Below are 70,707 nucleotides of genomic sequence, written 5' to 3'. Positions count from 1 at the left end.
AGCTAGACACTCCTTCTCGACCATATGCCAAGCCTTCACATAAGAGATAACCCTACTGGCAGAATGGCCAAGAATCCCTCTCCACTCTAATCGAGGCAACCCCTGCAAATCTAAGGTCACCGTCTTGGCGTGACAATCTAATATAGCATGATAGGGTGACAGCCAATCCATACCCAGTATGACATCAAAATCAACCATATCGAGAAGTAGAAGATCTACACGAGTCTCAAGACTCCCAATGGTGACCACACACGAACGATAAATACGGTCTACAATAATAGCATCCCCCACTGGTGTGGACACATACACAGGAGCACTCAAAGAATCACGGGGCATAGCCAAATAGGAAGCAAAATAGGATGACACATATGAGTAAGTAGACCCCGGATCAAATAGAACTGAAGCATCTCTACTGCAAACTGAAACAGTACCTGTGATAACAGCGTCAGTTGACTCAGCCTCAGGCCTAGCTGGGAAAGCATAACACCGGGGCTGGGCCCCACCACTCTGAACTACATCCTTGGGATGACCTCTAACTAGATGGTCTCCACCTCTAACGGCATGACCTCCACCTCTAACAGTCTGGCATCTACCTCTGGCTACCTGACCCTTGCCTCTGGCTGGCTGAGCATGTGGTACAGCAACTGGTGCCGGAACCATGGCACGAGAACTCTGATACTGTGAGATGCGCGTTGCCCGAGGGCAAAATCTAGCAATGTGCCTCGGATCACCATAAGTATAACATGACCTCGGTTGTTATGAATGCTGACCCTGAAAATGACCATGTCGACCTGAATAACCACCTTGATAACTCTGGAGCGGAGGTGCACTAATAGGAGCTGGTGGTGCACTGTAGGCTAGCTGGTCAGAATAAGGAATATGAGGACCACGACCACCTGAGGCACCGTGGGATGCCTGGAGTGCTGAAAGAAATGGCCTAGGAGGATGGCCTCTACCGAAAGTACCCCTTCCTCTAGATGAGGCACCGCTGAACTCACCGGAATAACAAGGTCTTTTGTCAGACCCCTGACCTCCCTGAGCAAGAACCATCTCGACTCGTCTGGCGACATTAGCAGCCGCCTGAAAAGAAATCTCACTCCTAGTCTCCTTAGCCATCTACAACCTGATAGGCTGAACAAGTCCGTCAATAAACCTTCTCACCCTCTCTCTTTCGGTGGGAAGCAGAAGAATAGCATGTCGGGCCAAATCCACAAAACGGGTCTCATACTGAGTAACAGTCATACTGCCCTGCTGGAGACGTTCAAACTGACGGTGACGCTCCTCTCTCAATGTGATAGGCAGAAACTTCTCTAGGAAGAGCTGAGAGAACTGGTCCCAAGTAAGAGCAGGCGACCCAACTGGTCTGGTCAGCAAAACATCTCTCCACCATTTCTTGGCGGAACCAGTCATCTGAAATGCAGCAAAATCGACCCCATTGGTCTCCACTATACCCATATTCCGTAGAACCTCGTGACAGCTATCAAGATACTCCTGGGGATCCTCTGAAATAGCACCATTGAAGTGAACCGGGAAGAGCTTGGTAAACCTGTCCAATCTCCATAAAGCCTCAGAAGACATAGCTGACCCATCACCGGTCTGTGGCGCAACAACCGGCTGAACTACTTCGACTGGATGAGCTGCTGGAGCCTGATACTGGGGAGCTATCTGCTCCGGAGCGGGAGTAGTGGGAGTCTGGGGCCCTCCTCCAGCCTGAGAGATGGTTGGTGCCATGGGAAATGCGCCAGTCTGGGCCACACTCTCCATAAGGCCCACCAAACGGACCAAAGCGTCCTGAAGTACTGGGATGGCAATGAACCCCTATGGAACCTGAGCTGGTCCGGTAGGAACAGTCTGGGCTAAAACCTACTCGCCAAGCTCTATCTGAAGCTCCACTACTGGGGCTGCTGCTCGGGTTCTAGACTGAGCCCTGCCCCTACCTCGGCCTCGGCCTCGACCTCTGCCCCGCGTAGGAGCTGCCATTGGAGGCTCTGGCTGCTGCTCAGCTGGGAAGCGGTACATGTTCTCGCCATCTGCGAGAGAATAAGAGTAGAAGAGTTCAATCAGTATTGAGAAAACAACATCGCATGACAGAGAATAATAGAAGTGAAATTTGTTCCTAAACTTCATAGCCACTAGAAGATAAGCACAGACGTCTCTGTACCGATCCTCCAGACTCTACTAAGCTTGCTCGTGATTCGTGAGACCTAGGCAACCTAGTGCTCTGATACCAACTTGTCACGACCCAAAATTCCCATTGTCGGGACCGTGATGGCGCCTAACATTTCACTTGCTAGGCAAGCCAACGTTAGAGAATCATTAAACCAAATCCTTATTTTCATTCAGTAAATAACAATAATTAGCTAAGATAAAATATAATAAATGCGGAATAATATAAAAATTATATTAATTACTACCATCCGGATCTGGAGTCACAATTCACGAGCATTCTAAAATTTTCTACAAGTAATAGTCTGAAAGAAATACAACTGTCTGAATAAAAGAAATAGTAGAACAGAAAAGATAGACGGGGACTTCAAGGTCTGTGAACGCCGATAGATCTACCTTGAGTCTCCGGATAGCGGTCCAATAGCAAAATCTCGATCAACCCGAGTCGGTACCAAAATCTGCACAGAAAGTGCAGAGTGCAGTATCAGTACAACCGACCCCATGTACTGGTAAATATCGATCCTAACCTCGACAAAGTAGTGATGAGGCTAAGGCAAGGCACCTACAAATCAATCTATACAATTTAACAGTACATATACAAATAACAGTAATGAAGATCTGGACAGGAAATATTTGGAGGGGGGAAACATGCTGGGGGAAATACAAGATAAGGAACTACAACAGAATGATAACTGGAACAACCAATATACTATGAATCAACAGAAACAACGAATACAGCAAAGGAAAAATGCATGGCATCACCCTTCGTGCTTTTACTCTCAATCTCACCATAAAATCAATAGAAACGGCACTGCATCACCCTTCGTGCATTTACTCTCGTATGAATTTCACATAGCAAATAATCTGAGGTTCCTAATTCCCTCAAGTTAGGGTTAGACACAACACTTACCTCGCTCCAAAGGCCACTCAATACTCAATCATAGCTTTTCCTTTAGAATTCACCTCCAAATCACTCGTATCTATTCAAAGACGACTCAATAATATCAAATATTGCTAAAGGAATTAATTACATTGCATAAATGTAGATTTCCCAAATTTTCCTCCAAAAAGTCGAAAATCGACCCCGGGCCCGCTTGGTCAAAACCCGAGGTTCGGACCAAAATCCATTTACCAATTCATCCCCGAGCCCAGATATATAATTGGTTTTGGAATCTGACCTCAAATTGAGATCTAAATTCCCAAGTTTTTGAAATCCCTAGTTTCCACCCAAACCCCTAATGCTACCATGAAAACTCTAGATTTTAGGTTAAAAATTAATGAAATGTAATGGGTAATTGAAAGAAAATGGTTTAGAATCACTTACCAACACTTTGGGAAAGAAAATATCTCTTGAAAATCACCTCTAGCCCGTTTGGTTTTTGAGAAAATGAGTTAATGGCCAATTCCCGTTTTTGGATTCTGTTAAGTGCTAGGCGACAATGTTCATCGCGATCGCGTGAACACTGTCGTGTTCGCGAAGAGCAGCCTCCTAAGGACTTACGCGATCGCGGGAGGATTTACGCGTTCGTGAAGGCTTAGCCCGCCATGCCCTCGCGTTCGCGAGACAAGGCTCGCGTTCGCATAGAGTTTCCCAGGTCCCCTGCCCAGCCTAGCTAAAGCTACGCGTTCGCATTCGACGGGTCGCGTTCGCGTAGAGCAACTCCCCCCAATGCTGAGCGTTCGCGACCATGGTCTCGCGTTCGCGTAGAGTAAAATCCTCCCCCAGCCCAGTTTTCCCTTCGCGATCGCGAGAGTGACTATGCGATCGCGAAGCACAACATAGCAGACACCAGATTTTCTAAGTCCAAAACATCCTGTAGCCTATCCGAAACTCACCCGAGCCCTCGGGGCTCCAAACCAAACATGCACACAAGTCTAAAAATATCATACGGACTTGCTCGCGTGATCAAATCGCCATAATAACACCTAGAACTATGAATTTAGCACCAAATCAAATGAAATTCTCATGAACACTTTAAAATTTCTATCTTCACCACCGGACGTCCGAATCATATCAAATCAACTCCATTTATCACTAAATTTCACAGACAAGTCTTAAATATTATAATGAACGTATACCGAGTTCCAGAACTAAAATACGGACTCGGTACTAACAATGTCAAACATCAATCAATTCTTAAAAATAATAAATTTTCAAACTTTTAATTTTCATCAAAAATTCATAACTCGAGTTAGGGACCTCCGAATTCGATTCCGTGCATACGTACAGATCCCATAATTCGATATGGACCCACCGGGACCGTCAAAACACTGATCTGGTCCCGTTTATCAAAAATATTGACCAAAGTCAATAAAAATTAACTTTTAAGGTAAAAATTCTTATTTTCATCAATTTTTAACATATAAGTTTTTCGGAAACATGTCCGGACTACGCACGCAAATTGAGAAGGATACAAATGTGATTTTTAAGGCTTAAGAGCGCAGAATCGAGTTCTAAAACATAAGATGACATTTTTGGTCATCACAAAAACCTTCAAAATACAAACCTCCAACAATATGCACCGAATCGCTCCCGAACTATCCGATACTCAACCCGGACATGCGCCCAAGTCTGAAATCATCTTAAGAACCTATAGGAACCTTCAAATCACGATTCCGAGGACATTTACTTAAAAGTCAAATATTGGTCAACTCTTCCTAATTAAAGCTTCCGAATTGAGAATTATTCTTCCAAATCAATTCCGAACTTCCCGAAAATCAAAACTGGCTACACACGCAAGTTATAATATATAAAGTGAAGCTATTCAAAGTCTCAAACTGTCGAACAATAGACTAGAGCTCAAAACGACCAGTCGGATCGTTACACATGAAGGGCAAAAAACTACAATTGTATTTGTCATTTATCCTTGAATCCAATATCTCATATAAATTCTCCTACCAGAATTAATAACATCTTCATCTAGTTTCTTATAAAGTTCCCCAAATAATATCAAATATAAAAGATTAATATTTTAAAATTTAAAATTATATTCAATTTTTTTAAAGTTAATTAAACTCTATCAATATATTCCTTTCAAATTTCACCTTGAAGCATATGAATGGTCTCAAGAACTTTGAATTATCATATTAAGCATGTAGAGCATAACACGATGGCATACCTTATTATGTAATCACCAATCACACTTAGGATTAGAGAATGAGATTGATCTAAATATATTTACCATATTCACGAAAAATAATTAACCAAAGTAAGAAAAAGTTATATGACCACATTGAAGCAACGCTATGATGTCAAATAATGCCAGTGAAGTTATAGAACCTAATGTACGAGAATATTCGGGGTCGGGGACTTAGGCTCATTAGAAATAAGAATTTCAGAAAAGATCATACACCAAAAGTTATAGTAATATTAATGTTTAGTTTACATACAACTTTGGAATTACTATCACCAAACTTATGAAAATGAATTTCAGTTAGAGAATAAAAGTATAATTACATAATGTGTAACTTGAAAAATATTTTCAGTAAAATATAGATAAACTACCAAATACGTTATGGTCGACGATTGTTCGGTTAGCTTGTAAAAAAGCAAAAAGTGACCAAAAACATAAAATTTGATATCAAGGATATAAGGAATAAGCATGTATCACAAACAAATGTACCCCTACTAACATATCTCTAAATAGTAATCCACCAGTATTGTCTCTCTGGGTTTAATTCTCAAGTTCTATTCTTCAGAAATAGAAAGAAAGCCCCATTCAGTTCTTATCCAAAACCGAAAGTAATAATAATTTCAGTTTTCAACTAAATACTGTAATTTTTTTTCTAAGCAAATATACTTCCATTTACATTTGCAGTTTTAGTTTTTCAACGAACAAATATAACCTGCTTTGTCGAGGAAAAAAAGTTGAAAGAGCCAACATAGCCTATTTTTGTTAACAAACAAAAAATATGGGTTATTTAAGCTCTTATTTCGTAAATGGTTCAGCCGATTTACATCTTTGTATGGCAATACAACAATAATATAAATTTAACACTAAACGATAAGTACTAATTTAAGGTTAGAGTAACTTGGGCAGGACTCTAAGTATAGTTGATTACCCAAGCGGCAAGTTGCTTTCGCCAATCCGTCGGAATTTTCTTCATCTAAAGATGAGTAATAAAATATAATGATGAGGGAAGCAAAAAGATTCCATCTTCTTTAGTTGCTTGAAATTTGTAAAGGCAAGGAAAGAATAACCTTTGTGTAAAGAAAAACTGTCAAACGGAGAAATAGCTTGTAGGAACCGATTGTATCGGCAATTATGACTACTCCTGTCTCAGATTGTTTCTTAAACGACTGTTAAATGACCTTTAGAAGTGACCTTTCATAATTTAATAGAGTACTTAATAAAGAAAACGACAAAAAATTAAGAAAAAGATAAATAGAAATCCTAATCTCTAAGAGGTGCTATGTCAACACTCATTGACCCTCTTTTATAGATATATATATATATAGAGATTAGATTAAAAATAATCTAAAGGTTATTAGTATTATTAATTATCAAATTCAACATCAAATTTTAGGGAATTGTATGCATTGTGTTAGGATATTATCTAACTTCATGGTGTATACAAAGAAAAAGTCGTGTATATATTTTATTTCTCTACCCTTTGAGCATTATCACAATCGTTAGTTGGGGTTTGGACTCCATTGAAATCTATTAAAACTCACTTAAGCTTGAATTTGAAATTTTGAGTTTTTAAAATTGAAATTTATTTTGAGTGTGGATATTATTGGAGTAGATTGGTGTCACGATCCAAAATCTCACCGGAGTCGTGATGGCGCCTAACATTGCTTGCTAGGCAAGCCAACAATAAATATATAAAAATAATTTTAACAATAAGAATGAAATAATTTCAAGTAGCGGAATGGTATAAATAAGTGAAGTTTAAATGTCATTACAACTTAAATCTACTCCAAAACCTGGTGTCACCGAGTGCATGATCTCTATAAAAATACTAAATACAAAGTTAGAACAAAATACAATACTGTCTCGAAGACTGAACAATAAGAACATAAGTTAAAAGAGAGGACTTCAAGGCCCGCGAACGAAATAGCAGTGCTACCAAGAATCCCTCAAGAAAATCCGGATACAACTCACTAGCGACCGTCGCTATCAGCAACATCTGGATGTACACATGAAGTGCAGAGTATAGTATGCGTACAACCGACCCGATATACTCAATAAGTAGCAAGCCTAACCTCGGACTGAAAGCAGTGACGAGCTTGGCAAGGTCCGATGCTCACTTTCCACAGCCAACAATATCAATAACATCAGAATAATAGCATATAAAGAAAAATAACTCAAATAATAACATGCTCAGCTTAACACAACAAGAGGAGAACTAGACATGCTTTTCAGATATAACAGTCAGGGCATCTAACTTTCATATAATTCACTTAGACAAGTATTTAACAAGATAAAAACTGTAATATCAAGCTCTAAACATCAAGTAGAGACATCAAATACCAATTAGCATGAGGAATAATACAACTATATGCCTGCATGTTAGTTATACATGCCAAATCAACAAATAATCACAGTTTAAATATCAAATATACACAATTTCAGCATATTAAAAGTTCCTGGCACACAATGCCTCCCAATCATAGTCTCAACACTCTCACGGTGCCTGGCAAGATACCCATGGATCCTCACACACACACATATACACACTCTCAACATTGTACGGGGTGTTTGACATAAGTCCATCTCCAAGCACATAACGTATGCCTGCACTCACAGGGCCCAAAGTTGCATGGGTTATCACCTAACTTCAGAGGGGCGGATCCTAGCCCAAGCGCTGATCAGATCAAAAGTCAACGATCATCATGATACAACCCAAATAGCCTGGCACATGCGTCACCTCACTATCAATACCACTCAGCCCAATATGGGGCCTGGCATATGCGTCAACCTCAATATTAATATCAATATGGCTTTATGGCCCGGCTCAATCATCAATCCGCTCAGATCTCAATATGCCAACATCTCATAGTATCATAATTAATATACAGCACGGATTACGCCAACATGCCATAAATCCACTCAAAACCATGTCACACAAGTAAGGACGCTAACAACATGTGAGATAACATGTAACAAGTATACAAAGATAGTGATATAAAATACGGATATAATATCATGACCAAAAAGTATGACTACGACTAAGATAAATATCACAACATAGCAAAAAAAGCCCTATCATACCTCAACAAATAAGCAAATAGCCTAGACATGAAGTCTAGCATGAATAATAGCCCATGTAGTCATACAAGTGGAAAAAATACGATATCAAATAAGCATGAAAGCAAAACAAGGCATATAATGGCCTAAGAATTATCTGAATCATGAATAATCACAGTACACACATATACGCTCATCACCATGCATATATGTCATCCCCAATACATAACAAATATGGCCAACGGGAAAATTTTCCTCAAACCAAGTTTAGGCAAGATACTTACCTCATTCGTCTAGTCTTCAACCTCGGATCGCTTCAAAAACCTCGATCTAGACCTCCAATCGCACAAATCCAAGCCAAATATCATCCAAGGAAGTCAATAATTCCATAGGAAGCAATCCCAATCCATAAAGCTTCAATTTTTAAAGATATTCCCAAAAGTCAATAAAAGTCAACCCCGGTCCACATGCCCAAAATCCGAACCAATACAATCTATTGACCCACAACCTGACGAGTCCAAATATATAATTAGTTTTCAAAATCAAGTCCAAATCGATACTCAAATCCCCAAAATACACTCTCTTAAAGTGTAGACAAAAACCCAAAATTTCCTTTCAAAATTCAAAATTTTAGGTATAGACATCCATGGGTAATCAAGATATAAAGCCAAATCCAAGTAAAAATTGCGTACCTCTAATGTAGTAGTGAAATTTCTCTTCAACTTCTCCTCATCTAGAAGTCTAGGGCTCAAAATATGAAATAATAGGCAAACTCCCGAAATTGGCAACTTAAATAGTTTGCCCACTAGTGCACATCGCGATCGCGGCACCATAAGCGCGATTGTGATTCACAAAAAATCATCCTGCCTCAGACACTGCTTTGCAAACGCGGCACATAAAACATGAATGTGTAGGCCAATTGGCATCACTACTCCGTGAATACGAGATCTAAGATGCGAATTCGACCTCCTGCTGACCAACCTCCCCCAATACATCGCGAACACGATGCCTAACGCGCGAACGCAATGGCCAGCTACCACATCTCTCTCTGAACGCGGTCCCTCCATCGCCAATGCGTTGCATAAACCACCAGTGGCCTAAGAATCCTCCACGAACGCGCTCGTCCTTCCGCGATCACGTAGCTTAACATATGCACCACAAAATCAAAAATACAATCTCAATCAAAAAATGCCCAAAATCACCCCAGAACTCACTCGAGCCCTGCGGGACCCTGTCCAATCATACCAACAAGTTCAAATATATTATCCAAACTTATCCAAATATTCAAAACACCAAAATTAACATCAAAACTAAGAATTGACGTTCAAGATCATTCTCTTAACTTCATGAACTCCTACCTTGCTACCTATCGTCCGATTCAAGCCTAACCAATCTGGATTCCAACCAAACTTTGCACACAAATCTCAATTGACAAAAGGAACCTATTTCAACTTTCGGAACAACAATCTAAACTCGATACCGTCAAAGTTAACTCCCCGTCAAACTTGTGAACTCTCAAATTTTTCAAATTGCCAACTTTCGACAAATAGAGCCAAAACCTTATATGAACATCCAAAATCAAATTCGAACATACGTCCAAGTCTAAAATCACTGTACGAAACCTATTGAAACCATCGAATCTCAATACCGAGGTCGTTTACTCAAAAGTCAAATCTTGGTCAACTCTTCCAACTTAAAGCTTCCAAATTGAAAATTACCCAAATCAACTCCGAACCTCTCGAAAATCGAAATCAACCATATATGCGAGTCATAATGCATAATATGAAGCTGCTCAAGGTCTCAAACCGTCGTACGAAGTGCTAAAGCTCAAAATGATCGGTCAGGTCATTACAATTGGGTACATCTCAATGAGTTTGAATCTCAATTTTGGGACAATTTACTTGAGATTTGAGGTGGTTTGGATTTAAATTTGAGCCAAATTCAAAGTAGAAGATAAACATGGAAGAACATGATATGTGTATCTCATTTTGCATCTTCGATATATTATTTGTGTATCCCTTATGTATCCCTATATATCCATGTATAAGTATGTGTGAGATACATATTATATACATGTCGCATTGAAAATTTTAACTCGAATTAAACTATAAATTTTGACTCCAACCCAGTTCATATTACCTCTAATCTTTCTCAAATTTTGTATACTGCGTTATCTATATATTTTCAACGAATTTCAACCATACCCATTTATAAACAAAATATTTTCGCCTATGTTTTTTGAATGTTATATATCATTAATAACGAATTTTAATTTCAAGCCAGTCGAAATACCTCAATCTCTCTCAAATTTTATATATTGTCTTGTTTATGTATTTTCAATGAATTCCAATTATACCCACTAAAAATTCTTTTTTTCTAGGTTTTTGGCATGTTGTATATCATTGGTAACTTTTTGGCTATTTTTAGTAGCATGACTTAATAAGTAATTGTTGGTAAGTATTATCTATTTGTGATTATTCCTATAGTTTTCTCTAATGGATAATTATTTGTTACTAATGGACCATATCAAATCATTTTTTATTTGGGTGATTAGATTTACATCAACAAAATTATAAACTATATTAAACTTTTAACTTTCACTAAAGCGTATTTATATATGTTCTTTGCATATATGTAAATAGAATGAAAATATAGAATAATTTTATTATTAGTCGAATTGTGTAAGCGGAATCAAAATTTCTATTTTGGAACGAAAATGATGTTTATTTTGAGTCAAATCATGCCACTAAGAATTTGTCTTTCTAATCGATTCATACGAATTGGGTCGAAACAATTTTGAAATATAAAAGAATATTTATTTTTAGTTGAATTATGTGAATTGGTTAATAGAAAATCAAAATTTTCATCTTGAAATGAAAATAATATTTATTACGAGCTGAATGTAGCATGCTACTAAATATTTATCTTTTCTATCGATTCAATCAGATTTGTTTGAAATAACTTCAGGCCAGGTGGGGATGAATAAAAACAAAAACAACTTACTTCAACAAGAATAGTAATAATTTTAAAATCTTTATCCCTTGCTCTAATGGATTAAATAAATTAAATTTGCAGTTCATAAAGTTTGAAAAGAAATCAATAAATACCGATATTATGTTAGTTCAATTTGGGGTGTGTGTGTATATATAATGAAATTAAATTAATAATAATGAATTTAGTTTATTTTGGACCAAACCACAAAATAGCCATATTTATTCTCCAAACTCTTACAAATAACTTTTTTGCCTAAAAAAGTATTAATTAATGGACATTAAAAAGATGAAGTATACTGTATAGTGTATACATAAAAAAGTAGAATATTTTTAAAGGACAAAAGAAAAAAAGAAATTTATATTATCCCTTTTCTTTTGTATTTTCCACGTAAGTTTCTCCTTCCTTTTCTCTCTCATTTTCTTCTTCTTCGTCTCTCTCCGTGTCCCTCCCCCTTCTTCTGAACATTTCGCCGACCAGTCCCTTATTTGTCGATACATACATACACACACTTCACATATTCACATACTTCTCTTTTCCTAAAAACTACTTTTAATTCCGTTGATCTCTCTCTCTCTCTCTCTGTGGATCCTTCGCCAACACCGTCACACTCTGGTATGCCAACTTGCTTCTGTCTTCTTTAACACGTTTGATGTAGTCCCATCACGGATCAGCTGCCGAAAATTTTATTTCATTTCAATCTGTGTACTTTTACTTTGATCTGATTTATATGTATTTTTAGATGTTTTTGTTATTTTGTCTCTCTTTTTTCGTTGTTATTTGTTTTAATTGGCATTGGAGTCACATGAATTAAGTTCTTGGTTCTTGAGCTCTTCTTGATAACATAGCACTTGCAATGCATTTACTACTCCCTCATCTCAAATGATTTGGGTTATTTGACTGTAGACAGAGTTTTAAAAATAATGGAAAACTTTAAACAGAATACTCTAAGTAGTCTTAGTACCGGAATACATTTTTTTTTTTTTTTTTGTATCTACCGGACCCTAAGTGTAAAATGAGAATGTAAAGATTATGTAGTTTCTAAATAAAGAAACGGTCTTCGTGCCAATTCTTTTGGGATGGATGAAAAAAGAGGAGTGTTACTAAATTGGAGTGGTTTTTTTTTTTTTTTTTTGTGTGTGTGTGTGGGGGGGGGGGGGGGTGACTCATTGGTCTAGGCACTTTTCGATGGTTACTGTGTTGTTGACGGCGTCCTTTAACTTTTCTGGATCTTTTCATACCAAATATGCTACCATTGCTTTCTGTTTATGTAAAGTAGATTGGATTTCACAACAGCATGGATTTATCTTTTACAAATGCGCCTAATATTTTGGAGAATTAGGTGTACATGTTGCATGGCCATGTGATTTGATTTAATGCTTGGTAGTTTTGTGGCATTTAGCTAAGAATTCTATATCAGCCAGACTTTTAGTATATATAGATGCATAAAGTGTAATAGTCATGGACCAGGTGGCACCGCATTATTATCCTATGATGATATCTTTTAGTGCACCGTAAGAAGGAACGTCTTCTTGTTGTATAATAATTGCTGATAAGCCTATAAGGCTATAAGCAACTACTGTGTGATACCAGCACAGTAGAAAAGTTTTGGTCCTGTGTGCTGCTTTGCCAACCATTTCTTTGTTTTCTTGTTTTATTGATAATGTAATGAAGATTCTGTTTTCCTTAACTTTCTAGTGAAATCCAGTTAAATCTAGTCTTGGAGCATGTGTTCGATTTTCTACCAACTTATGAGTTATTATTGAGATATGATAACATATCATAATTGATAAAGAATGCTCCCAATTCAAATGGAATTTGCATTGGCCTGATCTTTTGGAATATAGTAAACATGTGGATAACATTAATTTGTTTTGGCTCTTACCTGTTGTATCTACGAGGGAAATCTAGTATCGAGAACAACAATTAGAGCTGGCACATCAGGTATTTAGTGGGAATCTAACCTACAATAGCTTTTGCAAATGATAACGATTTCATCATCATCTTCTGATCTGTCTTTTGGGAGCATATGGGAACTTGAATTGAAATAGATAGGATAGGTCCAAATGCTTCAATACACCTTTGAGTTTTCAATGGGATTTAGTTGAGATTAGACTCAATATACCTCCTCGACTTGTCAGAGATTTAGTTTAGGATATTTAGGGACGTTATTAGGAAAAAATCTCTTCTACAGAAACACTACCTTTTGTAACAGTTGCTAATTCTACAGAGTTTGCCTCTTTCTTTCCGCTTCTCCTTCCGGTCACCTTTAGTACCATACACAAATCTAGGTTCTCTGAATGTCAAGTTGATTGAAGGTTCGGTGTAAACTTTACTGTCAAAGCAACAAACGTTCTAATGTCTCGATGTTCAAAAGGCATGACTAGTTGTACTCACAAATTGTCATTTTAGTTGCCTTTTCGCAGGTTCTCAAGTATAGACTATTGCTTCAGACAAAATATATACGTATACTACGTAGGATTGAATCTCTGAGTAGCTTTTCTTGCTCTGTATATTGACAAACTCTTTGCTTTTGAGAAGTCTTTTCCCACGTGATGAAGAAGAAAGAGAAGTACAATTTGATCAAATTACTTCTAGATTAAAATGCGAAATGAATGAATCAACTTTAAATCTTTGAACATTAATAAAGCTAACCAGGAAAGCAAGCCTACTACCAGGGGCGGTTTGCACTGCCATGTGGATTTTGGGTTTGTTTAGTGTAGCCTATTAAGGCAATCCAGAGAACCTCCAAGAAATTATGCATCTTTGAGTCGGAGGTGGCTTGGGGAAGTTAACCTTTTCACTTTCTGGAAATGAAGATGACATTGCTTAGGGGACCTTTACCTCCAGAATAGAAAATTGGTAGAGGATTTGCTCCCGTAGATTAATCCCTGGCACCTACTTAAAAACATATTTATGCAACTGAGATCTTCAAGTTTCACCTAGAAAATCCACAAATGAATAGTAGTAAAATATCTAAGATGGGCTTCAACAAATATTTGTATTCCCCTTACTCCGTTAGTTGCATGTCTCTAAATTTAGAATATAATAAGCAGTTTGAGCTCAGGACAACTTGATATTGCAGAAATGCCTAGTCATTTGACATTCAAATTGTTTCTGCTGTAAATTGTGTTATTTAGTTTAATTATCAGCAGCCATTGATACCTGTGCTATGTGATTTATGATTCTGCCTGGCAGTAGGCCAAAGTTATGAGTTGTTTAAATCATTTCTGTTTTTTTAAAAATATTTTGAGAAGGATTTTTTGTATTTTGTACATACCACCACAACGTAAGTGTGCATGCAGACATATACCTAACTCATGCTGCAGAATATGTTATTTTTTTAATTTGTGTATGCCAAACTTATCAAAAAAACATTGTAAATGTCAAATTTAGTTTCTGAAGTTCCCTTTTATGATCTATTAGTTGTGGATAGATGCCAGTTGCAAAACTCCGCATAGGTGGTACTTCAGATGCAATGAAAGCAGAGGAGGTGAACGATTCACTTGATACTTTCATTAGACACGCTATGGGAAAGGAACCTCTGCTTTCTTTCCCAAGAACGGGGGAAGGTCCTGTTCAATGGATTCAATGGCTTAATTCTTTAGATCAGCCAGGTACCGAACTTAAAACCTGGTGTTCATAGCATACAACATTTCCTCTTTTTTTTTTTTTGTTGGTTTAACCATCTGGTATCAAAGCACACTGGCCCGACTAATCCGGATTCTAGCTGCATAGGGAAGAGCTCCCTACTAGAAGTTTTTCCATTCCTAGGGCTCGAACCTGAGCCTTTGGTAAAGGGTGGAGGGAAAGGGATCCCATCCATTCCACCATGCTCCTTGGTGGTATAGTATAAAACATTTCACTAGGTTCTCATGCATGTTAAATTAGTGGATCAAGGAATTTACTGATATTTCAACAGATGTGGATCCCTCAAGCTGGAATAGAATGTTAGTTTAGTCATCGAAAATGCTTTAAGCGACAGTGTTTGATGCATTAGCTGCAGATGCCAATAAGTAGCCTGAAAAGGACTATCTGAAGATTCTCCAGACTGTAACAGGTCGCATACAGGACTATGGCATAAGCCATGAATATTGATAGGCTTCTGTTACTTTTTTTTTTGCAGATATTACTGGATGGCCTTTTTTGACACCTTCAAGAGTTCAGATGCAGAAGTGTGAGAAATGTTCCAGGGAATTTTTTTCACCTATTAATCACAGAAGACATATACTTGTGCACCGCAGATCCTTAAATCTTGATAAGGTATATCTCAGACTTAGAGGCCTTTTTCTTTTTATTTGATGTGTTTTAATGCTGGAAAAGATTTGGAGGTTTACCATTTGAGTACATGTAGTTATTGTAAAGGCTCGCATAAATTCTAAGCTAGGTGCAGCACATAATGGGTGCTTCTTAAGCAGTGCTTCAGTGTAGGCACTAAGGCGTTACAACCCATGGTTCTCTCTTGATGAGAGCAACACTAACCATTAAATATAGTTTGTAAAAAAAAATGATATATTAATTGTTAAGGAGACATTGTGAGCAATATGCTATTAGAATATGAATTTTAATCAATGTTAGCGAGACACTTCAGAAAAAAATCTTTCTACACTACTCAGAAATTCAAAATAACTTGTAAACTCAATTAATATATTTTTTGATTCATATAATTTACTTGCAGTTCTTTCAATCTTTAGACACCATATAATTGTTATCTGTGCTTATAGTTATTCTTGCACAGCAGTATATATATATATATATATATATATATATATATATATATATATATATATATATTTTTTTTCGTTTGCGCTTTTCTTCATTAAGGGGCACGCTTAAATAGTTAAATAGCGCTTTGCGCTCAGAGCCCCAGCAGAAATTGGTATTTTTTTTAACTCTTTTCGCCTTTGAAAACACTGGCATATCTTCTGTCATTTGCAGTATCATTTCCATTGTGGTGAATGTTCTTGTTTTTTGATTAGGTAACTAAATCTTGATATCATATATACTTGTCAATACAGGGCGCGTTGGATGTGCATGTGCTGAATCTTATGTTTTATTTACATTTTGTAGGAGTCTCGTAAATACAGGGATTTGTTGGCAGCATTCTGGGACAAGGTAATTTTCTCTTCCTCACTCCCTAATTCTTTGTGTGCCTTGTTCCATAATGGTTATTTATGTTGTCTGTATCACTGCTACATACAGCTCTCAGTGGATGAGGTTAAGGAAGTTGTATCATTGCAAGATATTTCATTAAAGGTAATTGCCTGATTCCATGTGTCCGCTGTCTTACGTATGTTTTTTCTTGACTTGGAACTTAAAGTGAGTTTATTTTTAAATGGAAAAAATATATGAAATGGAACTGAAAGTGAGTTCTTCCCCTGCAATTTTGACACAGAAATGTGATGATAACTTGGAATTGACTGAAGGTAGAACAAATGCCCCTAGGGACAGTAATAGAATAATAATCTAGGCTATTCGTGGTGCGCAGCAAGACAAATCCCTCCTCTTCTGTTCTGGTAGATAATGTGAACTTGAGAAGACCAGATAGAACACCTGCATGTGTTCCTCCCATTGGCTACGAGAAATTACAGCTTATTTCCCCTGGGTTTGCATAAACTGGACGTAGTCTCTGTCTCCCTTTATTCAGCGATAATTTTCTGTAGTAATTGAGCATTTCCACATTTAAGCTCATTGTATTAGCTTAGTTTTGATTAGAACAAACTATATAGTTTATACAAATGGTATTTATGCTAAAAATCTTTTCTTTTCAAAGCTGTTTATGACTAGCGGAGTTCTTTTGGGCTACTGATAAAAACTTGTCTGAACATTTCTCCCCTCCCACACTTTATAGAGTGTTAGATTGTAATTGCCATAGTTCTTTTAGGAAATTGCTGGATCTTCACTTGTTCATGCCTTGGCAACAGCTTTGGGCAAACCTGGGTTTTGGACTCTTCCTCGTGGTTATGTAAGGGCTGGTTCAAAGTTGTTGGTTAGTTCTCTATTTCCATTTTCGACTGAGTATTATTGAACCAACAACAAAAGAAAAGTGAGATAAGAGCCAACGACACTAAATAGGATCAATTTGCAGGAAGTCGTCCAAGCTAAAACTTTCAGGCCTCCAGTGACTTCCCAGGAGTTATTTAGTATCCTTGAAGATGCTACTGAGAGAACATTCTTATGTGCTGGCACGGCTGACTCGGTGCAAAAATATGTTTTCGATGGGGAAGCTTCTAAAATTGGTTTTGACGCGAAGAATCTGGTTGCTTGCACAAGCTTCCTTTTTGAACAGAAACTGGTAGAATCTTTTTATTTTTCCTGAGAACTTTCCGGCTTTATGTGTTGAACCTATACTTTTTTCACATCTATATACGTGATGGTGCCATCTGTATTTGCATGATACTGTTAGATTCAGTTCGTTGTTTAATGTTATCTTTAAGACGAAGAAGATGCCCGAAGAATGGAGGTAGAGTACGATGATTCCTTTGTACAAGAACAAGGGTGATATCCAAAACTGCAATAACTATAGGGGTATCAAGCTGCTGAGTCATACTATAAAAATTTGGGAGAGGCTGGTGGAAGTCAGGGTGAGGAAGAGTGTCTATTTCTGAGAATCAGTTTGGATTTCTGCCGGGGCGATCGACTACGGAAGCCATTCATCTGGTGAGGAGATTGGTAGAGCAGTATAGGGAGAGAAAGAAGGACCTACACATGGTGTTTATAGACCTAGAAAAGGCATACGATAAAGTTCCAAGGGAGGTTCTGTGGAGATGTTTGGAGGTTAGCGGCGTTCTGGTAGCTTACACTAGGGTAATCAAGGACATGTATGATGTCTAAAGGTTTCAAGTTGAGCAGGGCCAAAACGGAATACTTGGAGTGTAAGTTCAGTGACGGGACTCATGAAGCGGACGTGAAGGTGAAGCTTGATACCCAAGTCATCCCGAGAAGGAGTAGTTTCAAGTATCTCGGGTCTATAATTCGGGGTAACGGGGAGATTGATGATGAGGTCTCCCACCGTATCGGTGCGGGGAGGATGAAAGTAGTAGAAATGAGGATGCTGAGATGGATGTGTGGGCATACTAGGAGAGATAAGATTAGGAACGAGGTTATTCGGGACAAAGTGGGAGTGGCCCCCCTGGAGGCCAAGATGCGGGAGTTGAGGCTGAGATGGTTCGGGCACGTGCAGAGGAAGAGTACGGATGCTCCTGTTAGTAGGTGTGAGAGGCTGGCCGTGGCGGGGCTGAGAAGGGGTAGAGGAAGGCCGAAAAAGTATTGGGCAGAGGTGATTAGGCAGGATATGGCGCTACTTCAGCTCACAGAGGACATGATCCAGGATAGAAGGGTGTGGAGCTCGAAGATTAAGGTAGTTGTCTAGTAGGTAGTCGAGAGTTCCCCGTTCTTTTTTAGTAGTATTAGTAGCTCCCTTTTTTTCGTTCGCTCTGTGTATCGTATGTTCCAGTTTTTTACTGTTTTCTGTTACTGGTTTCGTTGTTGTTGTTGTTGTTATTCTTATTGTTGTTACTATAGTTGTCTTTCTCCCCTTTTCCTTATCGTCCTTTGTCCCCCTATTCTTTCTTTCTTCTCCGTCTTCTTCCTTTCTCTCTTTTCACCTTTTCTTGAGCCGAGGGTCTATTGGAAATAGCCTCTCTACCTCGCCGGGTAGGGGTAAGGTCTGCGTACACATTACCTTCCCCATACCCCACTTGCGGGATTATACTGGGTATGTTGTTGTTGTTGTATTGTTAGATTCAGTTCCTATTTTTATTCTTGGAAGTGTGGTCACAAGAAGACACTTTTGGTTATGCTTTAAGATTCTGTCCAGCGAACCAGCATCCACAGTAACTGGTATTCATTTATGCTCAGGTAAAAGCATGGGTTGCTGAAAAAGATGCTGAAGCTTTGAGATGCCAAAAGTTGCTTTTTGAGGAGGAAGAAGCTGCTCAAAAAAAGTGAGACACTTTTTACCATATCAACTTATCTTCCCTGATTTTTTCCTTTTTCATGTATTCTACTGAGGTTATGGTGTATCATGATTGCTCCTATGTTCTGAATGACAAGTTACTACATGATAAAGTCATATTTCTTATTTTTTTATGGATAAATAATAAATTTCATTAAAACAAAGGGCAAAAGTTGCCCGTATACAAGAAGTATACCAAAAGATAGAAAACCTTACAAAAAGACATGGTTTTCTATGAATGCTACCCAATCATCTTTACATAAGGGAATTTTGTGGGTGCACCAAAAAACAATAAGCGAAAAGAGGCTATTCCTCAAAAATACAAGATCTTTCTCTACTCCATCAAAGCTCTCCTATTCCTATCTCTCGATACGGTCATATTTCTTAATTCTTATAATTGTTTAGAATAATCTGTTAATGCTTATGACGTAACTATTTCTGGAATAAAAGCATTTATGTGCTCTGAAGATGTGCTCCTGCAGTTTATAACCTTATTTTTTGAAGCAGATTTCTCAACAAGTAGAAGACAGTTTCGTATTTTTATTTGTTTGTCAATTTCTAAACTTACGGATATGGAGGTAAAGAGCCATCGTTATAGTGCTGTGGAGCTTGGGCATTTTGATATTTGCATTTAATTAGACATGGCAAATAACTCATCCGTTTCACCTGGAAGTGACTTATTTTATTATTTGTTGGGAAGTAGATAAAGACAGGGCAGCAATAGCTGTTGTAAGCATTCACCCCTAAGGGGATGGAGCAAGTTTGACATTGGGAGCGAGTTCCGTTCTACTTCAAATAAAAAGATTACTTAGTCAGATGAACTTACTTACCGCGTCAGCCTGACAGTGTTTTAAAACTCTTGGCACTTTTTATCTGAATGAATCTTGGTTTGTCGCTGCTTTGAGGGTATAGCTATTGAATTCCTTTCAATTATTTCTCATGTGATATGCTAGGCAAGCTGAGCTATTGGAAAGGAAAAAAGTGAAAAAGCTTCGACAGAAGGAACAGAAAGCAAAGGAGCAATCAATTGAGGAAAAGGGAATTCTGGAGGCACCAGCTAATATTCCTGACGTATCTGTGGGCATATCCACCTGTCTTGAAATGGTTCAGTTCTCCAGCAATGTAGATACGAGCGTCGAATCCCAGTATGATCTTTGTCACCAACACCTGGATTCAGTTAAAGTTCAAAATCTTGAACCCCGACCAGTGTCTGCCAATAGTCGACGGCGTTTTGCCAATTCCCAGTTGCAAGCACCAAAATCGCAAAGGTTTGGGCGAAATGGTGGTTTCCATAACAATCAAAATCATCAAGCATTGAAAGCTGAGCCTATACAGAAGCACAAGGACAGTGGTACCCCTGTTAATAGCTGTATGATATGGACAAGAAAAGTTAGAGTTGAAAGTGATGATACTTCAATACTGGAGGTGCAGAAAGAGGACATAGATCAGAAGCAGAGGAACTCTGAAGTGATAATTGGTTCTATATCTGTTCCCGTGAAAGATTGCAGCACTCAGCAGCAGGGAAGAGATGATTTTGGAAGCACAGAGCTTCGTAAAAAATGCAATGCTGTAGAGAAGCCAGCTAAGCATGATGCTCTTCAGATTGGGTCAAATAGAGCAGCTGCCAAGCTTTGGAGGCCTGTGAGGCATACAGTTGGAAGACAAGATCCTGAAGAAGAGGGTGTCATGTCTTCAAAGTTTGATGACGGAACATCATTAAATGAAAATAGTTTGCAGTCATGTCCCGTGGACAGCTCTGGCAGTCGTAAGAATTGTCAGGTTCCAGATGGAAATGCACATCAAGGTTTGGGATATTCAAGTATCGCTGCAAAAGCTTTTCTTGCTCAGAGTATGTTTTACTAGCTCTCACGCTTCTATATATTATAATTTTATGCATGCACAAACACAGCCATGCATTTTCTGCTCCAAGTATTCTCTGCTTCTTCTTCATTCTGATTGATCTGAAAATCTATGTAGGATGGAGGGAGGCCATTGCTGGAGATCATGTCAGATTAGTGCTTTCTCCTGACACTGAGTCTTCAGAGCGCCCGGAGGTGCCAAGTAGCAGTTCAGAAGCAGCCCCAGCATCAGATTCTGGGGAACATGGGGTTGTTTCCAGAGCTGACACTGAGCTGACAAAAAATGAAGTTCTTACTTCATCTTCAAGTGGAAGCATTAAGGTCAAGTATAGGCCAAAGCCCGAAAAGGGTGTTAAGACAATGTACATTCCCAAGCAAAAAAACCATCATTTAGGATAAAAGGTAACATTCTTACTCATACCCGAATATGCAGTTTCTAGCCAGTGCAGCAGAGGTTCCTTTTTAGCAGTGGTCTTCTGTGAGAGAGTTAAAAGAAAGGGTTTCTGGAGAAAAATAGCTTGTAGTCCCATCCTCTAGTTTGGGTCCTTACGCATTTCTGGCTCGGGCATTTGCGCCTTACAATTTTGCCGTAATAAGTTTGGGTTTCTTTTTGGTCTTATTTGTCAATTCTTTCCGCTCACCAGATCTCATGTTTGTCCAGACAATGTATGAATACAAATCAATTTATAAAATGATCCCAAAGATTACAGAGCAGCCATTTTTGTCTCTCCGTTGATGTCCACACAGATCCACTCGAGTAAATTTACCTCTCCCTAATTAAAGGCTGGTTTTTGTTTGTTTGTTATGGCGCTCAAATTAAGAACTCAAAATGCAGCAATGGCCAATTGGCTCAAAGTATACAAGAACTAAATCAAAACTAGAATGTTACTCATTGATGATGGTAAAATGAGAACATAAAAAACGAGCTAAAACTTTGATAGCTTGAATTATAGAATACGAGTATTTTTCTATAACAAAGAGATAAAAGGAGATATTCTATAGAGACGAATAGATCAGTCATGTTTTAATATAAATTAACGTCATTACTAAAACCAATTAATACAAATTTGTCTGAAGTTATCTGTTCCATATGCGTTGGCGCTCGTTCAAAATAGTGTAGCTTAATTTTGAATATACGACTACTTGTATTTAATTATCAGGAAAAAAGAAAGAAGTGATTAATTAATTAGGTTACAAATTAAAAGGCGAGCTAATTAATTACTGTCACCACTAGTTTGCCAAATGAGATGCCTCTTTATAAGTAGCCTCAGGCAATTTGACTAAAAGACAGATCCGAAAGAGATGATTATGGAAAGGGAAAAGATAAAACTCGCAAACATTCCTGATCCCAGTTATAGTACTATCCTCATGTTCAATAGTACAATTTATACTCCTCCCTCCTCGGGATCGGGATACTGAATGTTAACTGCCACTGAATTCATCAAACTTTTGTACTGTTTGGTGCTTCAATTTACTAGGTTTCTTGTTGCCTGTATAATGTATTTCTGCCCTTGGCCTTCAAGATATACCTTAAACTCAAAGATAATGTCCAAAGTAGTCCAGAGGATACTTACTGATTTAACGTCTGTGTTGTTCCACAGTTTCATATATAATCGCTGTTTTGAACCTCGGATCATGCATTACCGGCACGTGTTTTGAGAGGTACGTGTCTTTTCTCAATATGATTTGCTTTCCCATGATACATGTGTTGACCGTGCATGTGGAGCCAGAATTTTCACTAAACAACCATAACAATATATATATATATATCCGGTGTGACCTCACAAGTAGGTAGAATGTAGAGTATATACAGACCTTACCCTTACCTTATCTGAGGTTGAGAGCTTATTTCCTATAAACCCCTGGCTCAAAAAAAATATTGTCAATATAAATTTGAAAAATAAGTGAATAAAGAAGCTATGGCAAAAATATTAAAAAAAAGAAAAGTATTGACATCAGATAGTACGATAACCAAAGCAAAATAAAAAGCAGTAGTAATACAATTGAAAAATAAGATAATAATAGAATAATAATAATAATAATAATAATAATAATAATAATAATAATAATAATAATAATAATAATAATAATAATAATAATAATAAATATTAATATAGGGACCAGATTAAGTGCTCTAAACTAGAACCATGATCTCCCACAGAAAAGAGAGAAATCGCTCGACTACCTACTAACCTTCTACACTAATCCTCGACCTCTATTCTCTCCTATCTAGGGTCATGTCCTCGGTGAGCTGGACCTCACCTCTCCCCAATTCTTCCTCGATCCACCTCTACCCCTCCTTAGGCTTGGACCTATCGTTGCCAACCTCTCGCACCTCCTCATTGGGGCATTTGTGCTCCTCCTCTTCACATGTCTGAATCATCTCTGCCTCGTTTCCCTTATCTTGTCCACTATAGAGATCACTTCCACCTTGCACTGTATATCTTCGTTCCTAATTTTATCTCTCCTGCTAGTATGCTTGCACATCTATCTAAGTATCCTCATTTTTGCTACTTTCATCTTCTAAACGTGTGAGTTCTTGACTGACCAACACTTTGCCCCATACAACATAGTTGGTCTAATATCCACTCTATAGAACTTAGCTTTAAGTTTTGACGGCACATTCTTATCACATAGGACACAGGATGCGAGCTTCCATTTCATCCATCCCGGATTATTAACCCAAGACACTTGAAGCTCCCTCTCATGGGGATGACTTGTGTATCAATCCTTACTTTCTCATCCGCCTCATATGTCATTGAACTTGCACTCCAAGTACTAAATTTTAGTCCTGCTCAACCTGAAACCTTTAGACACTAGGGTTTCTCTTCAAACCAATCTAGCATTAACTCCGCCGGGTGTCTCGTCAATCAGTACTATGTCATCTGCAAATAACATACACCATGGTACCTCACCTTGAATATGTTGTGTCAATTCATCCATTATCATGAAAATAAAAAGCGGGCTAAGAATTGATCCCTAGTACAACCCCATTAAGATTGGAAAATGTTATGAGTCTCATTTTACTGTTCTTACTCGGGTCTTGGCTTCACTAAGTAGATTCAAAATATAAAGAAGTAGTAAAACATAAAGAAACTAAGAAAATTCAACATCTACTCAATTTTGAATCCCTTGTGTCCCCTAGCTTCACCCACGTGTCCCCCTAGCTTCACCCACGCACACGTATACAAACAGCTCTCATATATTGGCTCGTCAGTTTGTGTCACCTTGTTGCTGGCTAGAACATCTTTTTCACTCGGTTTCCTCTAATAGGAGAAGCAGCTGGTGGCATTGGATTCGGGAGTTGGGGAGATTGTGTAACTATATGATTGTTTTGCTTGGAATAGCGTGGAGATTATTATGACTATATATTTTCATTAAGCCAGTAGAGTTACAAAGGTTAGTTACTGTTATATAAAATTCCAAACTGGTAACATGATTTTGATTTACAATTAGATGGGATCTTTAGAAAGATAAAATTTTATATAGAGAATGAATGTTAAGCTTCTAGGGTTTAACATATCCATGACATAGATGTTGCAGAATTCGATAGTTAAGATGGATGTGCAAACAATTCACTTCGAACAAATGGGAAAAGGTTGTCTAAAATAATTAAGTCAGTAGACCTATATCAGTCAGTAATTATAACTCCATCACTCTGGAAGGTTTAGAAAATGAACAATGTAGATCCTAAAATAACATGGAGAATATTTGTTTTAAAGTCTGTGTCGTAAAATTGATATTTGATAAGAGGCTCTTTAGTTTGAGTAAAAGTTGTGTGAAAACGTAGGAGTAAGTGTGAGACTCAGAATATCCATAGTTAGAGAAATTCTTAATTTGTCCTAAACAAATTATAAATTATTGCATTTGGATACAAAACAAGCCCAAACCGAGCAAAATAGATATTGAAGATTTATTAATTAATTCCAACTAGTTTGAGATTGACACGTAGTGTCTGTATTTAGGTGCGATAATAAATCAAAGCTGTTAAAATTGTTTGCTAGAGCTCACAAATCGATAATTACCTTTCTGTAAGTAAGTGAAAGAGCAAACTTGTAAGTGAGTTAGAAGTGGAACAGCCAGTAGCTTTGCTAGTATAAGCTCTAAAATTCTGGTCAGTTTCTCAGGAAAAGCGCAAGTCAGGTCAGCCCCTATTACTATTACAGTTGCAGAAAAAAGCCAAAAACAAGATAATACCATCTCAAGAAGAGGAAACTTGATCCACTAAATTTAATATCAATAAGAAATAACAAAAGTACAAAATTTACATACACAGTAACACGACATTTTGATACGGAATTGAAACATAGAACCCACAAGCACTTAAAGCCATTTCATGGCAAAAATGCTCATATTATATTCCTCATGAATATAACACAGCTCAAGAAACATTAAATTGAAAAGACCCAAAAAAAAAAAAAAGAATGAGTGAAAAATTAACACAGCTTAATTTGAACTAACTTATTAAAGAATAGGAAAACAAATCTAAGATTGGGAAATTTTTGCAAAATTGGAACTTGTATTTGGAAATGCAGGACAAATGAAATGGTGGTTACCATGAAACCACATACAACAGAGACTTTCCTTGTATCTCGAAATTCCCATAAACTTCAGCCATTCAGGTCATTTCCCCAGGATTAGAAATCACTTTTGGCAGCTCGACAAGTGGAATGAATTTTACAAGCAATAAACACTGAATTGTTACCGTCTTTAGTGGCAACAGTAGACACAGAAAGCTGGCATGTTAAGCTCGACTGAATCCAAAAGATTCATCATCCACCATTTGAACCATTATCTCCCATCCAAACCTGCTAAAAAGATTCAGATACCCCATGAGACAAATAAAGCTTCCAGAACAAGCCAGCTCTTTCAGAGGATCCTCCAACAAGAAATTGAAGGCAAGCTCTACTTAGTTAGCTGCTCCAACCACCCCAAACGTTTCTTCTTCTTTTATTCAGGAGAGGACCTTACTTTTACCAAGTAACATCATGTTTATTTATTTCGTTCTTCTGTTGTTTTCTTTTTTATTGCATTCGAGATAAAATGTGATCTGATAACCATTAATTTTGGTAGTTACAACCAGAACATAGCCAACAAAACTATACACCCTAGGCTTCTTCTGCTCTTGAAGCAGATTAACAAGTAATAGAACTAAGCTCCCAGGTGTGACATGTCAAGGCGACAAATAGAATACTTCCCTCTATGCATAGAGGGAGAAATTTAAGGAGCCATAAAAAAATCAATGGCTAGATGAAGCCAGCTGCAGCAAGAAGTCTATGCTTTAGCCTTTTGAACTAGAACATGTAATCCTAGTAGATGGTTTAATGAGTCCCTGACAAACCAGTGCAAACCTTGCTGTGTGAAAACAGAAATTGGTCAACATTAACAAAAGCGAGTTTGACACAAGGAATATTTAGTTTACTAGTAGAACTGCAAACTTAGCAAAATCTTACCTCATAATCTGGAGCCAGTTCTTAAACTACTGGGTATTTGTTCCAGTTTCATCTTTCAATTTGCTATCCTAATGCCTCATATTATCGCGGAAGTGAAAAAGTAAATCAAGTTTCATACTTTCATATGCTTTTATGACGAAATTTCTATAGTTTAACACAATTTCTCAGAAACTTCCTCTCTGCTAGTTTCTGTTGTTTAAAGATAAAAAGTCTCCATGACATGCTCTACTCTATTATGATTTGTTAAGTACATTCCACTTCACTTCAGCAAAGATTATTCAGTGTGATATTGATTCAACTTGCACTTTTCTTAGTTCAGAATAACAAGGTAACCATATCCTGTTTTATATATATAAAAGAAATCCTACCTGTATATCTCTTTAGGGAATCATTCCCATTCACAGATACTGGTACAGGCCTCCTCTCTTGACCAAAAGACAAAATCTCCTGCATTCTTTCTGGCCAAACAGAGTTCAGTCTCCTAGCAAAATCCTCAACCTCCCTGCGATATAGAAATTCAAAATCAAGTATCTACAGTACATGACATATCTAATCGTATGACAAGTTAAGAGGTGCTTGCCCTAAAAAAGCCACAGCAGCCCATGCTGGCATGAAGGGTTTGATGGCCACTGGGGAGGGGGAAATAACTGGATGGTCCCTGTGTGATGAATCAATATATAAAACTATGTTCAATTTTCCCTGCATCTGTGATGACGTGAAAAACATTTTCTTCTTACATTTGTATGTACATTTGTTCTCTTTTTTTCCTTGATAAGAGAGTAGATTTATTTTCTTTTGTCATCCCTTATTTTAGTCAATGAAATAAGATATATTGGTATGACATGATTTTACTTGCAATTTTTTTTGTTTGTTAAAATGTAAGGTAAGATGAGCTCCCAGAAATAGAAACAATCCCCTCTGCGGTTACAGAATTCATATGGAACTTCTTCTTCTTGCACAAATTAAAAGTAGCAATCATCATTAAATATTTGGAGATTCTATCAACACAAGACCAATGAGGATAAAATGATAATTCTATATTGATTCAAATTTAACCATTAACTCCAATCTGTAATCAGATTCCAGCTAGAAACATGCTAACACTATAATGTCTTTTCCATTGCTATCTGCTGATTATAGCTGTAGGGTTACTCTGTTTAAAATTTATAACAGCTAAATACAACACTAAAAGGGCAGCCCGGTGCACTAAGCTCCCGCTATGCGCGGGGTCTGGGGAAGGGCCGGAACACTAAAATGCTAAATCCAACTTTGCACAAAGTCTAGAAAAGAAGAAAAGGGGTATGAAGCTTAGGTAAGAAATGAATGTCAGATGAGGAAAAGACTAAGTAATAAAAATAGGTAAGAAGTTTCTGTCTATTTCACTTTTTCTCAGTTCTTTTTTTTCAAATGAAGACTAGCCAAAAAATCGATTTTGCTTCTGGAGGTACTAGATTCAAGGTTACGATCCAGAATTTTGACAAGGGAAGCTATATCGCAGGCAAAAACTCTCCAATATGCATGGATATGCATTAACAATTAATGAATGATTAAAGTATGGTTCTTAACACTTGCATGCAGGCTCCTAGGGCTTCAGTCTAGTGGTAAGAGTGCAATGCGTGATGTGTGGGTTAGGCACACATCACGGGTTCAAATCCTGGCGCAGGCAAAAAGCTTGTTATTTAAGCAGATAAGAGTAGAGGGGCGGGCCCATCATACATCGAGCTTTGAACCGTGCGCCACTGGTCTCGAGGATTTCTCGGTTATCAAGGGAAAAAAAAGGGCAGCCCGGTGCACTAAGCTCCGGCTATGTGCGGGGTCCAGGGAAGGGCCAGACCACACTTGCATGCAGCCTCGGCAGAAGCCACTGCAACGAGGTTTCCCTTGAATAGCACGATCCAGGAGAAGAGGAGGAGGAAAAGAAAAGAACTGCTTTTCAGGAGTAAAAAGATTGTATCAACACACAGGGTAACTAATTACCCAAAAAAGAAATCCTTTCACCAAGGAAATAATAGCAGCTCAATACAACCACTCTGAAAGAACTTTTTATGATGGTGGTATCTGTGCCAACTTGGGCACACCTCGATTATTTCACCATACATAATACCTCCCACAAGCACAAGTACCGTGTAACTCTATCCACTTAGGCTTAGCAGATGGGAAGAAATAACCTAATGTTTTGTCTCTGTTGGGATTTGAACCTTGGAATCCAAAGTTTTCACCCACTTCGTTGACTACTAGGCCACAACCTTGGGTGCCTCTCACGAAGAACACAATTCATTCAATAAGTTGTAAGTAACTACAATCACCTCATATGGTCTTTTACACATATCCATCTACAGAGACAATAATGTAACTTGATCAGTGGACAACAACCTAAGTAGATAATCAAACCTGTCAATTTCTTCCTTCATTACAGGATCTAATTCGTCGTCAATATCGCCTTCATCAAATGCAGGGTCTTGCAGATCAGAAGGTTTACTTGGAGAAGGAACATCACCATTCAGGCAGCTAGATGCAGGAAAGCTAGATTCCTGCGTACCAACAGCACCAGTCAAGCCAACAAATGTCAAAGTGAAAAAAGCAAAGACACTTAGAAGCAACTCTGTGTGCCCCCCCCCCCCCCAAAACACACACACACACACACATATCGACCAAAAACGAAAATGCAAAGAAGAGAAAATCCCATAGCTCAACAGGTGCTAACCTGATTATGGTTACCAGTTTCATTATTTGTTGAGGAATTTCTAGCTTGTTCTTTTCTCCTCCTATTTTTCTTTTTACTCTTTGTTGTTCTTACACCCTTAGAATCTGCAAAATAGACCACCAAGCTCAAAATTGTAAGTATGATAATCAAACTCAAAGAATAACCCAAAAGAGGCTATAAAAGTTACACTATACCATCAGAAGGGTTGAGTCACCATAGAAATTATGGATCTGATTATAGAGCAGCAAATAATACACAAAAAATATAACTTATAAGACTGATCGATAGTCATGGTAGATTCCACATTATTTTCTTAACCTTTCCAGAATAAGCATCACAAACCACAATATAAAACCTGAGACATAATGATCTAAAGCTACGAGTTATATATATGTATATGTTTTATACACACACACATATAATGGGGTCAGGTCAGGCAGCCAAAATGCAACTTCACCAAAACATAATTCTGGGTAATATGCAGATTATAGGCATGCAAAACAGTTCAATTATTTTAGTAATGCAACATGCAGAAAGCAGAGCAACCCTACAGTGAAAATATAGGGTGTTAACTAAGTCTTAATCTTACCTTCATCTTCCCCATTTATGAACGAAAGAAGATCATCAACTGATCGTTCATCCACATGCTGCTCTTCTTCTACCTCAACATTCTGGAAATACATAAAGAGGAAAGGAAATAAAGCAAAATCAGAGTGCATACACAAAAATTCATCAAGTAGCATCAAGCAACCACGGCCAAGATACAAGCACAAGAGCCAGATCTTAAAGTACCTTTAATTTCTCTCTTTCTTTTAATTCTTTCCTTTTCCTTGCATAAAGTCGATTGAGAAGGCGTATGCGTGGATCATCGGTCATATTTCTCAAAGGTTCCAACTTCTCCTCCTAATGATAAACCATTTCCAAGTGAGAAACACCAACAATATGGAGAGAGGGCTACAAATATTTTCTGCCATAATAAGGACCTCTGTTAGATCATCAGGTAAATGAAAAGTTTCACGTATTTCCTCGGGAGTTTTGCCTTCAATCATCCGAGCAAGTGCACGACTTGTAAGGTCAACCAGAGGCCTCAGTTGAAGGCTGTCAGCAGCAGATGTCAGCTCACATAACTTCTTGGTATCTAACCGGATGAACTTTTCATCAAAAGTCTTGCGCTCCTACATAAAAGACATCCATTACACTCAAATTTTAAAAAAAAGAAAAAAAAAAGAAAAACCATGCACATGGCACAGGCAAACCGAAAATCCTTCACTTTCTGGGAGGCACTGCACTGTTACAACAAGGAAACAGAGAACTGACCTTATTAGAACGGCCAGGAACTTGATGAAACCGACAATAATCCAGTATTAAGCCCAGAATAGCAGCATTGACTCGTTGAGGAAGTGATATTGCACAATTTTTCGAGGATCCTGTGCCAGTTTGAAGTACTTCTCTGCATATCATTGGGCAAAACATGGCAACCTCTTCCTCTACTTGTTGGATCGATCCATCAGCAGTTTGGAGCCAAATGTAGGACTTCATCTTAACCAATGAACCACAAAGCGATTACAAAAGCGGATAATGCAAAATAGCGACAGCTTTGAATAGTGTAATATAGAAAGCAACAGAAATGCAATAAGGATCTACTCACACCTTGGACTTTAAAAAAAGGTTAAAACACATTATATTCCCATACAAAATGGATTTTGGCCATTCCACAGTCGTTACGTACATTCAATACTCAAAGAAATAACAGTGTTTTTCAATGAGAAAATGGATGATCCACCTACGCATTTCATGCAAGCAAACAAGAACGGTCAGACCCTAACAAAAAGAAGAAAAAAAAGCTTCAAGGCTACTATAGTCAGTCATGCCAATAAGCCAGCATTTCAAGCTATATAGTATTGACTTTCAAGTTGGATAATGTGAAGCAAAACGTTCAAGTGCATTGTTCTATCTAATTATTTCTGGTGTAAAACAACATGACATCATTAAGCCAGTGTTATAAATAGCGCTCGCTACAGCGCTAAAAGCGTGTAGCGATGCGAGGCGAGCGTGTGTCGCTACAGAGGGCCTGTTGCGTTGCGATTCAAAATAGCGGTCGCCTCTGCTTGTGTAGCGAGAGGCGACAGTGTGGCGAGAAGCGAGCGTAGCGTCGCTATTTTAAAAAAAGAAAAGAAAAAGGCACTTAAGTCGCAATTAGGACTTGGGTGAAATCACTTCTTACGAGCAGCGACCCTTCTTCTCCGGTTCTTCTTCAGCGACAAAATTAGGGCTTGAGTTCACATCTTCTTCTTCTTCTTCTTCCATCGTCAGCCATCAGCGACCCCTTTTTCACCAGGTATGTTTCTTTCTTTTCTTTTCTTCTTCTTCTACTTTCTTCTTCTTCTGGTCGACCACCATTGCTGGTCTTCTTTTTTCTTTTTCTTCTTCTTTCTTCTTTCTTCTTTCTTCTTTCTTCTTTCTTCTTCAGTGATCGTTGTTTTTCTTATTCTTTCAGCTCTGTTTTTCTTCTCTTTCAGCCCAGCTCTGTTTTTCTTTCTTCCATCATCTCTTTCAGCTCTGTTTTTCTTCTTCTTCTTTCTTTGCTCTGTTTTTCTTCTTCTTTCTTTCTTTGCTCAGTTTTTGGGTTTTTTGCTCTGTTTCTTCCATCATCTCTTTCAGCTCTTATTTTTCAATTTGTTGCTCTGTTTTTCAAAATCGAGCAAAGGCAGTAGCTGTATTTTTTTTTGTTGCTCTGCTTTTCAAAATCGAGCAGAGGCAGTCAGGTAGTAGCTTCATTTTTTTTTGTTGCTCTGTTTTTCAAAATCGAGTAGAGGCAGTAGCTTTATTAATTTGTTGCTCTGTTTTTTTCAATTATAGATTTATAGTCTTATTGAGTAGAATTAATTGCATATTGACTTGATAATTTTTTCCCCATAAAACAACGTTGAAATGGCGTCATCCGATAGTAATAAACGAAATGATATAGCTTGGAATTATGCTATACAAGGCTCATCAAGATCCGCAATTAATTTTTGAATGATATTTATTAATATATTATTGTTATTGAGTTTTTAGTTATATGTATATAATATTTTATGTTTTTGTATAAATTGTCGCTTCACAGCAAAAAGGCGAGCGCTTCGCTGCGTGCCTCTCGCCTCAGTGAAGCGGGCCCTCGTCGCTATTTGTCGCCGCACGCTATCCAAAACACTGCATTAAGCTAAGAAACACAATTCCTCTTCAAGCAATATCAATTTTAATTTAAAGTGAAGCTCACAAAACTAATGGATCGTCTTAATACAAAACAACAACTATTCCCTAACTCAAAGCAACTCATGGCTCAAGTAAGTGCAACCCTAAAACCCAAATATAGCAACAGATAAAAAAGAGCCAGAAGAGGTTAGAGATTAGCAGAGGTGAAAACATTAACATAACTCGTCTCCAATATAAATATAATAATGGCGTCATGTAGCCATTGAACATAAAACTCTGTTCTACATTACATACCTCTGGTTTGACGACCGCCATACGGCCTTCTAACATGAGGAGATCAAACTGGCAAGATTATTTATGGGCCTTTGCAAACTAAAGCAACCTTAAAAGTGCTGATGAAATGGAAATAGGCTAAGCTTTCTTCTCTTCAAAAGAAAGTTGTCAGACACAGACCGCAAACCCTTCACAAAGTAACCCTCTCTAAATTCCAACAAGACAAAATGCATCTTCAACAAGATGATTTCATCAGTTTGGAAGCTCTGTACAAAGATGAGAACAGCAAGTTGACCAAGATTACATACTTTAGCAATCAATGAAGCTTTCCCAACATGAACATACATGACATAAGTACACACACACCCAACAGATTAATAAGAACTCAGAAGGAAGGCAGCAGTTGAACAAGAGTAACAAAAAATAATGGAAAATCACTTTGATCACTCTTTTGTGTATCTTCAAAACATTCAAATAATGAAGATAATTAGGGATATGAAATTTAGAACATAGATGACTTCTTGTCATATGGAAACTTACTCCGCTCGTTAGAAGCTAATTATACCAGGAATTTCTTTAAACGTTCCACATGCGCATATAATATGTTAGCCCATTTCAGTTTCTTCACATCCCCTCCTCTCAGAGTTTAAAAACAAAGCCGTCGACTATCAATTGCTTCTCATTCTGTCCTCCTAATACAACCACAAGGAAATTTTAGATATTTTGCACGTTCTCCCATTGCCCAATCCACTTACGTGCCATTGGAGCATAGATAACCGAAAGGAATTTTGGGACACTTGAATACGCAAAGCTCGCTCACATTCTCACATTTGTGCGATCTCTGAGTATATTTATGCCATGAATTTGACCATGCCAAATCTCATAACCCAGAAGAAACCTTAATCATATGTTAAGTTCTTTTATACAGTAAGGGACTTCACAAAGAAGTATTCCAGCAGCTAGCAAGGGCCATTTTCAGATGAAGGGTAAAAACATTTGTTTTTTGTGTAATGCATGTTCTTTAGGGTGTCTGGAGGTCGTGGGAAGCATGCAAGTATTTTTTTTGTTTTTTATTTTGATGTCTAGTAGTAGTAGTTGTTATTTATATTGATTGACAACGGTGGTGCCATCTTGTGCACACCTCAACGATTCCAACAGGGGGCATGCAAATAAATGCGCGCATGTGTGTATATATACATATGTATATGTTTGGAGCAATAGGGTCGTTTTTCAAGCACGAATAGAACGATCTAAAGGGGTTGTGCAACCTAGAGAGATGGCCATATCTTTTTGATGAATGTGGTATCGAGGTTCGGCTTATTTGGAAAAGAGGTCAATCTTAGGGGAGACCATTCAAATGATTGAATTGATGACTTCGCTTCGATCTCTTCGATTGAACCTAAAGGAGACTTCGATCATTCAACTTTAGCTTCTGGAGGAGAAATCATGTCACTTGGAATTTCGGAAAGTGAATCCTCTCTTTCAGATCCTGGCCTTGGTAAAACTTGTCTTTGATTGGGATTTCAATTGAAAAGATGTTAGGCCACTTCCTCATGTGCCTAAGAAGCAGAGACAATCTCGGTTGAAATATATATATGTATGTATGTATGTATGTTTGACAAGCTGCAATAAGTTGTCTTAGGCAACAAGTTATAACGAGTGAAACTGCTAGACCAAATACAGAAGCCTCTGAAAGACTTCAAATGGGATCCATTTCATAGTTATCAAAGAGAGAAGGGACAAGAAGAGACTTTAAAAGGGTTTTGTAACTTCCGGTTTTCTTCTTTTTATTTGTATTTTCTAGAATAAAAGATACACATACTTGTTCATACCAATGCAAAGAGGAATCAAACTAAAGGAACAAAATTGAAGTTTCAAGGAAGTAAACAACTAAACCAACTGGGACTTTCGTTTTTTTGCTTTTCCAAAATAAAAAAAATTAAACCAACTAGGACTATTGGATAATTAATATTGAGCATCTGAAGTGGATGAATTCTCCTGCCATAATATCCTTCGGCAGCTAATGGATGAATAGGATTCACATTCTATTCAAGAATTTCCTTTGACATTCTACATATCTCGTAATCGTACACAAACTACATAAAGGCCAATACTAAAACCTCAATCATGTATTCGAGAATTCAAATGCTGGCAACATCATCCACCTAGCAGTCATTTCTAAATCCTATCGGGTAACACCAATCAGCCAATAAATTCCCAACCCAATTACCACCCCTTACATCTGCCCTGTAACAGACCACTAACAACTACTACTACCCATCAATCGCAAACTAGTTAAGGTCGGCTATATGAATCCTCAATATCCTTCCCATATGCCTAAGTCTTGGTGGGTAGAGTTAGCCGGTACCTATACTGGAGCGAGATAGCAGATACCCGGTGGAATAGTCGGGTGCACTCAAGCTGGCTGGATACTACCATCATTAAAAAATATCTCTTTAGCTCCATTGGACCCGGTTCATTCCAGAATAAGCGGGAAATACTAAGATGATAATAAAGTATTCCCTAGAAAATAAAGCACGAAACGGAAATGGGTTGTAACCTTCAAATTAGTCCCAAGGAATGAGGCATATTTAATCATAAAGGTAACCAATTAAGGGAAATGGGTAGTCATTTAATTAACAAATTACAATTGAAAAAAAAAAAAGAAACAATAAGAATCCAAGATTTGAGCTTATAACAAGTGCTTATCAGCTAATTACTTGGGAAATTGAGCCATAAAACGAAATTAAAAATGAACAGATGCGCATACCTGACGTAATAATTAATTGCGTCACAGAAGGAAGCTGGTAAATACAGAGCAATAAAAACAAGAGATAAGAAAAATGATGAAGAAAAAATGGAGGGAGAGCTAGGGTTTTGCAGGTAGCAAGAAGAAAAGGGGGAAAGAAAGGAAATTTTTCTTGCGTTTATCAGGCTTCCGTTTGATTTCCGAAATGGAAACTAAGGGATAGTGTAATTCTATATTTCTATTTCTGCTTCTTTTTTTTTTCCTTCTGGTAATTGTGTTCTTAGCACGTGACTGCCAATTGTAATTCACCCAATTCTCATGTGGATAGTGGTTAGAGCTCTTTGGCTATGGTGGCTGGGAAAATATTATTTACAGGATACATGCTATGATTCAATGTTTCGACTCGGATTGCGTGCAATTCAATAATTTTATAGTGTGGAGGTCGAGCATAGGTTGGTAGCTTAGGGTCTAGTCGAGCGTTTTTACTCTTTGTACCGGACAATTTGATAGAGTTTTATCTGGGACGGTTAGCGATTTATGTTATACTTACGCTATTTTTTTGTTTTGCATAGTATTGTGTTATTGACCTTCCACTTATTTGCTTTCTCTTACGATACTTATATTATTTTTTTGGTTTTTTTTATTGTTACAGATCTATTCTTTTGTTCTTTTCTAATATTATTATCACTTCTGTTGAGTCGAGGGTCTCCCGGAAATAACATTTCTACCCTTTCGGTATAAAGGTAAGGTCTGCGTACATTCTACCCTACTCGGACCCCACTAATAAAATTTTACTCGGTTGTGTTATTGTTGTTGTTTTTTGTTATTCTTTACTAGCACAAGCTCAAGGGTCAGCAAGAACTTTAATAATCATTGGATCACACGGGACATTTCAATAATTTTCTTCACGAATCTAAACAACTCACAAGATACACAATAAGAATCAATTTTTTCCTTATGAATAAGTGATACAAATCTTGATATATAAAATGTGCGATTCAACTATGGAAAATACTTTACAATAGCGGTCCAGATTCACCGCAACTTATTGCCCCTTAATCATATATCTTAATTATGAAAAATTAGTATGATCTGACACATGTACTGAATTTGGACGATTTTATTGGCTTGTTTGCCTGTATAGTTTGGGATGATGGGGTTGGGTGGAGTAAAGTGCATAAATAGTATAATATTTTTTATTTAATTTAAAGAATAATCAAAATTTATTAAATTTTTAACTTAAGATAAACAAATTCGAAGTTGAAAATTGCGGTTCTAAAGTTTCCAAATTCAGACCTATTGGTATGAAGTTGGGTTCTGCCAAAACCTAACTTTATACTCAAGGTTTAACGTTAGATTTTGGCAGATGCAACTTCAGAACCAGAGGTATATTTTAACATTAACTTTTAAAACTCCATACCTTCGTGTATGAAGTTATAGGCTTTTGATAGAGTCCAACATTATACCCGAAGGTAGAGCTGGGGATATATCGGGTATAACCGATAGTCCGAACCGATAAAATGTTATTGGGTTATCGATATCGGATTATTGGCTAAATAGTTCGATAACAGTTTAATATTATTTGACTATTGGGTTATTGGTTCGGGTTTCAGTTTGCCCAATTTTATTAACAGTTTAACCGATAACTCAATAAGCTTTAAAAAATATAATTTTACCCACTAAGTATATAAAGCCACCTTATGGCTTCATTCTCTCATTTTCTCAATTCTCTCGACATTTACTCTTCATTTTCGGACCTTAATCCTTAGAGTAAGTTTTAAACTTTTCTGAATTTCTCATCTTAATCTCCCGTTAATATTCTTAGTTTAAACTTTAAAGAATTAATTGTTCAAATTTTTATTTTTTCTATTTGTCTCTTTTGTTGCACTGATTCTTTATTATTTACAAGATTATGATTTTATTATTTTTCTGTGAGTTATGCCCGCCCGCAGTGAGATGGTTAGTAAGATTAGATTTTTTAATGTCTTATTCCTTACTCCTACTAACTTATAACTTTGAAAATTGAGATCATTCATTGGGATTTTCAAATGCAAAGAAAGTTTTCTTTTCTTAAGTTAGAAATTTAATCCCTCTTTCTTAAGAGCAAAAAATCAGTTTCTTTCTCTTAGTAGTATGATCACGATTTCTATAATAAAAAAAATAAAATTTTTGGATATTTTTTTATTCTTATCAGGTAACTCGATAACCGAACAGATAAGGATCGATAACCGATTAATCGATACCCAATAACCGATATCTTATCGGTTTGATTATCGATTTAATATATTTATAAACCAATAACTGATATGCCGAACCGATAATATTCACAATCGAAGCGAACCGATCGATGTCCACCCCTACCCGAAGGTTTGAAGAAGGAAAAAAATGCAATGGGAGATTCAATCTCAATCTTGTCAAAACTTGCTGAATTTTAAAGAATATTTTTAAAAAATTAAACATATTTTATATAGAAGTGATATAAGCGGCTATCTGATTTCATTTTTGTGTTGCTCCGAAACTTCTCCTCTTCGACCTAAGAGATTTTTTGCGAAATTTCTTGAAGTCTTATAAAAGAATCCATGGCTGCACTCAAAGCTTTTTTTTTGCCGACTTCTAAGTTCCTCTCCGTCTCCCGAGCGAGTAAGCAAGAAGAATATATTGACCGTTCAGACATTTTTCCTTCTTTCATCACCATTGAAAGCGCTTTGTCCCGCCTATCAGAAAGGCCCCCACCCATCTCTCTGACTTCGGAGAGCCGCTAAATAATGAGGTTCGGCATCTGCTTGAGCAGGAAGAAGAAAGGTTTGATCCGCTCGGTTTAGATAATTTTCATGAGCCAATAAGACGGTGTCTAGGATGGCAGCCAACTATCTTTCCGTAGGGATTATCATTTTCAGTACTCCGAGGGTGGTGGAGGGGGAGAACAGGCCACTTCCATCGTCGCTGTCCGATGTGTGACTTACATTACACCTTTTTTTTTTTAATCTTTCAGATAATGTAAATAGTGCATGTTGCTCAATTTGGAAAATACTAGTCATTATTTGTACTTGTATAGAATAAAATATTTGTACTTTTTATAGAATAAATATATGAATATCACTTGTCACTTTCGATATTTGCACACTAGTTTAAAGTAGGAGTTGGTCAATTATGCTCCAAGTGTCGTCTTGGATTTTTTGTCCTTTTCTTCGCCAAGTGTCATCTTAGATTGTCATTGCTTTTTTCGTACAACTAAATTCAGTGGTAATTAACTAAACCGCATAAAGATATTTTTGGTTTAAGAATTTCCAGTAAAATCCTAAGATATTGTTTTTTTATTGTCTTTCTTTTACTTTTCATAAACTCAGCGAATAAATAGTTGTTATGGAAAGAAAGGGAAGATTTTTTTAACATAGAATAGCCTACAATAGCCGATAAGCCAACTTTACATGTTACGGACGACACAGAGAAAGTCAGTGAGTTAGATAAAAAGAAAAAATAATTCGGACAAATAAAAAGTGATATAAGACCAATAAATCGAATATTGATTAATACGATTTTTGCCAAAGAAAAAAAGGAATATGTTTCTTTTTTTATTTCTGTAGATAAACTATATATGTGACTCAGCTCTAATGAAATACTAGTAAAGAAACTAGTCGCAGTAAGAATTTTAGTTGACTGTAAGACAAAATTTAGACTCAAGATAAAAATAAGGTAAAATATGATCATAATGATGCTTAGCTCAAACCAAATCTAGATCACTTACAATCATGATACTATTAGTGAAACTTTTATCTTTTTCTCTAAATGCGCACGATGAGTCCATAAAGATCTGTTATTTCGCAGATACCAAAATATATAAAATTTAGATGTACAGATAATTGATAATCAGATGTTCTGAAACATTTTATGGGATACGCAATTAATTTGCAAGACGAATTACCTGGAGGAGAGCAACACGAAAAGTGCAAGATTATTTTCTATAATAAATAAAATTTAAGCTACTACTGTATTGCATGAATAATTTATCACGTCAGATCCAATAAATTCAAAGTACAGATTAGATAGGACATTCTATATCATGAAAAATAATTGTATGTGGTATTTGAAATAGAAGGGCATCCGTGTGAAAATAAGCACCTGTACTTGGCAACATATAGTCCACTCCATTTCACTCTCGTGCTTTCCCTGGGCCCGATCCTGCAAATTGTAAAATTCTCCCAAAGTTGGACCTAACCTACCGAAGAAGGTTATTTACCTTATTTTTTAGGTTACGTATAACACTTATTATAGATAGTTGCTTGAAATTCAATGCCTATATTAAGCATCTGCAAAATCAGATACAGGTAGATGGGACAAATACTAGTGCATCCAAAACAATATTTAACTCGGTGAGACATCAGCTACAGCATTGAAGCTGCAGAAAGCAAATACCTTCTTTTGATTGTTCAATCAACAGTACCTGGAATATTCCAATACATTGTTTGCTGTACAAGAACCCCCCTCGAAAAGGGGAAAGGCAAAAAAGAAAAAGGACTCTACCTGCTTCAGTACCAGGCTTACTCTTATCTATCTTCTATGGAACATCATAAATATACAAGTTTGGTGCCATTAATGTCTTGATGAAGGATCAGCTGTACATTGAATAACTGGAAGCCAACCTCCAAAAGCAAATGAATCATTAGTTCGTGGCTCATGTTAAGTCTAATCAGGCAATACATCTTTGGACAAGCCCCTATATGCCGAGAAATGATATTGGTGACAGAGGGTCAACATATTCTCATTGAGAAGTGCTTCATCATTGGAACACTAGACTCAAAGAGCATGTGGAGGAAATCAGGTTGATCAATCTGACAATAGATAATGAAGTAACGCCAAGATGCCACTGCATTTCCTAGTTTCTCCTCTTAGGAAATCCTTATTGTGCAAAACAGCTTCCTTCAAACGTGCCAAGATATAGCAGATTTACACAGAAAACCTAGTAACACTGAAACTTTGAAGTTCTCCATTAATATGTCCAAAAATACATATCATGTTCCACCCGTGCGACTTGACAAGGGAGGGCAAGGATTGAGATCTACTGAATAAATCAATTTCACATGATCCCTCAAAAGTTGCTGGGACACCCGATTGGCCAAGGCTGATTGCGCATTGCAAAGTTCTCCTGTGGCAGGCCTCCCAAACTGTTTTCCCGGAGTATCATCCTCAAAGGATGCCAATTCTTGGAAAGCACGAGATCCTAATGGCATCGCTCGTAAAGCATCAGGATCCCAGTAAGAAGGGCCGTTCATATAGGGACTACTTGGAACTGTTCTGGCCTCTTGCAAGTAAACTGACTGATTAATGTGACGAAATGGGATAGCACCATTACCTCCAGAGATTGGTGTTGATGAGCCAGATGTGTTGAGAGGGCTTGATATAGGTGAGGGAGACATCCTCCCGTTTAGGTTTTGAGGTGACCTTGGATGTAAAAGAGGGCTACCAATTGGGGAGACAGGGCAAGATATGTTTTTCGGAATGTGGATGTCCCTGGACAATAAAGAACAAGTCAGTGATCAAAATGTATGAATACTATTGTCATGAAGCTTTTTACTCGAAGCATATCGAGATGAGAAAATTACAAATTCAACGGGAACCCTTTTCCGCTTAAGAAATTTCTCAACAATGTAGAGGGCATTTGAAAGGTTAAGTAATCAAGAGAAGCAAAGACCTGCAGTGAAAATTAGATCTTGATGCTCTAGATGAGTGGATTGCAAGCTTTTCTGATTCCAACGTAGGATAATTTCTTGCAGATCCAATGCCCTAGAACAAATTCGCAAAGAACACAGCAGTGAGCATCAATCAACGGGCATAGAATCCCAAAAAAAAAAAAAAAAGCCAGATCAACCTATTATGTTCTGGTCATCAATATGTTAAAAGATTAGTTCTGTAAATTGAAAAGTTCGCTTGGAATTACAATTTGCACACATTCACACATCGAGAATTTGTTGTACGTCTTTAACAGGGTTTCTTTTATTCCTAAAACTATTCTAATCTGGGACCAAAAATTATCACCTGACTTCTGAGAATAAGCCAAAATGAACTGAATGTCGTAAGTTGCCACAGAGCAGCATGCAGGAGTAAACAATCCTAAACCTTTTTGATCAGTAAGATAGAAATTATATTCACAAAAGATGGCGCTGTGAACTGTATGAGCAAACAATCCTAAACCTTGGCAATACCAATGTTCAAGTTACACCAACTACCTTTCCAGAAGAAGCAATCTTATTTTAAGAATCTATGTAACTTCCATGCAACTGTCCAAATTACTCTATATCTTCCATGCAACTGTCTCAATTACTCTTACTGTAATATGCTCAAGTACCATCTTGGTACCTTGTTATTAATAAAATAAAATTACCTTATCTAAAAGTAAAAACAAAAACTCTTACTGTATGACTATAGGATAGACTACTAGATGAATTCCATACACTGATATGCATATGAATCGGAATCCAGGATGGACTAATGAGAATATGTTGGCAGAACTCAATGATGAAAGCTTGACGACTGAAAATACGTAACCAATCAGTTTATTTTGCTCAATTGTTTATGGGTTAAGAACAAAAGAAGAAATCCATAAAAGCATTTTACAAAAGTATAATGAGGAGCAAGAATTCCTGTTTCGTAACAGAAGTCTCCCAAATGTCTTAATAGAAGCAAAAAGATCAAAATAAACAGATAATGTACCAGAGGTTTTACCCCATTTGCAGCTGCACAAGGAGGATTGAAAGATGCAGGAAATATATTTGGCTTTTCCAGAGGGGCAGCATCTTTAACAAAAGGATGCTCCAATAGCTCAGCAGCAGTAGGACGACTTCGTGGCTCACGCTGTAAACACTTCCTCACAAAATCTTTTCCCTCGTCTGAAAGGTGTTCCGGGATTGCTGGGAGTTCTTTACTGTTCCCAATCTTAAACATGGCAGCAACCTTTGGTCCATATGACATCAAACACCACATATACAGGTCAAGGGAATGAACTGCTATTGTAAAACATGCTAGTCCAAATTATATGAAAGCAAAAAGTCCCATCTTCCAACAATGTTCAGAAAAAGAAAAAAGTAAAAAGATGCTCTAATTAAGCTTCTCTAAGCCAAAATTACTTACTCCTTCATACTGGCTCCAAGGAGGCTTTGATGTAGCCATTTCTAAGACAGTGCATCCAAGACTCCATATATCAACAGCAAGGTTGCAGCCACTGGAGTTCTTTATTACCTGAGCCAATGGTAAAGAGATGGTTTCACAAGTCAGTGTATAAGTATTAGCAATGGAGGTGCACACAAAACATTTAAATGCCTAAAGCATATTCCAACCTCAGGGGCCATCCAGTAAGGACTTCCTTTGAATGATAATGGACAGGAATGCCCTGTGATCTGCGAATTTGTAATTGAGCAGTTAATGACACAGCTCCAGTTCAAAAAAAATAAAATATTCCCGTTCAGAAATGGTACGGAGCTCCATCTGAAAATGCAGCCTTGATGTTGAAGATATACAATTCCAGGTGGGGGACAATTGCACCCAATGCAATTCTTAAGGATCAAATCCTACTTTTGTCTTTCAAAAAATAAGGAATTAAGTTTTAATGCCATGAAGCTAAAAACTAAAACAGTTTTTCTATCCATCCGACAGTGCTAGTCTCAAGTTAGAAGATAAAATGTCACCGGCTATTTCCGCTTAATTACAATCTTCAACAGCATTGGCATCATCTTACTAAATAATGCAGTTAGAAGCCTATGATTAAACTTACATGCTTCGCCATTCCAAAGTCTGCCAACTTTATGCGCCCATTTGGATCAACAAGAATATTTGCCCCTTTAATATCTCTGCAAAAGTGAAGCTGCTATCAGGTAATCAGCGTACACAGGTCAAGGCTGCTGAAAGGGTGATCTCACAAAAATAATCCAACCGAAGAAATTGGGTTACCTATGCACAGTGCTTTTAGCATGTAAATATGCAAGCCCCGATAGAATTTGCTGAGTGTAACTACGGATTGCTGTTTCTCCAAATGGACCATATTCTTGTAAAAGCTTATAAATGGACCCACCAGAGACATATTCCAAGTAGATATAAAGTTTATCAGGAACCTGATTGAGGAAAACAATTCAGACGAAGAGCAAGCTAAAAAGATTATTGGAATTTATGACAGAAACACATACAAAACTTGCATGAAAAGCCCACTAGTTCTGCCAAAGTACTCATTAATCTCATGACTAAGCTTTGAAGTAAGCTGTTACAGATATAGAATAACAAACCAATACTCTAGAATAATTTGAAGTCAGTTAACATAACTAACGGTGCTGGCCCAATGACATGTCCTTCACCAGAAAATTCAAATATAAAGCTAATAGTGTTGGCACTATGACATGTCCCTCATCAGAAATTAAAATAAAAAGCTCTATTGAAACATTTAGAAAATCAATTGACCATTGAAAACTGACCATCTCTGACCCATAATACTGGACAATATTTGGATGTCTTAATCGGCTCAACAACGCAACCTCCTGCAAAATACTTGATATGAGAGGATGCTTAAACATGAACAGATCAGGAATACAAATCTCCAGGGAGTCCAAGGAAATAAGACCTAGCAGGCTGCTACCTATATAATAAACCTACCTGTGCCAACTGTTTTGCACTTTCCTTTGACTTTGAGTCATCCGTAAATAGGGTCACCTCCTTCATTGCACACATTTCTCCACTATCACTGTAAACAGACACATGGCTAATCATTAATTTTTTTTTCTTTTTTGGAATAAGATGGCCAAGCATTAAACTAAAGCATCAGCAATCAATCTTAAAGAATTTGACATGTCAATGACAAAGTGATATGTAAAGATAGGATTCCTTGTTCACTTGAAAAGGCCACATGCATTGAAATTGGAAATAAAAGAAATTCAAATGCAGACTATGAATATACCTATTAAAACCAACATAAACGTGTCCAAATGTGCCTCTACCAAGCAACTTCCCCTTTTTCCAGCGAGATCCAGGGCTAGAAAGATTATCTGCTCTGCCAGGGCTTCGCGGCACTGAGGGAGATGTTGCAACTGAATTGGAATGAGAAAAGGGTGAAGTGTTGGAAATTGTTATAGGAGGACGGGGCAAAGGATGACTTTCTAATTTTGCATCATCAGGCCAACTAGTCTGCAGTTCAGATGCTCCACCTCCAGCCCTAGGATGAATTGGTGTGACAGCGCCACTGTGAATTCTTGAGCTAGGTCCAGGACTTGTCATCCTGGGACTAGGAATTGGAGAGTACTCTGGGCTTCCTCTACTAGGCTGCCAAAACAGTTGCGCTGCCATATCTCCTCCCATGGAATTATGTCCAGAATTCTGACCAGACCCTGGGCTTGAACAATGGCCAGATCCAAGTAAAGGAAGATCCGGATAAGTCTTTCCTGCCCACAAAGTAGAACTAGTAACTTGCTCGCAGCCAGCAGCTCTCATTGGACTTCTAGAAGGACTTGATATAGAACTAACAGGAGCACTGAAGAGGCCACCATGAGAAGGGATCTGTATACTGGGCAAGTGGCTATTAAGTGGTCGTCTCTTAGGAGATCGAGAGGAGACACGTCTACTGGGAGAAAGATTAACTGGTTCAGTTGCGTCTTTTGTGCGTATTTGTCCAACAGCAGACGGATCCTTAACAGGCAAACTTTGAAACCAAAAAATAAGAAGAAACTATGTCAACCAGGGTGCTGTAGTTAAAGAAAACAGCAAACTACAAAGTTAAAGCAATAATTGTTTCAAATAAGGAACAAAATTAACTAAAACTCATTTGTGAATACATTTCATTTAAGTGACATTCAGCATTTGTTTACCTGGAAGGGCTACCCATGGTAGCTCGGTTGCCAGTTTCAAAATCAGATGCTAGTTGACTACGCTGACGTGAATCACTCAGATCATCACTCTCAATTGAGCACTCACTTGAAACTGATGCAAAAACAAGCTCTCCATCGGCATCTGCAGGGTCCAGTCTGTGCCTGATGCATGCAGGTTTTGAGAGAGGCAGAAACAGGGATGGCTTTGAGCCCTTCTCTGTTCTGGGTCTTGCTGATTGACTGAGTCCAGAGTCTGTCCGGACTACGCTTGCTGGTGGCAGACCTGGAAGTGGAAGTGGCTGGGCTAGAGCACTTTCAGCAAAGCTTTGACATCTCAAGACATGCTTGGAAGGTGATGACGACCTTGACTGTGCTTGGGACCGAGAACCCTTCTCAAAAGCAATGTCACTGCTATGTCTTCGAGATCCTCCTGATTTACTTGGAGACTTAGCTTCACTTGGACTTTTAAACTTGCGATGCAATGTATCAATAAAACTTTCTTTGCTCACTTTCTTCTTTGCTTCCTTTGAAGATGACTTTCCCCACCATGAAGGCATATTTCCTGGTGCTAAAAGATTTACGAAACCAATAAACAACCCATTAAAACAGATTCTTTCGACAAGACAGACTTGCTATATGACAACACATACGCGAAGCAGAAAAAAGACTAATACGACCTCAGTGAGAACTTGAGAGATAGTTTAAACGATCTGTCGCTATATGTATGTTATCATCTCTCATGTTTGTCAATTAAAGATGCTGGAGATCAATATTTCATCAACAATATCCCGAAGCAGACTCACAAAAAGTTCAGAAACCGAAGGAGCAGTTATAAATGATAGAATCAGTCAATTAAAGCAGTCACCTTTGTAATACAACCATGAAAAGCCAATTAAGCCACTTCATTCAGTTCATTGACATAAGATAACATGGAATATCAAGTAGTGCCAAGTCATTAAAACTCTGGATTAGCATAGCTAAAACGAGACAACTGTGGCTTCTCTCACCTCCCTATTGTTTCGGCTAGATGATTGTCTCGTCGCAATTTAATGTCCAAAAGATCTCAAATTGTAACACTATAACTGTGCACCTTATCTGTGCATTAATTTTTCCCAGGAAACTTTGCACCTTTATTCTGTCATGGTGTCACCAAGACCGTCCTAACAATCTTTTCTCCATTTATGAAAGTACCTTCCAGAAAATCTCTGCGACGCACAAATAGACAGTTTACTTAAAATAGAGCCCAGTTTCGTACAATAACTTCCTTCCACCACCAATCTCGCAAATGAGGAATAAAAAATTTACTTTTTTTCCCCGCAGAAACCCAAAAGGTACTCGTACATCTTCGGAGAAAAAAAATTAAAAAATGAGACCCTTCGACCTGCTTCTACTCCATTTTCTGTTTTTCCACTTTAAAGATTTACGTCGCTACATCTTTTTCCTAATAACGATGGTGCCTGAACCAACGTGTGCGCACCTGGACTATTCCACTCGGTACCTGCTACCTTCCACCTACACATGTACCTGGTGACTCCGTCCACCAAGGCTTTGGTAGATGGGAAGAAATCACGTAGTGCTTTTTGTGTCAGCTGGGTTCGAACACTGATTCCGAGGTTTGCACCTACTTCATTGACCATTAGGACACACCCTTGAGTGCCTACAGTCGCCAGACTTAAGAACTTTCAACTCACCAACAAAAGCAAATTCATGAGAAAAACATGAGTTGGAACTTCCTTACCCAATATGGTAGCCCCGCGGCCCCCTCTTGGACCTTATACACGCTTTGATGCACTCAAGTATTTCCAACATAATTTTCAACATCTGTATTTCAACACTGAGAAATGTCCAGATTTTGAGCAGGGAGGGTCATGTCTTCTCGATATTCTGGGTAGAGTACTCTTTCCTCTTTTTTTTGCTTCCTTTTCTTTGTGTCTTCAGAAATGCCACCAAAAGATTTACCTTTCTTATAACAACAATATCTAACCAACTTGAGCACACCTCGACTAACCTCCTACCAACATATGTACCAGGTAGCTCTACCCACACTACTTTGACAAATGGGAGAATTCACCTAGTGCAATCTCTACTGAAATAGGAATCTTTATAGTTAAGGTTATCATTCTAACTCTTCCACCACTATAGACCCCCCCAACCCGGGCGACCAAAATTATTTAATATTTTCAATCTCCTTTCCCATCTTTTTCACTTTCTCCATTTCCTTTACATGCAACAAACGTGAAGTGATCCTCTACTAATCTCTAATTAATTCGTTTCAGAGTTTAATATTGGATACTAAATCCTAAAAACACAGCATTTCCGCGCAGATCTAGAACACTACAAAAAAGAGCAGGTAACTGAACTAGAGAATAAAACATTTAAAAAAACAGAAATTGCACCAAAATTGAAGCAATAACAGCAAAACTCACCTTTTAACTGTTTGGTCGTAGCATCGTGAGCATAAAACCAGCTCCCTTCAGATTTGGCCTATGAATCAACTCAGGATTAGCTCAAAGGAAACCCTAGAAATATGACTCTCTCTGTCCCGCTCTGAGATTTTACTGAGACAGAGAGAGATAGGAAGTTACTGAAGAAGTTGAGTTGGAGAAAGCTTAGAAGAGATCGCGTAAGAATGGTGAAGGAGAGAATGGGAGTGTGGAAGCTAAGTATCAAGATAGGGGAGTTACTCCACTCACAGTTGGTTGTCTCAATGGTGAAATAATTACAGTATTCTTTCACTTTGATTTTTTATGACCAATTTTACTAAAAATGAAGTATTAACTCTTTAACACTTACTTTAATACTCCATAGTATAACGTACCACCCTCAAATATTATGGCGTAAGGGATTCCTCATATTTAATTAGATTTTTTAGGTTCAAATCATGAGAATGAAGATTATTTTCTCGTTTAAGTAGTCTTACGTGGCACGAATCTGAACTAGTCGACTTAGACGTCGGCTAAGAAATACAAAAACAAAAATATATTACATAAATACTTAGTTGTATTTGATGTTTATATTTACACCAAATAATTATAACAAATTAAAACAAAAAATTTCTATTAAAAATATATTTTATATTCATTAATTCAATATAGAAATTGAGTAAGAAAGAAAACTGTTCATAAAGGAAAAATGCCTTTAGTATCTAGTAATTTATCAATTCTTATAAGCCTATATCATTTAGGACGAATCATGGATGTGAAATATATACTCATAAATTTTATTTTAGGTCCACACAACCAATCAAAATTGTGTGAGACCTTATTTTCTAATAGCCATATGGCAATGGGTCCCATTAGCCAATTTCCTTCCCGGTTCTTTATCCTCTTTCTAAATAAATAAATAAATCCTCCTCTCTTTTTTTTTTGCCAATACCAATAACCAAACTTCACTTAAAAACTCATAGGTTCATCTTGAATAGAAATAAATAAAATATAAAAAAATGAATCTGATCTTCTTGCTTTCATGCCAAACTAGGATCAATTGGTACTATTTCAGATTTTCTCATTCACATCTTATATATTTAGTTCCTCCGAGAACCCGTTTAAACTTTTTTTAATACTATCACTCTTACTTTGGCTCTACCAAACTCTTACTGATTTTTTAATATTTTGTTACACAAATATAAATAGAGAGAGAAAGAGATAAAATAAAAATCACTAATATTTTGGGATAAAAGTTTAGGATACCAAAAATAAAATTAATTTAATGATTTATATATAATCTGCTGATTTTTGCTTGTTGCGAATTAAAAAAGAAGAGTTCTCTCAACTATAGAACAAAATTTATATAGGTCAGTTGGATTAGGACTTGTTGACACTTATACTTGATACAAAAAAGAAAGTTAAAAAAGAGGAATATGAAGAAGTGTGACGGTGGAGCGAGGAGAGGAAGAGGAGAAAGAGCAAGTGAAAGTGTTAACTTGTGTGTCCCACAATGGACACTTGTCACACATAGAGACCCTCGCACAACAACCACTACTTGAGTTTCACACGAAATAATTTTTCTCCTTTTAACTGGTTTGAAGAGAAAATGTTCTTATACTTACCGGTTATTAGTCTGGGTGGATTTAATTGTCATAAGATTTCCACAAATTTTAGTTGATAACTCACACACACACAATATCGGAGCCAAAAATAGCAAATTCAGAAAAATTCATTGCATATTACTCCCTTAGTTCATTTTTACTTGTACACTATGAATTTTACATATCTCTTAAGAAATAACAAATAAAGTACATAATTTATCATAATACTCGTATTAATTGATGCATATTTTTAATAGATTTGAGAAAATAATTTGAAATGAGTAATTAATACTATGAGTATAATAGGAAAAAAGAAATTGTCTTCTATTAATATGTTAAAAGTGATAAGTAAAAGTGAAAATCTATTTTTAGAATACGAGACAAATAAAAGTGAACGGAGAGAGTAATTACGTATGCTTAAAATGGAATGCTAAGATTAGAGACCGGAGAGAACAAAAAAGAAAAGAGGCTTGTACTAAGCTAGCGTTTGACCATAGATTTCTAAATTTATTTTGAAAAATTTATTTTGGTGAAGTTTGGCTTGAAGATGAAAATGTGTTTGGACATACATTTTCAAAACATATTTTCCAAATTTATTTTGGAAAAATATGTGTATTATTAGGGATTTGGCCCAAAAATTTGGAATTTTGCCAAAATATAAACAAAATTTATGGCCAAATATGTATTTGCCAAATAAAACTTATGTTTATTTTGATAAAATCTAGGGCCAAACGGGTCTTAAATTAAAGGGAGCGGGTAATTAATGTGAAGGAAACGGAAATTAATTTTATAGTTTATGAAATGACGAAAGTTGATTCGTGTGAATGCTCTTTTTTGTTGTTTTCTTAAATTTCTATATCCGCAAGTTGCTTTATTAAGGCCGGTAGGCTCATGTTGTCATGTTCTATAGAATCTACGCCTGCCGCGTCCGTAGGACAAATGATCTAACAGTCTGAAATTTTTTAATTTTTCTTTTTTGCTTTTTCAGGAATTTATATTTATAGCTGTGTTGTGAATTATGATTAATAAATCTTTGATATTGACATGGACAACAAAGAGCACCTTAGTTCTTGAAATGACAGGTAATTTTGGAACTGTGTACCGGGTAAAATCGGGGGTAAAGTTTTTCCTGATTCCCCGATGAGGAAACAAAAGGGAAGCACGGCTCGACGTGACTATAAGCAAGGCCGAAGGACCCTTCGTATCGGAACCCGGAAGGAGTGAACGATGTATCAAGGACCGAGCACGGCAAAATAACGAACCCAGACCAAGTAAAGTTTCTAGTAAAGCTGTGCATAATTTGGTAAATACCGAATTACCGTACCGAAACCGAAAATGTTGGTATTCGGTATTCGATATTTTGGTATTCGGTATGGTATTTGGTTTAAGTTTCAAAAAAAAATTGGTATTAGGTATGATATTTGATATTTTAAAATAAAATACCGTAATACTAATACCGTACCGAAATATATATTATATTACACAATACACATTTTATTAATTATAACATAAATATAAGAAATCTAAACTTTTACTTTCCTTTATTCTCTAAGTTTATCAATTAACTCTAAGCAGGTAACAAGATATTTCTCTAAGTTTTCTCTCTCTTGGTTGGTATTTGCTAGTTTTGGACAAAACTTTTGTCAACAAACGGTTTTAGTTTTGTATTTTTGAGTACTTTAATTAAGAATATTACTGTCTATGACTCTATGCACTAGTTAGTATTCAAACCGAATAAATCGAAATTATCAAACCGAATAAACCAAAATCGAAAGGAGAAAAACCGAACCATACCGAATTTAATTAGGTACGGTATTGGTATAGCATTTTACAAAATCGAATACCGAAAATACCGAACCGAAATGTATAAATACAGTACTGCACCGACCGACGAACACCCCTAGTTTCTAGACCATGGGAAATGCGGGGAACGGTTATGCATGGCAAGTAGGGAGCCGTAATATTTGCCCTCAACCGGATATTACGGCACAAATCCCGCTCGATATCAACTGCGGATCGACATTTACCGGAAAAAGAAGATTTTTACCTTATTTAGACATGTACTAGGACTAAAATTCTCCTACTATATAAAGGAAAAAATTTCTTTTATTTAGACACATTGTTGGCACGGAAATCAAAGCAATAGAAATTTATTTTTATCTTCTAGCTATTATTCAAAGTCTTCTCTAGCTATTCTGTTATTTATTCGCAACCGAGCTTGTATCGACGGTCTGATCGAGGACGAATTTCATTGTTCAACCTAAGATCAGGCTTGATCATCACACTGCAATTGGTTTGATCTTTTATTTTAACTTTAACTTAATTATTTGCTATTCTTAGATCATTCGTATTGAATTAAATCGCATATCTTTTAAATCGCGTAGAAATTTAATTGTTACTCATTTTTTTGGGTAAATAGTTTGGCGCCCACCGTGGGGCTAAGGATAATAGTGATGCTTTGATATGAATCTCCATAACACACCCTATTTTACGTTTGTTCTTTGAAGTTTTGATTCCAAGTTAGCCTAAGGATGTCAAATTCTCAGTCTGCTCACTTGAACGTTAACGCTGAGTCAGGCCATCATGATGAGAATAAAAACGTGATGCCTAGTAATGATGTCCCCCATGTCGATCCCAATGGTGTCCCAGCCGCCGACCCGGTCGATGTTAACTCGCAGGTGGCCATCAACATCAATCTACCGACTAATCCCGAAAACAACATTCGCGGGGGACCCAGGCTAGCGGCTCGAGAGGCGCCCGAAGGTGAAGGTGATGGAATGAGTCTGCGGTTGATTTTTGAAATGTTGCAGGCTTAGCAAGCGGTGATAGCGCAGTTACAGAACCATACCCCTAACAGGGTCGAGCCCTAGTGACGAGCGCAAAACCGGCGTATAAACTTGGGCTCGTTAGTCAAAGATAGTATAGTATTGAATCGTCTCTACAGGGATTGGTTTCAATAATGTTCTATTAATTCTTCAGCTTAACACTATCCAGGATAATCAACCTTTTGATTTATGTTATTATTGACTACAAATAAACTATGATTATCAGCTGTAAGAAACTGATGATACTCGAATGATTAGTAAAAATAAAGGGATATCAATGAGAGAAGGAAGGGTGATGACAAGATATGTGATCAACTATTGTTCCGGGTAACTCTATGCTAGATTCACTCTTAACTTCTATTGATTCTTTCGATTTCAACAGATGATTAAGCTACTTCAAAGATTTCAATTCTTCTTCCGAATGAATTTGATTCCCTTAGGTAACCCAATAACAGGCCCTATGAATGTATGCACAAAATTAGTGAATGAACGATCTTTCGGAGAACACCTCTCGATTATTCTCATGGACTGGGTAAATAAATAACTACTTAAGCTCTTTAGATTACTTCGAAAAGACGTAAAATCAACCCAATCAAGATGACATAAAACCAATAGCAATAAACTTCTCTTTCGATTAAAGCAAGACTACAATAAGCCTTGCAATTCAATTAAGAATTCATTCATTAAAGTAGGGCAATTAACATAGAGTAAAACCCAAAACAATGATTTATTCACAACATCCATCAACAACCCTAAGGAGACTTACTCCATAACGAAGAAAGTATTCAAAACAAGAGTACTAGAAGAATAAGAAGACATTACAATTCCCAAATTTCACCCAAACTCTAGTATTGAGTGAGTTTGATCAAGTATATCGATTTCCCGTTGCTTCCGTCTTTTCCCCCCTCAAAAATCCCTTCCCAAAATCAAGATACCCTCTTTTTAGACGAGCTGGGCTTCATATAGGTCAAGGAAAGTCGCCTCCAAAATTACGAATTTAGCCCTGCAGAATTTTTCCTCGGAGAGACGTGCGCGGCCACGCACCTGGGCAGGTGACCGCGCATCTGGACGCGCACATTTGAAAGCTTTCGTCTGACTTGCGCGGCCCAGTGCACGGCCGCGCACCTGGGCCATTTTTTGCTCTCGTTTTATTTCTTCTTTTTAAATGCGCGAACCTCCATTGATCCTCGAATGAGCTCCCAATGTACTCCATAATCTTTTACTTGGCCTCAACACTCCATATTAGCTCAAAACGATTTTGAACCCCATTGTAGCCCGAAATTTCTCATGTAAAAACATAAATCAATTAGTCAGAGCAATTTACTACCATTTAGCACTCAAACATTAGTAAAGTGCAACAAATTAAAATGCAAATAGTGGCTAAAACACATAGTTATAGCCTACCATCAACACCCTACACTTGAACCATTGCTCGTTCTCGAGCAATTAAACCACACTTTACATAAATGCAACCTCACTATGCGACTTCCCTCACTCCTTACAGCAAGAATATTTAATATAGATTAAGCACAATAGTGTAACATCTTCACCTCAAGAATTTACTCACAAACACCAGGTATTATTCATAACTTACTCACTTACTCCAACATAGAGATCAAGACTTACCTTTCCTTCGTGAAATAAGTGCCCTCACACACAAAAAAGAGTAGTTCCTTATACAATAAAATTCAAGAACACTTAGGAACTCCAGATAGAAAGAATTCACTCACTCTCAGAAACGATATTCATGTGCCACAAAAGATGCACCATAGGCTTTCCAGTAGTGTACTACTCTACTAATTGAGCTCATTCAGTCAAAGATCAAGTAGGACTTCTACTGGTTGTAATATAGGCTGCGGGATGGGTAGGATACATTTAGATATAAGAGTGAATACACCTCCCTAATCACTTTAATACAAACACTTTACCAGTTGAACCCCACACTTATGTCACACCCTACTCCACCTTTATACTGACATGCATTAACTCCACCTATTTAAGCATATTTACATCAAGAGTCACCACTATTTCTCAACTATACAACTCTTTATTTTTTTATTTTATCTTTTTTTTTCAGTTCAGGTGACTCTTTCTTTTTCAAAACATTGCACCTTTCTCTTTGTTTCAATAGTTCCACTCAAAAGCCAACCCAACTACCCCACATTTTAACTTTTACACAGTTTGTCACAATTTTACGTTCTCAAAGGAGGTGAAAGGTTCAAATAGATGATCAATTCAAACAAAAGGGTAAGGCTTATAATGTGGTTGCCAATAAAACAGGATTACATGCTCAAAGTGGTTACTAGGATACATAACAATTAGGTGGTAAAAATGTATCACTGGCTCAACAAAGAAACACCTATATCACTTCCAAAACTGAACAAGACTCCTATTTCGCTTTGCAGACACACGGGGAAAGTTCTAAATATCAAATGCAGTGTACAGAATCATAAAAAAAAAACTCACACACACATGGCACATACTCACTCAGGATAGGACTATCAAGACACTCTAGTCGAAGCAATTAAGCAAAGTTAAGCAACGAACAATTTAAGGCACTTATACAAGTGTCAAAAACCTGAGCCTAAGCGTCACGCTAAAGCACTCACTATTCTCAAGGTGTAACAAAGAAACCTTATTTTCATTCCAACTCATAGCACAAGGGTTCCCATTGCTAAAAAAAACTAAACTAACTACACCCGGTTCAAATGAAACCCTTGAAAAAGAACCGCGGCACAAAGAAAAATCAAGGGGGAATTACTACACTAACTACACAAGAAAATCTTTTTGCATTTTTTTTTCTTCCGACTTTAATCCCTCAAGAAACCCGTCGAATGATATCCATCGTCGGGAAAAGTCGAAAATGTTTGTTTTTTTTTGTTTTTTTTCTTTCAAACTAACAGTACTCAACTTACCAAAGAAATTAAAACTAATATACATTACTACATACATACATACAACATATCCCCCACCCCACACTTTAAATGGTGGCATGTCTTCAGGTCACACAAAGAAAAATGTAAGGCAAAGAAACTTCCCTGATAGAGTCAGTCCATGTCGGAGACATTGCCGGGGTCCAGATGGCAAGCTCGGTCAAGCACACGCAACCATGCCATGATCTTTCGCTCAGACTTGGCATTTTGGGTAGACATGGCATCCACTCGAGGTCCCAAGTCTGTGACAGAAGTACGCATCCCCGCCATTTCCTGCTCTAATGCGCTCATTCTTGTGTCCCATCAGACGATTGAGGTTCCCTCAACAACCTGCTCATGTGGTGGTGAAGCAGTCACATCCTCGTCTTGCACTTCGTTACTCTCTTCTGGTGCATCAGACTCATCACTGTTTGCCTCAACAAGCCCAACAGGGTCCTTCCCAATTATTACTTTATCAGCCCGGAACTTTTGTTCTCTTTTCACTTTCTCATCCAAGTCTCTGTATTCAGGTATACGTACCTGACGGCACAACCTCGTGATTAAGGATTCGGAAGAAGAACCCATACCTTTGCACAGGACAACGAATGAACATTTCACCATGAATAACCTTAGCCACATCAAAATCGTGGCCATTGAGAAAATACCAGATCAGAGCAGTCCGGGGACCATTCACCTCAATGGTATTGGAGGATGGCACCAGGCGGCTATTTATGATGTGGAGCCAACACTTCCCTTCAAAGGTCAGCGATGCCGAATGAAACTTCTGCCCTGGTGTAAGACACACTACCTCCTTGTTGGGCACACAAATTGTTCTGAAGAACAATTGCCACGTGGGTGGTTCCCTGCTATATGTGTCATAGTAGTCTTCTGCATCAGGATTTTTCCCAAACCATGGCAAACGGTAGGCCCTCCGAATGGCCTCTACAGACGTATCCACACTCTTCTTTCGAACCGTGCAGACATGGTTAACATGTTCCGGGAAGTTTGCATAAAACTCCCAAACAACCATCAAATTTGCTTCGTCTGGTTCTTCAAAAAATATCCCTAGCCCTCGCCGGAACAATTCACGATACATGTTTGGGCAGTCACTTTGGAGGGACCCCATATCAATTCCCCTCTCCGGGATGGGTTTCTTTGGTGACTTTTTACCGAAGCATTCCTGGGCGGCACTGGATACAAACATGGCATTATCAAACGGGCGAACATTTGAAGAAATTTACGGCCGGGATGAGCCAGCTTGACCACTGGAGGAGGCACTTATGGCTCTTCGTTTCTTGGATGGTGTCATACCTGAAACAAACACCAACATCAGCTAAAAGCATGATATGTGACCTAAGAGTGGCTACTCAGACTTCACCAGCATACTTGGTCACTAAATTAGATTCTCAAATTTATAGGAGCATTTAAACAAACACCTGATGTGCCTAGTTCACCCAAACTCCCAAACGACAAATCTTTAGCCCAAATTTGGAAACAACTCCACCAATGACACACTCAACCCATCATGGTAAAATTTAACTAGTACCCTAACACAAAACATGTATAACTCAACAGAGAGAAAAAACAAACAAAAGAAATTAACAGAATCTCTACAAGTCAAGGAGAAGAAAAGAAATTAAGAGGGAAAAGCATGGCACTTACCTGAAGGGAGCTTGAGGGGATTTGGGTTGGGAAGAGGAAGGAAGAATACACTTCAATTAAGTATGGGTCTATGTAGAGAAGAGAAGGGGAGGGGGGGGGGGGGTTAGGTTTATTTTGTTAGAAGAAGGGATTTGGGGGAAATTTGAGATTGAGGGGGATTTGTAGAATGAGGGTCTATATTTTTGTGAAAATAAGGGTGGGGGTGGGGGGGTGGGGAGAACAGAAAAAATAAAAAAAATTACTTAACTGTGCGCGACCGCGCACATTTGGCAGTGGGGTCTTGAAAGTGCGCCTCCATATGCGCGGTCAGTGCGCGGCCGCGCACATTTTTTTTATTTTTAAAATATCTACTACATCATAATACACATTAACTTCTATCTATTTGATGCTGTGCACAAATGTGAAGTAAAAGAAAAGAAAATTCTAACTAGCAGAAAGGCCAGAGGTAGTTCTGAGTTATAGTCGTCAGCTTGACTCATCCGGGCATCCTCAGTTGATTTTGATGCTCGAGGATTACTGTGCAAATCCTCCAGAAAGATACGGCTTCAGTCTGTGCCCATTTACTTTGAATCTTTCTGTTCCATCTTGGTTTTGGATCTCAATTGCCTCGTATGACGATACATGCTTCACCACATACAGTTCTGTCCATCTAGACTTGAATTTTCCAGGAAATAATCTGAGTCTACTGTTGTATAGTAAGACTTTTTCCCCTTTATGAAACTCCTTTGGCTTAATGAGACGATCATGCTATTTTTAGTCTTTTCCTTGAAGATCTGCGTACTTTCATACGCGTCCAGTCTGAACTCTTCCAATTCATTCATCTGCTCCAACCTGTGATCACCTGCAAGACTAAAATCAAGACTAAGCATCTTAATTGCCAAATAAGCCTTATGTTCTATATCAACAGGTAAGTGACACGATTTTCCATACATTAATTTGAATGGTGAAGTCCCTATGGTCGTTTTGAACGCAGTTCTATACGCCCATAGTGCTTCATCCAATTTGATAGACCAGTCTTTTCGGGAAGCATTAACCGTCTTTTCAAGAATTCATTTTAGTTCCCGATTAGCCACTTCAACTTGCCCACTAGTTTGGGTATGGTACGGGGTTCCTATTTTGTGTGTGACCCCACACTTAGACAGCAGTGCAGCAAACTGCTTATTCACAAAGTGTGACCCATTGTCACTGATGATCACTCGAGGTGTCCCAAAGCGGGTAAAAATATTTTTCCTAAGAAATTCACACACCACCCGAGCATCATTGGTCCTAGTAGGTATTGCTTCAACCCATTTAGAGACGTAGTCAATGACTACTAGAATATACTTATAAGAGTGCAACGTTGGGAACAAACCCATGAAGTCGATGCCCCAAACGTCAAAAATTTCACATACCATAATGGAGTTGAGCAACATTTCATCCTTCTTGCAAATGTTACCTGCTCTCTGACACTTGTTACATGAAGCTACATACGCCTGTGCATCTTTGTACAGAGTAGGCCAAAAAAATGCGGCTTCCATGACCTTTGATGCAGTGTGATTTCCACCATAGTGACCTCCAGGTGCTCCATCATGGCAATGAGATAGAATGCTTGCCATTTATCCTTCAGGCACACATTGTCTAATCATACCATCTGCACACAGTTTAAACAAGAACGGTTCATCCTAAAAATAACTTTTTACCTCACCTTGAAGCTTTCTTCTTTGATCACGAGTGAGGTCACGGGGTAACCATCCACTAGCCAAAACGTTGGCTATATCTGGATACTATGGCGGTCTTTCAGAAACCACTGCCATGAAAAAAATCTGCTCATCAGAGAACTCTTCCCTTATTTTGACTGTTTCAACTGGAGGCTTCTCAAGCCGAGATAGATGATCTGCGACTTGATTTTTCATGCCCTTCCTGTCTTTTATTTCCAAATCAAACTCTTGGAGAAGCAACACCCACCGGATCAGACGCAGCTTGGATTCTTTCTTACTCAACAAGTATTTCAATGCTGAGTGATCAGTGTGTACAATTACCTTGCTTCCCACCAAGTATGATCTAAACTTGTCAAAAGCAAAGACCACAACAAAAAACTCCTTCTCAGTAGTGGCATAATTTACTTGAGCATCATTCAATGTCCTGTTTGCATAGTAGATGAGTCTGAACATTTTATCTCTTCGTTGCCCCAGAATCGCTCCCACAGCCACATCACTCGCATCACACATTATCTCAAAGGGCTGCCTCCAAGCAGGTGTCACCATAATAGGAGCACTCACAAGTTTTTCCTTTATCAACTCAAATGCTCTTAGGCACTCCACATTGAAAATAAACTTGGCATCCTTTGCTAGCAATTGTGTCAATGGCTTGGTAATGTTGGAAAGGTTTTTTATAAACCTCCTATAGAACCCAACGTGTCCCAAGAAGCTTCTTATGCTCTTCACCGAAGTCGGGGGAGGGAGCCTAGCAATAACATCCACCTTAGCTTTGTCAACCTCAATTCCATGTGCAGTTACCTTGTGGCCCAGGATAATTCCCTCCTTTACTATGGAGCGACACTTCTCCCAGTTAAGAACTAAGTGAGTAGCTTCACAACGTTCAAGCACGAGCTTTAAATTCATCAAACAATCCTCAAAGTCATCACCAAAAAGGGTGAAATCATCCATGAACACCTCAAGACACTTCCCGTTTAAGTCGGAGAATATAGACATCATGCACCTCTGAAAAGTGGCAGGTGCATTACATAGCCCAAACGACATCCTCCCGTAAGCAAAAATACCCGACGAGCAAGTGAAGGTGGTCTTCTCAACATCTTCTGGGGCAATTGGTATCTGATTGTAGCCTGAATACCTATCCAGGAAGCAGTAACATCCGTGTCCAGCCACATTCTCGAGCATTTGATCAATAAAAGGGAGTGAAAAGTGGTCTTTCCTTGTTTTCTCATTCAGCCTTCTATAATCAATGCACATTCTCCATCATGTGACTGTTCTCATGAGGATCAATTCATTATCTTTATTTTTCACCACTGTCATGCCCCCCATTTTGGGTACAACCTGCAGTGGACTTGTCTACTGGCTGTTAGAGATGGGAAAAATTACTCCTGCATCTAGTAATTTGATGATCTCCTTGTGCACTACCTCCTCCAAATATTTGTTAAGCTTGCGTTGAGGTTGCACCACTGGCTTGCTATTTTCTTCCAGCAGGATTTTGTGCATGCATATGGCTGGATTGATTCCTTGAATATCAGCTATGCTCCAATCGATGGCCTTCTTGTACTTTGACAGCAGCTCCACCAGGTTTTTCTCCTGTGTACCTGTCAAATCAGAAGAAATAATCACAGGAAAGTTGTTAGTTTCAAGAAAAGCATATTTCAAGTGAGTGGGGAGGACTTTCAATTCCACATTGGGCTTAGAAGCCTCCTCTTTTATGTCCTCCTCATCAACCACTTGCTCATCCGTTTCAAGAGCTTCAGCCTCTTTCTTTACTTCAGGATCTTCATCATCCACTGTGCTAGACTGGGTAATACACCTCTTTAGAGTATCCCTCACAAGCTTATCAGAATTGTACTTCTCAGCCAGCTCCCCAATGATATCTAGCTTGAAACACGAGTAGGCAGATACCTCATCACTGGGGTATATCATCATTCTCTTCATCTGGAATACTACTTTCTCATTCCCCACTCTAAGAATAAGCTTCCCCTCATAAAGATCAGGGATGGCTCTACCTATACACAGAAATGGTCTCCCCAGAATTAAAGGTACCTCTTTGTTCACCTCCATATCCACCACAATAAAGTCGACGGGGAACACAAACTTGTCCACCCGCACTAGAATATCTTCAATAATTCCCTCAGGTAGAATGGTGGTTTGGTCGGCCAGTTATAGGGACACTGGTATTGATTGATCACTCCATGTTGACCTTCCAGTTTCTTGAATACAGACAGAGGCATTAGATTTATAGATGCACCTGAATCACAGAGAGCCTTGTCAAACTTTTCACTCCCCAACGAGCATGGTATGGTGAAGCTTCCTAGGTCCCCACACTTCTGAGGAATTTATTTTTGCAATATAGCACTGCAGTGGGCATTCAACTTGACCACCGTTGTCTCCTCCAATTTTCTCTTGCTAGACAGGATCTCCTTCAAGAACTTTGCATAAGCGGGTATCTGAGTGAGTACTTCTGTGAACGGTATGTTCACATAAAGTTGTTTGAGCATCTTCAAGAATCGCCCAAAACACTTGTCAAGTTTCTCCCGCTTCATCTTTTGAGGGAAAGGTAGAGCTGGCATGTGTCTGCTTTCTTCAATTTCTTGTTGCACCCCGCTATTCTGACTCTTTTGCTCTTCATTCTTTTCCTCTGATGGTGTCTCAGTCTGCTTGTGGACCACTTTCGATTTAGCCTTCACTATTGGATTAGTCAATTCTTTTCCGTTTCTCAGAGATACTGCTTTGATTGTTTCCTTCGGGTTCTTTTCAGTGTCGGATGGAAGAGTCCCAGGAGCCCTCTCAGACAACAAATTTGCAATTTATCCCATTTGCCTTTCTAAGTTCTGGATAGTTGTACCCTGAGTCTCGAATTTTTCATCTGTTTTGTTGATAAATGCCTTCATGGGATCTTCTATATTTGGCTGATTTTGCTGTGGTGGCTGGTATTACTGCCTCTGCTGGTTCTGAAAACCTGGTGGTCCCTGACCATGTGGTATGGGATTATTTTGCTGCCATGAATTCAAGGTCCCATTTGGCGAACTCCATGAAAAACCTGGATATTTTTGACCCATAGCATTAAAATTGTTCCCACCTTGGTAGTTCCCTCTATTAAAATTTCCCACAGCGTTGACCTCCTCAACTGTAGCTTGACACTCATGTGAAGGGTGTCCCATCCCATAGATATCACAACCCACCTGTGGTTGAGTTTGCACCTGAGCCAAAGGCAATTGCTTGATGTTTTTAGCCATTGCTGCAATTTGGGCATGCATTGCTACAGTCGATTCTAATTGGTGCACCCCTGCAGATGTTTTTCGATCCCCTTGGTCTGTGGACCATTGATCGGCATCTTCGGATAGTTCATTCAAGAGAGTAACAATCTCTTCCGGAGTTTTCTTCATCAGAGGGTCTGCAACTGCACTATTTAGCAATCTCCTTGATGACAGGTTTAAACTGTCCCAAAAGTCCTGAAGTTTCATCCATTGCTCCATTCCGTTATGAGGGCATCTCCGCAGCAGCTCCTTAAATCTTTCCCATGCTTCGAATACTGTTTCCCCTTCGCCTTGGCTGAAATTATGAATCTCCTTTCTCATCCTTCATGTCTTTGCAGCCGAGAAATATTTTTCCAAAAACTTGGTAGTCATCTCCTCCCACGTATGGATTAACCCTGTAGGAAAACTTCTCATCCACTACTTTGCATCATCCTTCAGCGAGAACAGGAATGCACTGAGGTATATAGCATCATGTGATGCTCCATTGTAGCGGAATATGTTCATTATTTCATCAAAGTCCATCAGATGGTTGTTGGGATCTTCATTGGGTTTGCCTATGAAGATGCAGTTATTCTGAATGGTTTGGATGACTCCATGTTTGAGTTCAAAATTGTTGGCATTGATGGGTGGAGGCCTCACACTATACTGTTATTGGTTGTACACCGGTCTAGCATAATCGCCCAGTGATCTCCCAGGCCTAGGTCTTGCATTTTCAAAGGCATCCCCAATAATTCGGTTGAGGTTGAGTCTTCGCTCTCAATCAACCGTTTCATCAGTAATTCTGCGGGACGCTTCATCTGCTGACCGAGCTTCCTGTTTCTGAGCTGCCTCTCTAGCAGCTAGGTCTACTATCTCTACATTGTTTACCATTTTATCCTGAGTTGAAGACTGACCCAACAACAATCCACTCACTCCTTTCTCTCTTTTCAGCTGCCTCAGGTGTTTGTCTAACTTTGGGTTGTATGGCACCAGGTCCTTTGAAGAGGATTGAGTCATACACCTCTAAACTTACCCTATTGCCTGCACACAGATAAAAAGAGCGTAAAAAAAAAGAAAATAAAATAAAATAAAGTAGTTTCTGAATTAGCACTGAAAACTAATTTAAACACTATTAGTCGCCAATCCCCGGCAACGACGCCAAACTTTGATGAGCACAAAACCGGCGTATAAACTTGGGCTCGCTAGTCAATGATAGTATAGTATTGAATCGTCTCCACAAGGATTGGTTTCAATAATGTTCTATTAATTCTCCAGCTTAACACTATCCAGGATAATCAACCTTTTGATTTATGTTATTATTGAATAGAAATAAACTACGATTATTAGCTGTAAGAAACTGATGATACCCGAATGATTAGTAAAAATAAAGGGATATCAATGAGAGAAGGAAGAGTGATGACAAGATATGTGATCAACTATTGTTCCGGGTAAATCTGTGCTAGATTCACTCTTAATTTCTATTGATTCTTTCGATTTCAACAGATGATTAAGCTACTTCAAAGATTTCAATTCTTCTTTCGAATGAATTTGATTCCCTTAGGTAACCCAATAACATGCCCTATGAATGTATGCACAAAATTAGTGAATGAACGATCTTTCGGAGAACACCTCTCGATTATTCTCATGGACTGGGTAAATCAATAACTCCTTAAGCTCTTTCGATTACTTCGAAAAGACGTAAAATCAACCCAATCAAGATAACATAAAGCCAATAGCAGTAAACTTCTCTTTCGATTAAAGTAAGACTACAATAAACCTTGCAATTCAATTAAGAATTCATTCATTAAAGTCGGGCAATTAACATAGAGTAAATCCCAAAACAATGATTTATTCACAACATCCGTCAACAACCCTAAGGAGACTTACTCCATGACGAAGAAAGTATTCAAAACAAGAGTACTAGAAGAACAAGAAGACATTATAATTCCCAAATTTCACCCAAACTCTCGTATTGAGTGAATTTGATCAAGTATATCGATTTCCCGTTGCTTCCGTCTTCTTCTCCCTCAAAAATCCCTTCCCAAAATCAAGATACCCTCTTTTTAGACGAGCTGGTCTTCATATAGGTCAAGGAAAGTCGCCCCCAAAATTATGAATTTAGCCCCGCATAATTTTTCCTCGGAGGGACGTGCGCGGCCGCGCACTTGGGCAGGTGACCGTGCATCTGGCCGCACACATTTGAAAGTTTCTGTGTGACTTGCGTGGCCCAGTGCGCGGCCGCGCACTTAGGCCATTTTTTGCTTTCGTTTTATTTCTTCTTTTTAAATGCGCGAACCTCCGTTGATCCTCGAATGAGCTCTCTATGTACTCCATAATCCTTTACTTGACCCCAACACTCCATATTAGCTCAAAATGATTCCGGACCCCATTGTAGCCCGAAATTTCTCCTGTAAAAACATAAATCAATTAGTCAGAGCAATTTACTACCATTTAGCACTCAAACATCAGTAAAGTGCAGCAAATTAGAATGCAAATAGTGGCCAAAACACATAGTTATAGCCTACCATCACCCAGCAGTCCCGCGAAAATACTCGGAGGGATGAAGAAGTTGCCATGAAACCGGGTGAGTTCGTGCATGGGGAAACCTCCGAGGTGATGAAGATGCTCGAACTATTGAGAAAATGGGTGGAGTCTAGTGAGAAAAATATAGAGGTCAATGATAAGAAGGTGGAAACGTATAACTCTAGGGTCAATCAGATCCCTGGAGCGTCGCCGATATTGAAGGGGCCGGATTCCAAAAAGTTCATTCGGAAGCCTTTTCCCCCGAGCGCGACACCAAAGCCGATCCCGAATAGGTTTTGAATGCCTGACCTTCCTAAGTATAATGGGATCACGGATCTAAATGATCATGTAACCTCCTATACATGCGCAATCAAAGGGAATGACCTGGAAGACGACGAAATTGGTTGGTACTGTTGAAAATATTTGGGAAAACCTTGTCCAAAGGGGCAATGATATGGTATCACAACTTGCCTCCAAATTCTATTGACTCGTTTGCCATGCTGGCAGATGCTTTCGTGAAGGCCCACGCCAGTGCCATCAAGGTCGAGACGAGGAAGTCAGACCTTTTCAAGATCAAGTAAAAGGATAACGAGATTCTTAGGGAGTTCGTGTCGAGGTTCTAGATGGAGCAGATGGATCTGCCACCGGTTGCAGATGATTGGTCCATCCAGGCATTTACACAAGGGATCAACCTCTGAAGTTCCGTGGCTTCTCAACAGCTAAAGAAAAACTTGGTAGAGTACCCGGCGATCACCTGGCCCGACGTCCACAATGAGTATCAATCGAGGATCAGAGTCGATGACGACTAACTTGGGGCCCCTTCGGGGTCTATTATCCCATCAAAACCGATGACAGGTCTAAGAGAATCATCGATCATGAGCCGAGGCTGGTCCGAGATCGATATCAGCCATACGACACGGATCGGAGGGGAAACGGATCCGGACGCCACCCAATAAGGAGCGACAAGAGAAATGATCGAGGATAGAGCAGCCAGGGCCTGATGAGCAAGAACAGGTTTGACAGGTCGCTCGGGAGTAAGGAGGCACCAAGATTATCGGAATATAATTTCAATGTGGACGCTGCAAGTATAGTGTCGGCCATAGGATGCATCAAAGTGACCAAGTGGCCAAGACCATTGCAGTCCGATCATGCACAAAGAGATCCTAGTTTGGTGTGTAAGCACCACGGTACTCACAATCATAGGACCGGAGATTGTCGACATCTAAGAGAAGAAGTAGCTCGATTGTTCAATTATGGGCACCTTCGAGAATTCCTGAGCGAGCAAGCCAAAAACCACTTCAGAAACAGGGACGCCAACAAACAGGTCGAACAAGAGGAGCCCCAACACGTAATCAACCTGGTCATTGAGGAAGTTGATGGCCAATAATAAAATGCACCAAAGTTTCTATCACGAGAGTAAACCGCACCCGGGATTACGTCACGGAAGGAGCCATCTCATTCAGCGATGAAGACGCCGAGGGCATCGTCCAGCCTCACAATGATGCATTGGTAATATCCGTGCTTATCAATAAATCTCGAGTTAAACGTGTGTTGATTGATCCAGGTGACTCGGCCAACATTATTAGATCGAGGGTCGTAGAACAACTGGGGTTGCAGGATCAAATTGTACCAGCGGTCCGGGTATTGAACGGATTCAATATGGCGTGCGAGACCACGAAATGTGATATAACTTTACCGGTAAACAATGTCGGGACCACCCAAGAAACAAAGTTCTACGTGATCGAGGGGGATATAAGGTACAAGGCCTTGTTCGGAAGGTCGTGGGTTCAAAACATGAGAGCGGTGCCTTAGTTAAAAATAAGGGTATTTTTGAACCAAAGTATAACGGTAGGGGTATAAATACCCCAATAATGTAACGGAGAATAAGTTTAAATAATTTTTGAAAGTAAAGGAATATATTTGGCTCTTTGCCGTAAAATAAATACCAAGGAAATTCTTTATTTCTCTCCTTTTTTTTTCTTTTTTTTTTTGGTCATGGCAACGATTACGCAAAATCAAACTATAAAAAGAAGTATTTTTTAAATTATTAACGCTACTTTGTTCTCAATTTAAGAATTTATGGAGTTCACATATTCACATATTAAGTATATAATAAAAAGAATAAATAATTAGTTTCTCAAATGGTCAGGTTAAGTTAATGATGGAGTAAAGTCACTTTTTTTATTTGCTCTTCATTAACTTGCTTAATCCAACCTTATGAAAAATCAGTTCAGACAGAAAATCAACCTAATAGTGCTGGAAAGATGATGGTGGTGTTTACCCTTAAAATGGTATAGTTAAATTTATAATGTGACTACAGCATTCAATGAGCAACCGTTACAAATAATCTTTACATTAATTCCCAACCGTTGTGCAGCCATCAAGGTGGTATGCCACGTCACCCACTAAATTCATTGAATACAAAATTGATCCCCTCCGAAAGATAATGAGAAGAAACCAAAGGAATTGACGCCCTGTCATCTTGATCAACACCTATACAAGGAAGCCGTAACATGATGGATTATCTCACCTTAACATGGACTAGTCCCATCAATTAACTAAACAAGACCAACAAAAGATTACAGAAAAAGAACTTAATGCTGGATTAGTGAGATCTGGATAGATGGAATACTCTCTTGTTTATAAATTTTTGTTTCTTGTATCTCAGTTTGAAAGTGGTAATGCTGAAAATTTAAAGAAACTGTACAGTTCATAAATACCTTTCCATGAATCAACATTTAAACAAGAATGAGAGATGCATTTGACAATCCATTTTGAAGCTTATATATGAACACAAGTACAGTGGCTAAATATGTGTCATCCTCCAATAAGAATCAAACCAATGGCTGTAATAATAAGCGTAGATGGAACTCCAAATTTCAGATGACTCCAAAATGACAGATTGTAGCCGAAGTGTTGAGCGCGACGAGCCTGCTCACATACTATTAAGTTTGCTGCTGAGCCTAAGAGTGAAAGATTCCCTGCGACAGTGCTGACCCAGGCTAAGATGAGCCATGCTTTCTGCTCGCTAGCCGGAGATATTGCAGCTGCTGATGCAGCTACGCGTGCTCCAAGCAGCAAGACTGACACCAAGTAAAAACATGCCATTATACACTGGATCAACAACCATTCTTATCACCAGCGTTATCACTATTTAACTGTAATAACTAGAGAATTGTGCAACAATAAGGAATATCATGTTAACTCAAACGGTTTAGTTAGGAGGAAAGTTACAAGGCAATATTTGGGCAGATTAATGAAACAGTGTTAATAGATCATATATCAAACTTCTATATATTGTCAAACACCCCAAGGTTCATCAGCTGGTTGTCTATTCATAAATTATTGAGGAAGAAGCAGAAGGCGCTATACTCATTTACAGAACTGAAGTTGCTGTGATTTTCTTCTTTAGGACTGTTGGTTTTTTAAAAGATGGGGCAGTAAAATGATTAAAAGTATTGATTGAAAATGTCTCTCAACAATTTTATTAAGCATGACAAGGCTTTAAATAGCCAATTAGGAACAAAAATCCACATAATTTAAAATTCAAAAAACCTAAAATATCTCAACTAACTTAAACAATCTTAATAGAAATTCATATTATACAGTATGATTTTAACTCACATTTAGGCAAGAGATTATGCTGACCGCTTGATTTACTTTTTGTCATGGTTCTCAACAGACTAGTAACCATAGGAGAATGAAAGATTTGTTTTTCGAGTGAACATCTAGGTAAAATTCAGTTCCCAACTAAAGGCAAGTAATCCCAGAAGAAACTGTTTTACTCCTTTTGGGTTTTAATCGTTTCTTTTTCTCCTTTCCCTCCCTTTAGGATTTCACAGAGCAGCCTTAGCCACTTGTCTATATATTGTTTGTACACACGTGTTGGCGAACAATTGTATCTCGTAAAGCATATAGTAGATGAAGAATGAAATGCGAGCATATGTAAAAAAAAAAGGGTTAATTTGGGGCTCAAAGAGTGCAGAGACACACACCAGTAGGCACATTTGAAGCCACATTTGACAGAACTAGTATGACCAGAGCAAGAACTGCTATTCCCGCAGCATGATCTATCTTGGAATATGGCTCCATAAGATCCCAAAGAGCACTTGGAATCCCAGTTTTGTTAAAGCCATCAACCGTGATGAACATACCACAGAAGAATATCAAGAGTGAATAGGAAACCTGTACAGTCGAATGAGCAGAATGAATAAGCTTTTATCTGGTGTATATGTATTAGTACATCAACACTTAACAGATGAAGAGGGAAATCAGTTACCTTTTCTAAGCATGGCCTAGCATCTTTGAAATCAAGAACGACGAGTACAAGTGCTGCAGTGATAGCAGTCCAAGACATATTCAGACCCATTAGCAAAGCTATTAGCATCCCAATGGTAACCAGATAAACACATACTTTCCACAACATATTTTTCCATTTCTCCTTTTCGTCATAAGATGTGAAATTTTCATCTTCATATTCATCAATTTTTGAAGACACATTCTCTTCTGTTTTCTGTACTGATCCATCATTTGGTCCTTCTTTCGAGGCATTTTGTATTTCACTTTCTCCAAAATTGCCACGATTTCTAAGTGTCTCAGCATGATTCCTAGGAGAGCTGCTGATAGTCATAGAATCCAAGGCATTGTTCAATTCTTGAGAATTCGAGGAATTAAGATGTGACATTGTTGCTGGAGAAAACCGATGGGAGACTACTTCTTCCTCAGGAACTACGTCTTCCACATCCTTATGGACAGACAACACCTTCCAATACATACAAAGAAGCAGCACGGCATTAACAACTACGCCGACAAGCAGTGCAGGAAGAATTCCAAATAAAAACTTCCCGAAAGATATATTGCTTTGTACTGCTATGACTAAGTTCTGGGGATTCCCAATTGGAGTTGCAGATGATCCAATATTTGCACTTGAGGCTAGAGCTAATAGGAAGGGATGGGGTGGAAGATTTTGTTGCCTAGCTATTTTCAACACAAACTCGGTTAACACAACACAAGAAGTATCGTTGGTAAAAAAGGCGCTTGAAACGGCTGAAATCAAGCAAATTCGACAAAGTAAATCCTTAGCTCCCTGGCTCTTCCAAGCCAGCAATTTACCCAAGTATTTAAACATGTCTGCTCTTTCTAGATAAACACTAACAACCATAGTCCCAAAGAGAAGGCCTAAAATTGGAAGATCGATAGCAGCATACGCTTGATCTGGAGTCAAGACTCGACAAAGGACCATGAGCATAGCCCCAAGGAGAGATCCTGCAGTTCTTCCAATAGGCATGAAAGGGACAGCAGGGAAAACTGCCAATACCCAAAAGATAGCAAAGGCAATTGAACCAAGAACCACTTTAACAGTTGGTTCCATAGCCATTTTTTGTACCTTAGTATAAGTCCAAACTCCGATTGTCAGAACATTAATTGGCAGCTAGAAGAAGAATCAGAGCTGATGCGAGTTAGCTCTTTCTGAACAAGTTATGTAAAACACATCAAGATCAAATGAATCACAAAATAACACAAAAAAGTTCTAACATCCAAAAACAAAATTTTCAATCTGGAGTTATAAGTGGGGTCCCTCCTAGGAAGTTAGGATCTTAGATCATTCAATAGAATCAGAGTAAGTTCAGTTTCTTTCACAGCTCAAAAAGATCTATAAATTTGTATCACAACACAAACATTTATGCCCAAAAAAAGAAAGATTAGAAAACTCACTTTGACCAAAAAAGCAAGTGTACTTTCTACTGAATCTTTAGCCAAAAAGGTTGTGGGATGCAAAGGGGTTCTTTGGCATTACTCTCTGTTCGTTTCAGATGCTGTACTCTGGATTTGAATAGGAGTACTTATTTAGCAACAGTTTGAAAAGGGAACTGATCCACATTTCACCATTAACTTTTTAAAAGGTAAAGAACAGAATCAATTTTGGTTCACCACTTGTCAGCATGGTTTTCAGTAAAATACACACCGACTCTACGGCACATGATTACTCGTTTATATAGTACTGTAATGTAATTATTTATGAATCAATAAATCTGCCGAGAACTGATATTGACAGGGAGCTATTTTTCTGCTTCAGCAGTTAAACGAGTTTGCTTAATCATGTATCATTGATTATGATATTTCCTAGTAATATGTAAATGTTTCTTGACTTGTTTGCTTTTATTTTAACTTATCCCCCATACCCACGACGCCCCCACACCACTTACCTAAACGGGAAAAGAAAATTTGAAAATGAAACTCCTTTGTCCATACAAAATATTTTCTCTTTTTTTTTCCCCAAATTTTTTGTTTGGTTAAAATTTTGGACATGAGTTTCTGAATTTGAAAATGTGGGTTTTACCACTTTTTTATATAAAATTTTATTTTTGCTCACAGAAATGCAATATTGTTTTCAAGTGAAATATATAATCAAATACAATTTCAAGTTCCAACAGTACTTGAAAAAAAT

The 70,707-nt window shown here is 38.1% G+C and overlaps 5 protein-coding genes across 17 annotated transcripts; 1 reads left to right on the top strand and 4 right to left on the bottom strand.

The window, feature by feature from the left end:
* The first annotated feature begins 11,736 nt into the window (after positions 1-11,736).
* Positions 11,737-21,878, top strand: LOC107832086 (uncharacterized). 4 transcript variants are annotated; one of them, XM_075228084.1, is made up of 10 exons: positions 11,737-11,963; positions 14,775-14,965; positions 15,475-15,611; positions 16,419-16,463; positions 16,551-16,604; positions 17,233-17,337; positions 17,437-17,643; positions 19,209-19,294; positions 20,259-21,154; positions 21,283-21,878. In XM_075228084.1, exons 2-10 carry the CDS (start codon positions 14,785-14,787, stop codon positions 21,561-21,563), a joined length of 1,992 nt encoding a protein of 663 aa, XP_075084185.1. In that variant the 5' UTR covers positions 11,737-11,963; positions 14,775-14,784; the 3' UTR covers positions 21,564-21,878. The 4 variants fall into 4 exon arrangements, with proteins under 4 accessions (XP_075084185.1, XP_075084187.1, XP_075084188.1 ...); XM_075228085.1 differs by having other exon boundaries at positions 11,741-11,963; positions 17,437-18,708; XM_075228086.1 differs by lacking the exons at positions 17,233-17,337; positions 17,437-17,643 and having other exon boundaries at positions 11,739-11,963.
* Positions 21,879-25,368: 3,490 nt separating this feature from the next.
* On the bottom strand, positions 25,369-35,987 carry LOC107832085 (SKP1-like protein 21). Of its 7 annotated transcripts, XM_075228079.1 has the most exons (12): positions 35,560-35,974; positions 33,330-33,481; positions 32,811-33,055; positions 30,639-30,860; positions 30,305-30,496; positions 30,114-30,224; positions 29,911-29,992; positions 29,322-29,425; positions 29,009-29,148; positions 27,198-27,275; positions 26,986-27,119; positions 25,369-25,975 (listed from the first exon to the last, which is right to left on the bottom strand). In XM_075228079.1, exons 3-12 carry the CDS (start codon positions 32,844-32,846, stop codon positions 25,956-25,958), a joined length of 1,119 nt encoding a protein of 372 aa, XP_075084180.1. In that variant the 5' UTR covers positions 32,847-33,055; positions 33,330-33,481; positions 35,560-35,974; the 3' UTR covers positions 25,369-25,955. The 7 variants fall into 7 exon arrangements, with proteins under 7 accessions (XP_075084180.1, XP_075084178.1, XP_075084181.1 ...); XM_075228077.1 differs by lacking the exon at positions 33,330-33,481 and having other exon boundaries at positions 35,560-35,987; XM_075228080.1 differs by lacking the exon at positions 33,330-33,481 and having other exon boundaries at positions 25,369-25,972; positions 35,560-35,987.
* Positions 35,988-39,916: 3,929 nt separating this feature from the next.
* On the bottom strand, positions 39,917-48,173 carry LOC107788993 (mitogen-activated protein kinase kinase kinase YODA-like). 2 transcript variants are annotated; one of them, XM_075228075.1, is made up of 12 exons: positions 47,804-48,173; positions 45,378-45,945; positions 44,474-45,211; positions 44,173-44,260; positions 43,995-44,057; positions 43,480-43,640; positions 43,304-43,379; positions 42,870-42,929; positions 42,664-42,771; positions 42,247-42,486; positions 41,228-41,319; positions 39,917-41,046 (listed from the first exon to the last, which is right to left on the bottom strand). In XM_075228075.1, exons 2-12 carry the CDS (start codon positions 45,932-45,934, stop codon positions 40,548-40,550), a joined length of 2,682 nt encoding a protein of 893 aa, XP_075084176.1. In that variant the 5' UTR covers positions 45,935-45,945; positions 47,804-48,173; the 3' UTR covers positions 39,917-40,547. The 2 variants fall into 2 exon arrangements, with proteins under 2 accessions (XP_075084176.1, XP_075084177.1); XM_075228076.1 differs by having other exon boundaries at positions 42,259-42,486.
* A 12,663-nt stretch (positions 48,174-60,836) lies between these two features.
* Positions 60,837-62,078, bottom strand: LOC142168191 (uncharacterized). Its single transcript, XM_075228847.1, has 2 exons — positions 61,438-62,078; positions 60,837-61,284 (listed from the first exon to the last, which is right to left on the bottom strand). The coding sequence occupies exons 1-2, from the start codon at positions 62,076-62,078 to the stop codon at positions 60,837-60,839; spliced, it is 1,089 nt and encodes a 362-aa protein (XP_075084948.1).
* A 4,801-nt stretch (positions 62,079-66,879) lies between these two features.
* Positions 66,880-70,334, bottom strand: LOC107788992 (silicon efflux transporter LSI2). 3 transcript variants are annotated; one of them, XM_016610745.2, is made up of 4 exons: positions 69,975-70,334; positions 68,539-69,728; positions 68,255-68,444; positions 66,880-67,342 (listed from the first exon to the last, which is right to left on the bottom strand). In XM_016610745.2, exons 2-4 carry the CDS (start codon positions 69,634-69,636, stop codon positions 67,077-67,079), a joined length of 1,554 nt encoding a protein of 517 aa, XP_016466231.1. In that variant the 5' UTR covers positions 69,637-69,728; positions 69,975-70,334; the 3' UTR covers positions 66,880-67,076. The 3 variants fall into 3 exon arrangements, with proteins under 3 accessions (XP_016466231.1, XP_016466232.1, XP_016466233.1); XM_016610746.2 differs by having other exon boundaries at positions 68,539-69,690; XM_016610747.2 differs by having other exon boundaries at positions 68,539-69,645.
* Positions 70,335-70,707: the final 373 nt, after the last annotated feature.

The sequence above is a fragment of the Nicotiana tabacum genome, chromosome 13, assembly GCF_000715075.1.
Source record: "Nicotiana tabacum cultivar K326 chromosome 13, ASM71507v2, whole genome shotgun sequence".
Taxonomy (NCBI): Eukaryota; Viridiplantae; Streptophyta; class Magnoliopsida; order Solanales; family Solanaceae; genus Nicotiana; species Nicotiana tabacum.
Note: the sequence above shows the minus strand (reverse complement) of the source record. Positions and strands in the feature narration are given on the sequence as shown.

What these genes read in the sequence shown, in the direction of transcription:
- LOC107832086 (XM_075228084.1), top strand. Translation starts at nt 14,785, where the DNA reads ATGCCAGTTGCAAAACTCCGCATAGGTGGTACTTCAGATGCAATGAAA. An exon ending in GATCCTTAAATCTTGATAAG is followed by an intron (nt 15,612 to 16,418) that starts GTATATCTCAGA and finishes TACATTTTGTAG; the next exon opens with GAGTCTCGTAAATACAGGGA. An exon ending in TGGCAGCATTCTGGGACAAG is followed by an intron (nt 16,464 to 16,550) that starts GTAATTTTCTCT and finishes TGCTACATACAG; the next exon opens with CTCTCAGTGGATGAGGTTAA.
- LOC107832085 (XM_075228077.1), bottom strand. Translation starts at nt 32,846, where the DNA reads ATGTTAGAAGGCCGTATGGCGGTCGTCAAACCAGAG. An exon ending in ATGAAGGAAGAAATTGACAG is followed by an intron (nt 27,276 to 29,008) that starts GTTTGATTATCT and finishes TTCATCACACAG; the next exon opens with GGACCATCCAGTTATTTCCC. An exon ending in GCTGCTGTGGCTTTTTTAGG is followed by an intron (nt 27,120 to 27,197) that starts GCAAGCACCTCT and finishes TCTATATCGCAG; the next exon opens with GGAGGTTGAGGATTTTGCTA.
- LOC107788993 (XM_075228075.1), bottom strand. Translation starts at nt 45,934, where the DNA reads ATGCCTTCATGGTGGGGAAAGTCATCTTCAAAGGAAGCAAAGAAGAAA. An exon ending in ACCATGGGTAGCCCTTCCAG is followed by an intron (nt 45,212 to 45,377) that starts GTAAACAAATGC and finishes TTGGTTTCAAAG; the next exon opens with TTTGCCTGTTAAGGATCCGT. An exon ending in CTTGGAGCCAGTATGAAGGA is followed by an intron (nt 42,487 to 42,663) that starts GTAAGTAATTTT and finishes TATGGACCAAAG; the next exon opens with GTTGCTGCCATGTTTAAGAT.
- LOC142168191 (XM_075228847.1), bottom strand. Translation starts at nt 62,078, where the DNA reads ATGAGAAAGGAGATTCATAATTTCAGCCAAGGCGAAGGGGAAACAGTA. An exon ending in TTTCAGAACCAGCAGAGGCA is followed by an intron (nt 61,285 to 61,437) that starts GTAATACCAGCC and finishes GTTGTCTGAGAG; the next exon opens with GGCTCCTGGGACTCTTCCAT.
- LOC107788992 (XM_016610745.2), bottom strand. Translation starts at nt 69,636, where the DNA reads ATGGCTATGGAACCAACTGTTAAAGTGGTTCTTGGTTCAATTGCCTTT. An exon ending in CTAGGCCATGCTTAGAAAAG is followed by an intron (nt 68,445 to 68,538) that starts GTAACTGATTTC and finishes TCGACTGTACAG; the next exon opens with GTTTCCTATTCACTCTTGAT. An exon ending in GGCTTCAAATGTGCCTACTG is followed by an intron (nt 67,343 to 68,254) that starts GTGTGTGTCTCT and finishes ACTTGGTGTCAG; the next exon opens with TCTTGCTGCTTGGAGCACGC.